We start from the raw sequence: 70,737 nt of genomic DNA, 5'->3' as shown, positions 1-70,737 counted from the left end.
TGACAGCATTTGATTTTTGCCGGGCGAGATGTGCGTAGCAATGCATGCGATAACGAGACCTTCAAGAAAAACAGTGCGGAACACTGATAACACTTCGTCGTCCCCGCTTGTGTCAACTTTAGGCATATAACTTCGATGACTGATAAGTGAGGTTGAAAAATGTAAATCCCCAGCCGTTGCGACCACACACAGCAGAGTTGCGGTTCCCATCCACTCAAGCGCTTTTTTTTTTTTTTTCTGCGCCCATAAAACAGCTTGAAGTAGCTGGGCCTGAACGACTTGAGTGAATGCGGTCGGTACCGAGAAGATATATCCTAAGTGGTCCGGACATTGTCAGTGGGTTTTCGATCCTCTGTCGAAATTTTCAGCCAGTTTAAGGCACCTTTACGAAATCCATGGTCACTTGCTCTTTCGAATGAACTGGTGCATCTAAATAAAATACACTAAACCCACGTTACACCAAAGTGCTTGGAACAGGATACTGACTTCGTTATAAGCGAAGACGATTTGCTCCCTCTGCACTGCCGTTGGTCAGAAAGACTTCTGATCAAGTGATTTCATTATAAGTAGTGTACTGTGTAACGAATACACATGTGTATACGGTGTATTTAAGGTTACTGGCGTGTTGCACACACGTGCAAATACATACACCCGTGCCCATCCTCAATGTACAGCTCGCTGTCGAAAGGATGGCAATCAATGCCATCTTTACCCCGTGTCCTCCACTATATGATAGGTACACCCTCCAAAAATGTTTTTAATAATATCACGGGAGCGACGACCGATTGGCATGTCAGCACCTTAGCACGGTGTCCACCGGTTAAAAAGGCGCGAGTACGCGCACGTGCAAAGAGCCCCGTCTTTTGTGAGCATCGTCTGCTCTGCTGCGCTGTTTTCTTGGGAGCGAGCGATATACCCCCTGCCACGCTAAGTGCATGACTTTGTTTACAAGAGACCGGAATTACCTGAAGCACATGCGCACATCCGATGCGCGTTCGATTTTTTTTTTTTTTTCGTATTGGTTGCCCGGAACGTGCATAAGGAATGTTTACACTGCCTAGCTACCTTCAGTGGCTGGCGGAACGGCCTCTGCACATAAGAACATTGGTGTGTTGCTCTAAGGAGAACAGCGTAGCAGACGACACTCCTACAGCACATAGGTTTGTGCGCGTACTCTCGCCTGTATTGCCGCTGGACACCGCGATAAGGCGCTGAGGTGCTGATCGGTGGTCACTCTCGTGATATTAAAAATTTGGGAGGGTGTACATCACAAAGGGACCATGCCCCGTTCCTGAAGATGGACATTTGCTGTCTCCCCATTGTAGATCTCATTAGGATCGCACCTGATCGCAACTCTCTCTTCCGTGAAAAGCGAAATGATCCGCTACTCCATAGTATACTGTGGGAGGACAGCAACATCTCTCGTCACTCCGCTGCTCAATGCTCATGGCCCTGAGGGCCGGGTGCGGCGTACGTATACGTATATGTCTGTGCGGACAATTATTAGTTGAGAACCGGCCACACATCGATTCAGCGGCCCTGTCGCCGCATCCGCGGCGAGGGAAGTGGCGCGTTGCCGTTTCCCGTGGTGAGCGCGACGCGAGCATGTGGGTCAGCAGCCGGCGGGGAAGAGGAGCGGCCATGTCGAGGAAGCGTGACGCCCAGACACGTCGTCTTCCGCGTGGCTCGCGTGCCTGCTGCGCGACGGGAAGACGCGAAGGTTTGAGGACCTGCGGCGGAAGGCGTGCCATTCCAGCGGCCGACGTGGGCGGCGTTAAAACGTAGTACCTTTTACGATGCCGCTAACGTCTCCACGTGCTTTCCACGTGGAGGGTGCCGTCAGCGATTAAAGCGTGGGAAATTACCCCTCGCAGTGTGCATCGTATACTTTACCACAACAGTGATCGCTAAGGTTTTGTGAACCATTCACTCTGCTGACATTGCGCAAAGCTCAGACACTATTGCACGACACCCTGTACTCTTGTTGCTTTTAGAGCGAAGCTTTATTGTCCTCGCTGATGCCTGTCTACGCCAATAGGCCGTGCAGGAAAGCCAACTTTCTCTGGCGATAATGATGAATGATCGTGCGTGAAGTGAAAGAAAAAAATCCATCTCCACTAACATTAAACCTGGGGAAAGGCGAAGCACGCAGTGTATAAGTGTATACTTGGCGCCTTGGCGTTTCTACCCACGAAGCTGAAACCGTTTGGGGGGGGGGGGGGGGGGGGATTTTTTTTTATAGAGGGGTGCAGATAAGATTAACTTAAGACCGTCTGTGGTTTCAACAAGTCATCCTCGGGTTTACAGCGATTATTTGTGGATAACGTCGCAGTGGCCACTTAAGACATGCGCGCAATATTTTTAAGCATAATCAGTCGCGCTAGTGAGATAAAATCGTGAGCAACACTCTCAGAGTAGCGGCATCTTTTGACCTCGGAATACAAAAATTTCACGGACCGTGGTAGGCGCGCTACTGACATGAGCAGCTGCTGCACGTTCGTTAAAGCTTCGGCGATTGCTTTTAGGGGTATACGCCGGGCTGAAGCTTCCTGTGACGATTCAAGAGATGTTCTAAACGCTCGTCGTGAAATACCTGCGTATATTATAACCACGTGCTCGCTTCAGGGTTGCAGCAACTTTGTTAATCCGGTATGTTGGTCACTGAACGTGGCACTAAACACCGCTGCTATATCAGCTAACCATCCACGTAGCCCAAAGCTCTCAGTAAAAAAAAAAAGGGTGGAGGGGAAAGGACATCAGCCTCTCCACCAGAAATTCGTCGAGTGCATAAAGGGAGAGCGAGCACTACCGCGGCAAGGAAGCGAGCAAGCAAGTAAACTTCTGCCGATTCCTAGTGGCACGCAGCTCCTTACAACTATTTATTGGTTACTCCATGGCGCCTATATGTGCCGTGTGGTATTTGCCCAGTCATGTATTAGATCTCTTAGATCCATGTTTCGTAGAACGCGCTGTGTCGTACAGTAAATCGTGAGGTACAAAAAAATACACAGGAGTGCGAGCCGGTGTACGCCCCGGGACAGGGAATTTTCAGCACCGGAGGAGGGCAGGCCGCCACCGTAAGTGCACTGTATACGAACCGTCTTGAGAAGGTATGGTAGCGACGGGGGTGAATAGGAAGCTCCTGGCAATTAACCTGGAAAACTGGGCGTGTTGGTACATAATCTAGGCAAAACAGCGCAAAAAAAAAAGACAATGACAGACAGAGAGAGATACACGGCAGGGACTGCGCTGAACTATCAACTGGTTTTACTTTGAAAGAGAGAAAATATATATAGCCGTCCAACCTAAGGTTTATCTTCGCATGCGTAGAAAATTTAGTTCTCTCCCAGACAGGGTGATAGAGGCCATGCTGACGCATGCCTCACCAATCGTTAGGATCCGTTCTGATTCGATAATTTCACGTGAGAGCCGTGATTTTCACTTTCTCATGATGGACGTGTGTTGTAATTGTGGCAAACAGTCCTTCGAATTCGAACAGTGGCTTGCCAGGAAGCCCTCCGAATGTTTCCCCTCCCGCGCATTCTTTTCATTGTTCGTGTGCTCCCTTAGCCTATCGTTGACGCTTCTCCCGGTTGGGCCAACGTACACTTATCCGCGCGTTGAGGAAGTTTGGTAGACTACCCCTTCTGCACATTCAACAAAAGGTCACCGATGTTTTGTGCCGCAGTCATTTTGCAGAGCTTAGAAAGCTTGTGATGGTGAGAGAAGACAACATCCACGTCATACCTCTGGGCCACTTTTTTCAGATTATGTGAAATTGTGTGTACATAGGGTATCACATCTACCCTCTGCCTACGCTCTGCGCGGGCAATGCACGTTTGTGGCTTGTCGCGAATTTTTGCCAGATGGCTCCCTGCGACCGACACCAGGAGGTGCTGAGGGTATCTGGCACTCAGCAGTCTTTAGGCTTGTTAGATGAACGCGTCCATGAGACACTGTGGGCAAGATTTGCCAAGAGCGTTCTTGAAGCACATCACGGCTATAGCTCGTTTAACGAGCTTTAAGTGCACCGAGTTGAAAGGCAGAATTGGTTTGTTGGCTCTGGGATCATAGCTCCAACAGATACCAACATCTTTGAACTGAAACGCTAGGTCTAAAAATCTAATTTGGCCATTGGTTGGGAGTTCGTGGCGTGAGAGCGGACCGAGCTTCGCAGGGTGAAGTCCAGGGAGCTGGTCAAGTGTTAACGGATGCGGCCTCAAAGCTCAACAGAAACTTCAACAGCAGATCAACAGAAGGTCCAACTAGGCTTTGGCCTTCACATTCTTCGAAAGTTCTAAGCATATTACGCAATTTTTTATCCTGCGAGCATGAGGGAATGGGTGTGGGGCAACAACTGCCCTGTTTTGTGTATGCATGTGCGCGGGGTTGCATCTGAGGAAGCTACAAGCCATGAGGAATTTTTCCTTTTGCCCTAATTGTTATAACACGCCGTAAAACTTATATCGAAGACCAAAAATCCCGCCGCTATACTTACTTAGCAGCGAAAAATCGCGGCCAGGTGGTTTTTATTCGCTCTCTGGAGTCTGGACATCCTGCTGCAAAAGCCACCCGGAAGAAAAGTGACGATTGTTTGGACAACTGCCCAATCAACCCTCCAGGGCAACACGACCGCCCACGACATCGCCCGAGATCTATCCGGCCAGGTGACACAAGGGTCTTGGTTAGAGACTGCGTATCCTTTAATTACGTACCAAGAGATAACGGAGTACTATAAGTACCTAAGAATGATTTATCCTCCCGCTCATAAATTTCTAACCAAAGAACAGGAACACTGCTTCCGGCTCCTCCAAACAAATACCTTTTCTCATCCGACCAAACTCAACTTGCTTCTTGCAAATTTTGCGCTGACCCCGGCACCCTGTACCACACGGTATGGGAGTGTTCGGCAAACCCTAATCGCGCACCTTTCCCGTGAGCAGTGGGAGAAAAAGCAGTCCAGCTCCGATATGGATTCCCAGCTTAGGCTAGAGGATGGCGGCATGGGTCTCCCATGGAGTCCTGGACTGAGGACCCCACACCACATTACGATTCTTTTAATAAAGTTTATTCTCTCTCTCTCTCTCTCTCTCTCTCCCTCTCTCTCTCTCTCTCTCTCTCTCTCTCTCTCTCTCTCTCTCTCTCTCTCTCTCTCTCTCTCTCTCTCTCTCTCTCTCTCTCTCTCTCTCTCTCTCTCCTGAGCGCAGGGAGTGTTCAATCCCCGCGTGTCCACTCCCTTCCGATATTTACGTGCCAACTTTTCTTATCATAAACATCTTAGCGCAAATTTTTAATCAACCTCCTCACAACCTGCGGCAATGTTACGGCTAGAAGCAGTAAGAAGGCACACAGCGGACATGGAGCACTCGATACTGGACGGATCCAAGTGCCCATGAAACTAGCAAGCCTGCGGGTCCTTGTGCGTCACCGACCGCCGACACCGGCGACATATGATCGATGGTGGGCTAAACAGGCGTTGGCTAGACAATGCAGCACAAAACCATCTGAACAAGCACTTCAGCACGATTACACTAACGTGGTGGCCGTTGACTCAACGATGCACATCCCGACAGGGGCCTATCGAAGTACCGCATTCTGTATCGAAGCTCCAGCATGCCAAGGGGCATGTCCTGCAGTTAAAGATAAGACAACAGCTTCGCTTTTAGGGGAAGGATTTTGTGCCTCCCTCCAACGCACTCGTAGGAGTGCGTGACACTGAGCGCGTACCTGTCGCGGCCGCTTGCAGTCGTGCATTCTCGCTCCCCAAGAAAGGGAGTACACAGCGCGCGACCCTTGACACCATCGGCCGGCGGCAGCGACCTCCGCGGCACGCGCACGGGCCAAGGCCTACGCTCTTCTATTTCTGGAAGAACCTTGGCAGGCGCAGATTGTGCCCGACTGCGCGTGCGAACGGAGCCACGCGGGTGTATTTTCTCGTCTATCGGACCGTATAGCGCGCTTACGCAGATACGCCGTGACGAGAACGATCGCTTCCTTTTCTTCCGAGCCGCCGCTACGAGATGGTCTCTGGCGGAGGTCGGGTTCGACGACCGCGTCCGCTCGAGAGTAAAAGTGGGCCAGCGGCGGCCGGGGCGTGTGGGAAGCTTTCTCGGCCCAACAAACACGTAACCTTGATTCGCATCTCCCGACGCACGGGGAAGTGCGAGCGCCGGAGGAGCGACCGTGGTGCCGGGGCGATGGGAACACCGACGCCGCTCAATGCGGAAACGGGCGTCCGCGCTGCGCTGCCCCCGCCGCCGATGATCCGATGGGGCAGCGGCGGCCACGATCCCAGCGTTTCGGAAAGGTCTGAGTTCTTCTGGCACTAGAGAGTTCTTCTGGCACTAGAGATAGAAAATGAGAGAATGCCAAAACTTTACCTGTGAATTGGCTTCTTGCGCGTTGCCACGTGGTTTACGGCGCGCGCCAAAATGTCACGAATAGCGTCGCGCGCAGCCAATCACGTGACACCGCTCGAGGGGACAACCCTGCCGCGAGTCATCGGGTCAATTTTTTAACAGCGGAGCTGTTGTTACTGGCAGTAAGTTCGGGGTTCGTGCGAGCCGTGAGAGAGAGAGAGAGAGTAAACTTTATTCAATTTGCCAGCTGTGTAGCTTAATCGTCGGCCGTGAGCCCTTGGGCTCTGGCAGCGTCCTCAGCCAGCTGGACGGCCCAGAGTTGATCTTCCGGGCTGGAGCTGAGCAGCACGGTCTCCCACTGCTCACTGTTAGTGATTGTGCGGCCATTTGTGATCGCCTGCGGACACTGCCATAGCATGGGCGCCAGGTCCGCTCGTTCCTGACATCTATGACACTGGGGGGAATAGCGCCCTGGGTAGCAATAGCTATACACTAGGGGATTTGGATACGAGTGGGTCTGTAGGAGTCGCCAGACCACCGAATGCCGCTTGCTGAGGGATGGGTGCGCGGGTGGGTAGCGGGCCCGGCCTAAACGATAATGACCCGTGATGTCACTGTACGATAACAGCCTGTCCCTGCCTGACATTGGGACGAGTTCCGCATCGGAAGGGCCGTCCGCTCGGTCGGTAAAGCCTCGAGCGGCTTCGTGCGCAGACTCGTTCCCTGCAAGGCCGGAGTGGGCGGGGTCAAAGTTAAGTTGATCTTGCCTGTCCGGTTTTCGAGGTGGAGACCAGAAATGAGGATTGCGGACGCCTCCCTTGATATGTGTCCTCGTGAGAAATTTAGAATGGCTGATTTGGAGTCGCTGATGATTGTCTTGATTTTTGTGGAGGCAACCATGGCTAAAGCAATGGCTGCCTCTTCTCCAACCACCGAGTCTCTCGCTCGGATAGATCAGGAGTCGATGGTGTTGCCCTGATTGTTGACCACCGCTATGGCCATTCACTCTTAATAAAAAAGGTCGTAAAAAGGTAGTAACGGCCGTATTTACTAACTTCTTACGAACCTTACTACCCCGCGGTTTTGTACGTAGGCTCTGCCACTAACAACTGCACGGTTAGTAAATTTACTGAGTGTAGGAAGTAGCAACACTAGATTAAGGTCGTGCTTGTGACTAGGTTGTGTATGGCCAGTTAGTAAACGCATGTAGCTCAGAAGAGTGCTATCGCTGGGACTTTACTAGGGGTGGTAGTGGTGCTTACTGCCTGCTTTGGTTAGTAATTCTGACGAGTGCCACATTTACTACCTCCAGTTACTAAGTACCTAGTGTATACTGGGACAAGTAACTTGTTAGTATTCCATTAGTGAATGCCCCGACCTTTTTTTTAAGAGTGTTGCCTCGCGACCAGCGTAACCAGCCGCGTCCGCATAGGCAACGTTCTCGACTTTCGCAAAGCGTCTTTGCAGGGCACGGGCTCTGGCCTCTCGCCGCTCCTTGTTATGTGCAGGATGCGTACGCGGAAGCGGAGAGACCTGAATATTTTCCTGTATTGTTGACGGGATCGCGAAACTAGTAGGTGCACTGTGTGGGTGAGCGTATACCCAGCGAGTCGAGTATGTGGCGCCCCGTTGTGCTGTACGTCAGCCGTAGGAGTTGCCCTAGCCGTTGAGCCTCGATAAGTTCGTCCAGACTATTTGTCAGGCCCAGGGCCTCAAATCGCTCGGTGGGCGTGTTTAGTGGGAGACCGATGGCCCGCTTGTAGGCTCTGCGGAGGAGAGCGTCTATTTTAATTGCCTCTGCCAGCTGTAGCCGGAGGTACGGTGTGGCGTACGTCACCCGACTTATTACAAAGGCCTGTACGAGGCGTAGGAGGTTGGCTTCTTTCATTCCGTGGTTGCGAACAGCTATCCTGGATATTAGCCTGGTTGTTTGGTGCACAGCTTTTTCGAGCGCTAGCAAGGATTCGGAATTGTGTCCATTCGCTTGTATTCGAAGCCCAAGAACGCGAATACTCGAGACGATGGGAATGCGGTGCGAACTGGCGGCAAAAAGTTGGATTGAAGGGGTAGTGGAAGTAGATTTCCTCCCTCTACTGGTGGGACGGTAGATAAGAAGCTCTGATTTTTCGGGTGAGCAGCTGAGGCCCCGGGGTGTAAGGCATTTTTCGACTGTGTTTATGGCTTGCTGGAGAGTGTCCTCAATGTGACCGTCACTACAACCGCACACCCGCAGTGTAACATCGTCGGCGTAAAGACTATGCTGGAGCTCTTCTATGCTATTGAGAAGATTGGGCAGACCGATCATTGCCACGTTGAAAAGGAAGGGGGAAAGAACCGAGCCCTGGGGGGTTCCCCTACTGCCTAGGTGAACTTTGTCTGATTTTGTTCGATCGGTGAGGAAGTTGCGAATGTAGTTGTACACCCTCCTTCCGATCCCCAGGCTGTTGAGATTTTCTAGGATTGCCGAATGTTTGACGTTATCGAAGGCTTTAACGAGGTCGAGCCCGAGGACGGCACGAGTATCTGTTGACGAGGAGCGCGCTCCATCAACAACGTCGTGTTTCAGTCGGAGCATCACATCCTGTGTCGAGAGTTTGGGGCGGAAGCCAATCATGGTGTGTGGGTATAAAGAATTTTTTTCCATGTAGGCGTTGATCCTGTTTAGGATGACATGCTCCAGGAGTTTTCCTACACAAGAGGTGAGGGAAATTGGACGAAGGTTCTCAATTTGGAGCTTTTTTCCGGGTTTTGGGATGGTGGTTACGTTGGCCCTTTTCCATTGAGCGGGAATGTGGCCCGCGTCCCAACACACGTTAAAGTAGCGCGTGAGAGCCTCTATGGAGTCGTCATCTAGGTTGCGGAGTATCTTATTAGTTATGCCGTCCGGCCCCGGCGCTGAGCCGATCCGGAGGGCCGCAACGGCATCCCGTACCTCGCTTAAGGTGATGGGACTGTCGAGGAAGGCGTTATCACTGCCCGAGTAAGGGGGGAGCGTTTCGGTAGCCGAAGGGGCAATGTAGAGATCCTGAAGGGCCTGGAGAAGCTGTTTGTTGGTTCCGTTAAATTTGTGGAGGACAATATTTAGATTGTGTCGTTGCGTGGTCTTACTTTTGTCAGGGTCTATTAGACAACGCATGATCCGCCATGTCTTAGCCATCCCGATCTCTTTCTCCATGCGATCACAAGCCGCGTGCAAATTTTGTCGCAAGAGTTGCTGAGTATAGTCTTCGATTTCCCTCTCAAGTCGGGCAAGCCGACGACGCAGGTTGCGATTTAGTTTATATTTGCTGAGTCGATGTCGTAGACTGTTCTTGGCCTCCCACATGTGAAGAAGCCGTGCGTCTGCTTGAAACAGGCCTGCCTCTGCGGGTATACTTTTGGTAGCTGTGTCAGCATCTCGACGTAGTTGCTCAGCCCATGCCTCAATATCGACTATCTCTGCCGCTCCCGAGTCGAATTTTGAGTCAGAGTGGAAAGCTCGTTCTGCTGCACGAATTTTTCGAAACGCGTCCCAGTCGACCAATCGAAGCGTTTTTCCAGATTTTATGCGTAACGCCGCCGAAAACGCTTGTGATGGCTACGATGTAATGGTCGCTACCAAGGTTTTCTTGCGTGTTAAGCCACGTGGCCTCTCTCCGCATGTTTTTAGTGAAGCATAGGTCAGGCGTCGTGTCTCCACTCACACTATTGCCGATTCGGGTTGGGTACAATGGGTCTGTAACAAGGCTGAGACCTTCTTGTTGGGTGTCTAGCCAAAGGCTACGACCCTTAACAGTGTCCCGTTTGTACCCCCACTCGGTATGGTGGGCATTAAAGTCGCCTACAATAAGTAAAGCATGGCCACGGGAGATTTCTAGTGTTTTCCTTAGGAGGTTGGTGAATTTGGACTTGTTCTTGGGCGGGCTATATACGTTTAGGACAAACATGCTACCACAGTCCTCTTTTCGGGTTGGAATTAACTCTACGAGAACGTGAGCCGCCGACGCTGTGTCCGCGCCGGTCTCGTGGCGAATGGCCGTGAGGTTGCGCCTAACGAGGGTGGTGACAGCCGGTTTTAATTTGGATGATGTTACGGCTGTGTCTTCCTCCATGTCGGAGAAGGATTTGTAATTTTGGAGCCTGGCAGAAGCGCCAGTTTCTTGGAGGCGAATTACATCAGGAAAGGCGTCCGAGTGGTTAAGTTTGATGTGATGTTCGAGGTTCGCTCGCTTGCGTCGAAACCCTCGGCAGTTCCATTGCCAGACGGTAAGTTCGTCAGGCTTACGGGTGGTCTGATTAAGGGCATGGACAGCAGGATTTTTGAAACTGTCCACCGAGAATGTACGGAAGTAAGGTTTGGTGGGTTTGATGGGTCCCGCTCCCCCTTCGCGCATCGGTCTCAGAGAGGTATTTTCGAGGGCTGTGACGCGCGCGTTCTGACTGGCGATCTTAGAATTAATTGTGTCTGCGAATTTGGCAAGCATGTTGTCGAATTTTGAATTGAGGTTCTGACAAAGGGTTTCACTGAGCTGGTCCCCAAGATTCTGGAGCATGGTCTGAGTGACATACTGAACCTGACTATCAGGTCCGGGGGGTGCGGTTTGATTTTCGGGTTGTGACTCCGTGGCCCTGCGTTTCGGCGGCGGAAAGGTAGCATGGACTGTTCCCATCGCGCTTCCGGAGTTGCGCTCCAATATTTCCGAGGCCACCGGTAGGTCGGAGCTGCCGGTAATGTCCATCGCGCTTGCGGAGGTAGGCTCAGGCAATTCTGCGGCCACTGGGTCGGCGCTGCCGGTAGCTTGGGGGTGCTGTTCTGCGGTAGTAGGGGCGTGGGTGGAATTAGTTTGGGCTGTACTGCCTTTGAGTTGAGCTAGCTCTGCTTTGAGCGCTCGGTTCTCCAAGAGAACCATCTCTAGCATTTGGCGGATTCGGGTAAGTTCGGAACGCGAATTGGAGTCTAAGTCGCAAATGTTTTGATCCAGTGTACCCCTACCCTTCAGCTCATTTGTACCGTGGGAGACCGTGGCTGCCCAGCTCACCTTGTTTTTGTGGTTGTTGTGGGTGGCCCTTTCGCCGCCGCGTGACGTGGATCGGGATGGTCGCCGCTGGAGGCTCCGGCCCTCTTTGTTCGGTTGACGACGACGCGACGATGATCGCGAACAGCTGCGGCCTTGGGCGGAGGGGTCCCGGATTCCCGTTCGGCGGCCTGTGTCTCGTCTGCTTTGCCGCTCTTCTTGGGGCAACCGGGGGAAGGAGCTCGAACGATCCCGGCCTCTGTGCAGAGCCCCACCAGATTTAATAAGTCTTGACGAGTTGCCTCCGTCAGGATTACTGTGTTGTTGCCGGCGGCCTTGCTGCTCCTTCCTGCGCTGCTTGTCCCACTTGCGCTTCCTCAGTACGTAGGGGGTTTGATAGCGGAGTCGGCATTTCTTGTCCCCGGTGGCGTGGTCCTTGCCGCAGAGTGCACACTTGGGCGCGCACGAGTGGTCCTCGCCCGGTGTCTCTTCGCCGAAGAGCTTCGCCGCAGGCCCCTCTCTCTTCGCCGCAGGCCCTGGTCCAAAAGAGTGATTTGGTTTTCTCGTGCGGTCCTCGTGCAGGCAACTGCTGTTCCAGCAGAGTGCCAACATCCAGACGCGGGGCCTGCTCGTGGCGCTGTTCATCAAGGCGTGCGGCGTGGCCGAGCTGCCGCTGGGCGAGGACGCGTCCTCGCTGCGCAGGCAGCAGCAGCTGGTGGTGAGCGCCACCGAGGAGTTCCACGCGGCGCAGACCATCCACGCGTCGGCGCGAAACGTGGTTCTCGCCGACCAGGACCGGCTCGACCCCCTCGTGCTCGACGACGTGCAGACCGGCAACAAGATGACCGTGCTCGCGGGGGACTTCTTCTTCGCCAAGGCCTTCCAGACCACCACGGACATTGGCATTCCCGTGGTGCGCAGACTGTGTGCGGGAGCCACATGTATATATACCACTATAGTAATCCCACTACTAACCCTATTACTGCTCGCTACATGGGCCTTGGTTAATTGCCAGGCAGAGGCGCCAGGCCGATGAAAGAGTCCCGGTCATTTTCTTGCAGGCTGACAAATGCAGGGTTCTTCGCTGGAGTATAAGTGACTGAAGGCATCCTTCGGAACTTGTATTTGACACTTTACCACAGGGATTAGGACGGAGCCTCCATGATGCCGAAGGAAGTCTTCGGTCCGGTGGTTCTCGGTTCAGTGAAACTTGTCTTGCCGCCTGGCCAAAGTGAAAGAATGCTTGAACAAGAAAAAGGGTATTATATGAAGTCCGTTTGAAGACTAAGACTGCTCGAATGACTCATACATTCCCACATTATTCAGCGTGAAGGAAGCCTTGGGAATATTCGTGAGAATTGCGAGTACATACCCAAAATACCAGCGTTCCTTTCATTAGGAAACGCGCTGGATTTTTTTTTTCTTGTGCAATGGCAAATAATAATGAAAAAGTACGGGCGATAAAAAGACGAGAACAAAGTAAACACTAAAAATAATTTTGGTTCGGAAGCTCCAAAGAGAACAAAAAAAATAAACACGCAAGTTACCTCTGCACGCGGCGCACAAGCAGTGAGAGCGATGGAAAATTAAATTAAATTAAACAAACCTCCATTGCCCTCATCATATGAGGAGCGAGATGGGTAAGGAAGACCGTAAGAGGAAGGGGGAGAGTTGAAAGACAGCTACACAACAGGGGCGGCAGAAGGCTATCGTCTTTCTGCGACATTTGCCGCGAAGCAAGCTCATACACGGCGCATACGTTATTCTGACCATCTCTGTTTATCCAAACTTCTAGAACATTTGTAGACTTGCGCTTCTCGTTGAGGAGCTTTCTGTTTGAGGGGAGCTTTAGTGCCCCATTCCAAGCGCAAATTTTGCCAGGAAGAGCCGTGTTAACTTGTCCGCAAGTAGCTCCGATATTTTGTGCGTGGTAGCCATATAATTTTTGCAGAAACTGATGAGATTTTTTTTTTTTTACCGGTCAAGGAAGCCCCATAAGTGCAAACTGCTTCTACGCGGCTGCAGCAACACAAAATCCCGGGACATATCTAAGCCAGTCTTATGAAAGCCAGTCTTATGAGTTGTGAATGCGAATGATCCGGACGATAGTGCTGGCAACTATAGTATCACACATAGCAGCCTCACTCGCTCGTGCCTGTTGCGCCGGAGGGTGAGGCCAATGCTACAATTCACGCGCTGTGGAGCGCTTTGCAGTCGCCTAGATTTATGAGCAAGCTCCCGACGCCGACGGCGGCTTTCTCTCTGAAAGAGCAACGTAATGTATTTGCACTAATAAACTTTTGCGTTAGATGGCATGAACGCGTTGTGCGCACTGAAACTACGGTAGCGAGCGAAACTTTTAATTTAAGAGCCTAGCACGCCTGCAGGCCCGCTATGACCAAGCAGAATGAGCTGCGTACACGGCACGTGAAAAAAAAAAAAAAAAGCTATGACAGCAGGGGCAGACCCGGCAAGCGCGCGGATCCGACGAATAGCAGATGAAAAGTGAGAATGGAGAGTCAGCACCATTCAGTGCAATGGCGTCGCGGGAAAGTACGAAAATCCAACAAGCAAAAGCGGCAAGCGGGGCTGTCCGAACGTGGGAAGGTGGTGATATAAAAAGCAGGTCGGGTTGAAGGCATGCCTTTGTGCAGGACCCTTGTTAGCCCTTTTGCGTTCTAGTTATACGGGCTCGGTTATGGCGCAGTAAAAAAAAATGCTATTTATTTCTTCTGAGGATGCCTAAAATCCTTGTCAGTCATTGCGTAGCGTAGCCTATGACTACACCGATGCGGTCGAATTTGCCTAGTAACAAGCTTATAAGTTCTGCGCTTGCACGTTGCAGATGCTGGACGTTTTCGGCAAGGCAGTCGAAGATTACGTGCGCTCGTACTTCGCGAGCGACCTGAGCGACCTGTCCTCTGTGGACGCCATGTGGTGGGAGGCCAAGACGCACCTGAAGACGTGCAGCCTGCTGGCGTCCGCCTACAGGGCGGCCGCCATGGTGGCCGGTCACCAAGAGGACGTCCAGGATCGCTTCTACCAACTGGGAAAGCACGTCGCTCTGGCCTTCCAAGTGAGTCAGTCCGAATCACATTGACTGTTCGCGGAGAGTGGCCGAAATTATTTCGAACACGAGTCACCATTATTGTACCACCCATATACGCCATTTCCATTTAGTAGGTATTCGGGAGGTGATTTCTGCTCTACCTCATCTCCGCCGCCCTAGCTTCAAGCCACATAAGCTGAAATTTTGGGGGTTCAACTCGCCCCTGGGCTATAAGGAGCCCCATAGTAGAGGGCTCCGGATTAATTTGACTACCTGGAGACCTTTACGTGCGCCGAAATCTCTACACACGGGCGTTTACGCTTTTCGCTTCCTTCTGAAAAGCAGCCACCTCCGCCGGTATCGAACCCGGGCCTTATAGCATATTGAAGAGCAGTCTAACCGCTAAGCGACTTCGTCTGCCAGGATCAATACCCGTAAAGACATTTGTCTCACGGGAAAAAAGAACTTTCCATATAATTATTAGGTGATACAAGTTCCCTTGGGAGGCTTTGTTCACATCTGCTGCACTGCGTTTGGCGCATAGAGTTTTCAAATTCCGACGTAAAGCGATCTCGAGTTTGTGTATTGATCATGCATAACGTAATATCGCACCGTCACATCTCTTTTGATGGTCGAATAACCCGTGTCTCTTCCTTTAGTGCGATGTGTCATAGTTCTGTGTGCCATGAATACATCGATTACCGGTCTTCATATCCTATCTTCTTATCAGTTCCTTCGAAAGAGTACATAAGCCTGAATTTTCGTTCACGTCCTCGCCCTCAGACGTACCACGAGACAAGACAGTTCCTGGACATGCCGTACTCCTCTGGTGTAAACTACGACATCACTAGTCTCCCAGTGGTTCTGCACATGGAAACGCATCCGCGGCTGCTGGCCTATCTCAAGGAGTGTGGAATGAAGAACCTACACTTCTCAAAGGTTGGTGAACAGAACTTCGTTTCATGTTGCCGAAGGGTATAAACTGTAGCAGGGTGGCGAGTTGGGTGAGTTGGTGTACTTGTATCTTGGGGAACAGCGCGAACTAACAGGGACTCAAAAAGAAAGAAGTGGACAGGACTAGCGCTAGTCCTGTCCACTTCTTTCTTTTTGTGTCCCTGTTAGTTCGCGCTGTTCCCCAAGATGAAGGGTATAAGTTTTTCTTAATGTCGATGCAAACCGTAGATTGCGGACTATGATCTAAATGGCGCTAAGGCACCTCTTTTATTATCATTTTAAACTTTTATTTTCATTCTGAGAAAATACAATGCAAAAAACTGCTTGCAGGCTCTCACCTCAGAAAAAAAGAACCTGTCAACGGGTGCTACACGTGCACCAATTTACCTAAAGGGAGAGACAACCGTTTTTTGTCGGAGTAGATTTTCTTTATCCCAAATGAAAGGGCATCGCTTAAAATACCTTAACCAGAAACGGTTTTGCTGATAGCGCCACAGAACTTTTGAAATCGGAATTCTTAGATCTACGAGCCATACGTGTCCCGCCAAAAGTGGCACTGGTAACCGTAACAGCGAGCCGTGCAACAGCACACTTTTAACTGCGCGCGAGATTAAGAGGCATTTAAACAATTGCCCAGGCTAAAACAACAATAATTTGCAACTTGTCCTATTCCTTCTTTCAGTTTTTAAATCACGCGTTGAAATCGACTGAGTTGTTTGGACACGTAACATTTAGACATTACGTGTCGCCACCTTTCGTACTTCAGAAATTTTAGTACAAAATTGGAATTATTCCCGTCTTTTTATTTAGAAATTCCAACCGATTACCCCCGTAGTGATTACACCAGCGGTTACCCCAACGGTTACGCTGACTTTTATGAGCTAGGCGACATACATTCCACAGAAATCGGTTGTCTGTCTCTTTAAAGCTAAAATCTCAAGCACTACAGCTTACTATCACAGCAAGCTTGCTATCACAGCAAAATGCCCAAAATGCAATCAGCATATTACTGGGATAAGAAATGTAGTTCTTACAGGTGCAAAAGTGCCCATGTTTTACTTTTTTTGTGCCGCTGTGACCGACAGACTACGAACATCGGGTCTATCCACTAATAGCTCCACTCCACAGCACCTTCTTGACACTCTGCTGATCTTCTAAAGAGAAGCAGGCATTGAGGACTGTGTTTCGTTGCTTTTCGTCCCCCCCCCCCCCCTATTCTCATCCACTTTACTTCCTGTCCCGTTTCCTACTCTTGGCCGAGGCCTCGGACCATGCCAAGAGGGCTCCTCTTTCCCTAATAAATGCGCGTTCATTCATTCGTTCTATTCATTTTGCCCCGAAAATAGAAAACCAGCCGGGACACACCTATAGTTACATTCCTGAGTCAAACTGTCTAATTAAATATTCTTAGATATTCTAAGATATTTGCTTGCATTTAACGACTCGGCTTCCATCTACAATAAAGGTGAAAATTTTTAAGCTCAGTGGCGTTTACTCAAATACCTTGTAATTAAGCTGTGGTAGCAGGTTGCATATGTTTCCCGGCTTTATAGATTAATGTAACGCTTAATCCATAGTTGTATTGATTGTGTATTTTGATTACTTCTGTTTAAGAAACTTCTTTTGTTGGTGCATATAAATGCATTTTCTCGGCTAATTATAGTCGAATGCAAGATTAATAACCGGGGCTGCTCGAATGAATATAAGAGACCTATAAGAACACAGTTTGACTTTCGGAGAAAATAATTATTGAATAGGACCTTTTATCCAATTTGTTTATATATGTTTGCATAATTTGTTAGTTTATGCAACATAAGCCCTATTTTATTGGTTATTTAAGGCTGCTCAGAACTGCTTCAAAGTAGCCGCGCATTTCATTTGACCATAGAATTCCTAGTGCGAGAGCGATTCTGAACTCCATAGTAACTACTGAACTCCGCTACGGACGGGCAAATGAAAGATACCAATTGTCTAACCATTACTTTCCTTCGTTTCTCTGCGATCGTTGGGCGGAAGCTCCAGTCAGAGGTGCTGTCCGGCGACGCGCTGGAGCGGGCTCAGGTCATGCTGGGCTACTACATCCAAGAGGCTCGGCTTCTGGCACGAAACCTGGGGCCCTCAGACGCCGCCAAGTCACTCGTCGCCATCGTCAGCAGTCTCAAGGACCTCTGAAGCAGGCGCCAACTCGTTGGAATGGGGCGCTGTTACATTCCACAGGATTCTTCCGCCCACTTCCGGTTGCTGTTCTCCCGGTTGCTGCTTCGGGTGGCGCCGTGGACATGCGAACTCTTAGGCTCATCCGGGCTGTGCATCCAGTGAAGGGCGAAGTGTGTGACAGGAGCACTGGCCACAGACACTGTGATTTCAGCAATTCTACATTTTTTACTCAGCGTTTTTTTTTTTTTTTTTTGCATAAGATTTGCATTTGCAGCGTTACCGGCATGTCATGTTGGCTGATCGAACACCTGCATGGACGGATGACAACGGCTTTTATGGTGCATGCGCTGAGGATGTTTGCCGACTGTGAGTAGCCAGATGTTGGACTGCGCCGGCAAGGGTGCTCAAAGAAATTGCAGTTGCGTTTAGCCGACGCGTCCGAATTTATGGACAAGGAAATCAACGCAAGATTGCGCTGTATATCATCCACGCTTTGTTTTCTTGGTGCCTCGAGTGTTTGTTACGTTTCGAGAAAAAAAAAGAGCAAGATAAAAAAGCCCTCACGGATGAAGTGTTGAAGTTAGCAGCCTCAGCTACCAGGGCTTTGGTGATTTTTTGTAGTTTTGTTGACCGCGTACTTGTTTGCCTAAGCGCTCTAGTTTAACTTTGCAACTGACACGAAAAGTGTTATGGAATGGTGACCAGGTTAGACTTTTCAATTGTTATTTGTCGAATGCAAATCATTTCGTGAGTGCGAAAAGGGTCACCAAATCATGTTTGCAAGAGTTAGGGGGAGTGCAGTTCACGAAGGTTTCATAATACTCCTATCGAAGTCTTCACAAATCGCAAACTATGCCACGTGGCTAAGCGCACCTATCGATCATATACGTACCACGCTTGCAAATATATCCCATTACCGAGAACGAGAAAAGAACATCACCCTGCCGTGATTGACTTACAGCTTTCCGAAAGAGTCAAGTTCAGTTGTAGTTTGGCCTTGGTTTTTTCCAAGACAGCCGGCGATTAGTTTTTTAGCAAATTCCTTTGAAAGCCGGCGCATAAATTGGCTGTCGACACTGCACGCCGGCTGGTCTGTACAGACTAAAGCCACAAATTTGCTGTTTCCTGCTGAAGCCGAATTTCGCACAAATCTACGCCTACACTCAGCATTTATTTCTGCGCTGAGGGGAACGTGACCTGCCAGAACTCGCAGAGCAATAGAGAAGCAAGAACAAGGTGTTTTTGTTAGCACAAGGACTTTGAAAACGTTCTACAGATTTTATTTCGTAAATAAGTTACCTGTGTACTGTTTTAAATGGGTCATATTTTATGCACGTCTGACAGCAAATTTGTTCTTAATAAAAATGTTACTGTGCTTCTTTGTGTCTTTTATTTCCTGTGGGGTGATGAATGGCTAATATAGTGCCATTGAGCATTCCCGTCCACAGCGCAATTGCTTTAAAACTTCATGCCCACATTTTTTTTGCCTAAAACGTACTCTTCGGTGATTTATTGTAATTCCAAATTCAGTCAATATGACACTGATGATCAAGGTTGGCGATATTTTCTTTTTATTATTATTCAACCTGTTTCCCATCTGACGCCTAACGAGCGCAACTAGTTTCGAGAGATATAAAGCCGCCCTTTACATTTTGCCCAAGCCACGACCACATTTAGGCCCTCGGAAGCTTATTGATTGATTGTAGGGTTTTAACGCGCCGACTCAACGCAGGCGATGAAGCGCTCCGTAGTGGAGGGCTCCGGATTAATTTTGACCACCTGGGGATCTTTAACGTGCGTCGAAATTTCGTACACACGGGCGTTTTTGCTTTTCGCCTCCATCAAAAAAAGCGGCCGCCGTGACCGGGAATCGAGCCCGCGACCTCGTGCTTAGCAGCGCAACGCCTTAGCCACAGAGCCACCACGGCGGGTCCTCGGAAGCTTATTATGCTGGTAAGTTTTGATATGGGCATGGCGGTAAAATGGGATACGGCGTGTGTCAGGCTACAGAGAACCGTCACCTGTAAACATCCCATCCGAAACTTTCCGTAGTAATCACTACGGAAACATTCTACAGCTGCAGTGGGTGAGTATCGATGTTGTTCCGAAATGATTCCTTAAACGGCAACTTACAGCGTCCTTCGGAGGCAACGGCGTGCACTTGAGACCCTCCTGCGGATGCAAGCCAGGGCGCTGCTTGGGGAATTGCAGCGAGACAGAAAAAAAGCGCAAACAGGAGAAGAGTAAGAGCAGGGGGAAAAAATGTATTCAGCAGTGCAAGCCCCTTCTAATAAAGTTTCATCTGTCTATCTATTTAACATTGAAGTCCAGCTAGCCTGTGGGCTGGATCTCTATTCTAGGACTCTGTTGTTCCGGCCTCCTTTCAGGGAGCCAAACTGCTTAGTCAGGTCCGAGCTGGCACGCTTACTCTCCCATTGCTCGTGTGGATCAAGGTCTGGGTTTGACTGGCATGTCCAGACCGTATGGTAGAGTGCAACTGTGCTGCCCGCAGTGTCTGCACAGGGGGTTGTATATTGTGGGGTGGATGGCGTGTAGAGATTTGTTCGTTCGAAGCTGTTGGAGGGTGACTTGAGGGTGTTTGAAGCTGTCGGAGGATGATTAGCGCATCTGTCGTCGTTCTTCGCTTTTGTGTCGTGTTTGTAGCTCTCTTTCTTCAAGTTAATTATTTTGTAAGCTGGTCGGCCGGCGGTGGGAAGGTGCACATGCGTCGTGTGAGCGTGCAGTGTTGGGTGAAATGCTGCATGTGATGAGTGAGTGCCTGGTCCTCTCGTCCTCCTCTTGCTGTGCCAGGCGTGTTCGGCCGTGAGCGAGAGCCATTCGATTGCCACGAAGGGGTGATTGGGCAGGCATTTAGATGATCTGAATTGTTTTCTTCTGGGGGTTTTGGTTTAGGATTCGTGCGGCTTTCTTGGAAATTATTCCGGCGGTGTGCGTTCGACGCACCGTTGCGAGTCCTGTTGCGATGCTGTTGCGCAACCCGTCTCCAACCGGCGTGTCCACAATGGCGAACTATGCCGCTGCTGGACAATAACCCTTTCGGCGACCTCAGGGCCCCTCAAGCGCCAACCGGCCAGCGGCGGTGCTAACAATAGCATTGCTTGGTGCCCCGCACTGCAAGCTTCGGTGGCGTGCCCGCGCCTCATTGCCATGCCCTTTTGTGGGGTGTCTGACGAGGCTGGAGCGGTGTTCTACAAGCCACCCGACGAATATCCCGTCAGAGGGATGCAAGACATCTTCATGGTTGTGCAACATCCCCAGGACAAAGGGGTAGGCGGATTGCCACGGCGGCGGCAATCTATAGCGCTCACCTGCGCAGGAGAGGAGCGGGTCTCTCGTGCGTGTGCGTGTGTGTTTGTGCGTGGGGGCGCTGCTATCAGTGCCATGAATTCTGTGATTAGTGCGTCCTGACGTCAGCCGAGGAAAAGGGTGAAGGGGAACTGACCCAACGCGCCTATTTAATCTCTCGCGCGCAGGAGTGCACTGCCCGTTCTCTGATACCGAGACGTAAATACTTGTATATAAAGTTTTCTTCTCCGTCAACTTCGCCATCATGACTGCCCCGGCACTACACCAACCTCGGTCCACTTCGACCACGCTACCCAGATTCGCAACAGTCCGTAATGGTGGTCGTGGCTTGGGTCTGCGTTATAGCTATACTCGGTTACAACTCAAGAACGGCACCACCTCATGTAGTGTATCACTCCGCTAAAGCGCCGGACCCGTGACGTCAGTGCGCGCGCGTTTTGAAAGGGGTTTGCTATGAATGAGTGATATCGTCTGCCTTGTCTCACACAGGTTGTTTGTCGTCCCTGGAGTCGTTTATAAGCATATTAAGCCCAAAAAATCACGGGAACAGCTCACGCCATGTCCAAAATATTCCCAGTAACGCCGTACTTGCGCCGCGCGAAGAAACCTCCGGCTACGGTGATAAGGCACAGCGGCAACTTCCGGTGCCGTTCTTAAGTTGTCACCGAGTATAGTACGAGTACTGCTTCTTCGCTCCGGTAATTGTGGACTTGCGAAGGGTAACACTTTTAATGAGTTCGGTCACGTGTCATCGTGACAGGTCAGTTAGGCTGCCGCCAATCGCACAAACAAGGTTCTATGACGTCATAGAAAAGTTGCGGGAAATTGGCTAGGGGGTCGCGACTGCTTCACACGTTTTCTTTAATATCTCCGTTATTTGTTCGAATATTGCGACGATATTGGTATCATTGTTATCGGGACTAAGCAGTCTTTCTAATAAACCCAAATTGAAATATTTTTTCTTCATGGCTCCTTTAATGCTGCTCTTCCCAATAGCGTTGTGTAACCTTATTTTTAAAACAAAGCGGCGTGCCTTGGATGAAAACTTTTGATGTTATTGTGGTATGTACGTGTAATTTGAGCGATTGTACAATGTATATTGTTGTATATTTTGTGTTTATGCTGCTACGTTTTTGTTGTTGTATTTCACTCCCCGCTCCCCTCTTCAATGTGTTACACCGAGGGTATTCACACAAAAAAAAAAAAAAAGGGTCGTTCGTCGTAACGCGAGGTTGGCCAGGCCGGCCGCCCAACATACCTCGCAGGGCTGAGAACAGGCACCAAAGAATGTAATCCGGGATAGAAATATCGCGCTGCACGTGCTACAAGCGTAACATGCAGATACTGAGATACACTTTTGGTTCACGTAAAGCATATCTCAGGGACATTTATCTAAATATTCTAATGTTTATACAAATCGCTGAGGGGGATAGTCAGACATATTGCGCAAGCATTCTTCCCAGGGCCTAATCTCCGCACATACACATCTCTTCTAGCCCTCGCGACCCTAATTTAAAGTAGTTTTTTTTTATTAAATAAGGTTGTCTTGAATTAAATCTCGCGTCACGCATCGTGTCACAAGTTACAAGTTACAGACGGACGGAAGGACGCATTTCTGGGAGGAGTCGCCAAGGGATACTTACGCATGAAAGTAATCTGGGAGAGAAAACAGATACAAGAATACGAATATTGAAATACTTATTTCAACATTTTCAGAAAGCTCACCTTCTGAAAATCTACTTATCAAGAGCGTCAGCAGGCTGCCGGAAAGGAACAATGGTGCTTTTTATTTTCGGTCGTATTTGCTCGCACTCGAGTGAACTCATAAGGCTCGCGAAGCAGAGACGCTTTCGTACTGCTATGCACCCCTTGTATGCTTGGTTCGTAACCGGTAAATACTCCTTCATGGACCGAAAGCCCTGGACTGAGATGATTTCTTTCATTGTATTATGAAGTTACGAAAGAACATCAAGGTACGCATCAAGGTCGCTCTCAAAAGAACAGGTTATAGCAAAGTGTCGGACTATTGCAAACGCAAAACACTACTCAAGGTCAAATACGACTTCCGCGGTAAAAACACGTCGTATCATTTCTGCCAGTTTTGGTAACGAAATGCTTACGTCTGGCTGAATATTGCGATTCAAAGAATGGAAGCGCTAGAACAACAGGGACAAGCGAGTAGACACACAAAGGAGTGCTGACGCGAAATTTCAAAGCTGAGATAACTATGTAAAATGCTTCCTTTTTATCGGGAGATATCTCCTATCAAGTTTCAACACTAACCGTTCGGCGAAACGTATTTTAAATCCATTTTAATCTTCGCCCGCACGAGAAAGCCCAGTGCGGGCGGGCGACATGACATCATCTGCTACTTGCCCAAAACTGCTGACGTCGGTGCTACCGTGACGAAGCCGACGCGCTGGCTGTGGTTGGCGCGCGCTGCTCCGGCGTATGTACACGTCATGGTTTTGGGACTGACGTCATGCTGCCCGGGCGCGAGGGGACGATGAAGACCATAGAGTTTCTCACAATATTGAGAAACTCTATGGTCTGGGCGGGCGCGTGCGCTCACTGTCCATAGCGGCAGTGGTACGGCAAGAATGGTGACGTCACGTGATACCTCCTGTTATGGCAGCCGATCGGCGTTCGTTTTGTCGAAACCGAAACTGACACGAATTAGCGACGCCGTAAATGAATGTTTACGCTGCGATCTACCGTCTAATGTGTCATTCTATGATTAGTGGGCTGGTAGGCACGCATAACAGCGAAAAAAACGTAGCACGAAAATTTCGTGTCAGTACTCCTTTAACTGTGTGTGTCCACTCGCTTTTCCTTGTCATCTTAGCGCTTTCATTCTTGCCATGTCCTATCAACATGCCCAAACCATTAATCTCGTGAATTGCGATTCATTCGGTACAACGTAAATGCATTCAACTACAGAGATACAAATAAATTTTGCAAATGTATCTCGATGTAAAAATACAGATCTTCAAAAGCATCTCTCAGTATATTATCGTGATACCACTTACCATTGCTATTCCAGAAGTGAGCAAAAAAAATGGCAGATTCGTACTGGTGTGCGCGAGCACGCCTTATTTGGTTTATTTTCGTCAGTAAGTGCGCCGAAATGGATCTTGCTTGTTCTCTTTAACGTGACCAAGCAAAATATGGTGACGAGAGTTCGGGCAGCCAGCCGAAGCCAGGGCATCTCGGGCTAAGGTATCCATCCACCAAGCTGGAGCCAGGATTTCAGCGTCCAACGCCAAACTAACAAAAGTTTATTCAATCAACCTATCAGCACGGCACGGCGCCTCGTCCTTTCGTCGCTCCATAGCTTATCGCGGAGGCCGCGAACACAGTCGAACCTCATTATCCGCTATACCCGACATTCGTTATAAAAGTAGGCACCTAAAGTGCCGAATGTAGAACGGGAGATCAACTCAGCATGCAACAGGCGCTTAAATTGCACAATGAAATGAAACTGTGCTACTCTATAATTTTAAACCGTATGTTCGTACGCATACCGCGGCTCTGCATATATAACCACGCCCATGTTGCGCTCACTGAGGGGGAAAAAATCCTTAAATCTGCTTACGTGGCTTGAATGCGAAGTCATATGAATTGCGATAACTATAGTACGAATGACTTGTGTAATGCCACATCGTATCTACGTTCGCGAGGTGTGACACAATGCCACCCTTGGAGTGGCGCCAAGTTCCTGGCGTTTTGTCTCTTCCCATTGCGTTGTCCGCCTCCTGCGCCTCGGTCTTGTTGGCGTATTTGCGTGGTGGACCTCGCTTAAAGGAGCCATGAAGAGAAAACACAAGTTTGGTTCATTCGAAAGATTGCCTCGTTAGAACCATAACGACACCACTTATAACGCAAACTTCGCTCAAATAAGCTACATAATTAGGAAAAACGGGAATGGTCATGCGACCCACCAGCTCATTTCCCGCAACAGAACCTATGCCGTCACATGGGCTAAGCTCTGCGATTGGCGGAGGCCGGCAAAAGCAAACGCATGTTAGGCAGGGCTTACAGCTTGCATAGCGAGCTAAATGCCCGTGAAACATACTGCACATTCTTTTTATGACAAAGAACGGTGGAGTAAACGGTTGAAGGTCCGAACGAACTCGCAAGCGTGTGCGCCAATGCGTACGAAACTAGCGCGCCGGCCGAGCTCGACATCTCGCCGTCGCGCAGACGAATTTTCGGGTTCGAGGCTCTTCGGGGCCAACGAACCGTTCCAGCACGCACAGCCGCGACCTTGCTTCGTATCGTAATCCCTTCACAGGAGGTTGGCCGTCATATCGCCAACCAGCAAAGGTAAAAATAGAAACGAGGGGAGTAAGGAACAGCAAGAAGCGACGAGATAGTGCCAGTCGTCGCGTAAGTTTCGAATGGTGTTGGTTTGCTGCTGTCGTTACGAGCTCGTTTCCAGTTTACAACCACTGAAAACTTCAGTTTGTTCAGTTACGGCAGGGACCCTTACGTTAGCTCACTCCTGGAACATGCTGGCGCTCGTTGCCGACTTCGTCAAATCGCTCTGACCTTGGGGAAAAAAATGCCGTAAACACCGCGCATTGACGCTCGTATCTTTCTGGTCGAAGCAGAGAGCTCGCGCGAACGGCTTTCCATACACGACACCGGCCAACTGGCATAAGTGATACTGCTACTGAAATTGAACTATTATTAACCGTAATCAAAATACGGCACATACGTACCAGCCTATATTCGTCCGTCGCGACGGGGCTGACGAGGCAGCGGTGCCGACGGCTGGGCGTTCGTCTGTTGTGGCTATCGCGGAATGGTCGCTTTCCCGTCCACCGCGTATCCCACAACTCTTGCCGCTCGTGCACTTAGAAGCATTGAGCGTTATTGTGGTGTGAGGTTGTTAAATGCAAGCCCGAGCTCCTCGGCGAGAGTTTTGTTCTCCGGATCAGGCGATTCCATGACTAGCTAGGGCTGCGGGTGCACTAGGTTTTACTAGTATTTTTAAAATGGCCGCCGTCTCGATCGACTCCCGCGTGTGGGTGCTATATGGAGTCGACATACTAAGTATCTGTTTCATGGACCGGCTCTATGACGCCATTGTACACGTCACGGAATGTTCAATTTTAGCGGGAGATTTAAAATTTTGGCTTAAATTGCCTTGTTTATCAGTGAATAAAGCATCATTTGCTTCCGGGAAAGCGCTTGGGGTACTATGAAACACCTAATCTTTCGAATAAAACAAACTTTTGTTTTCTCTTCATGGCTCCTTTAAAGAAACTGGAGGTACACCCGATGTCAAAGCACTTTTCATCCCGAGACATGGCGCGAGTCACCCCGGCAGGCGACATTCCGTTCCCTGGTAAGTACAAGCCCGGCGTTACCGGGAAGGATGAAGAACGTTGATTAATCGTGGTCATAGGCTGTTCCTTGCAGGCAAACCGACATAAAAGATACCAAATTACTCTTATTAACGTAAAAAAATCGCGCAGGGTGAGCGTTAAGGTGGCAGAGTGCAAACTTTTACTTGGAGCAAGCGCTGGTGTCGGGGAAGTTTTTTGGAATGAAGATATTGCGAAAAATTATTAGAGCCGCTAGGGCTCGAGCCCAAGACGTTAGCGCCAGGACCAGGAACTCTACTTAAGGCCACAAAGGCCAAACACGAGCTCCTTTTAGCAGCTACTGAAGTGAAAAGCGGGAGTGTTTAAATGAACCGGTGGATGGCGACAGGTTATACAGGAAGTGTAAGAGTCACGAAGGGCTCGCGGTCATAATTTTTAGAGCGTTTATATTGGGTTTCATTCCTTTAATTATTCCTTTAGTTAGATGACGACGCGCGGAGCACGGATTCGTCCAACCATAGAACGATGGCCGACGCCGGATTTTTCACGTCATGGAGCAGGAGGTAAGGCGTCCGCCACATATTCCCCGCATAATCGGCCGTGTACGCAACCTTTCGGTCATGGGGCGAATTTTTCTGCGTTTTTACGGGAACGAAAAAATTGCTCGCAATAGAATGCATAAGGAGATTGACCTAGTCCAAATAAAAGGCTACATAAAAATAAGTAAATTAAATGTCATCGCTCGTCTAATTAATTAATTGATCGATTGTTTTTTTAATCCGAAAGTACACGGTACCGCGATACCTGCGGGCAGTAACGTCCATGAGGCACAAGATAAAAACTCCCACCTCCCCTCGCGGGAACCCCCAAGTTTGCAAACTGCGCCTCGAGAGGTGGCACCATTTTGTCGCCATTCCGAGAGGTGGCGCTGGCGTTGCGTTTAGATCCAGTTTGGGGAGCGAGGCTCGCCCCGGCCATGTGTTTTCGCTGTGCTGTTGGTGCTCACCTGTTCGTCACGTCTGTATTAACGTATTAACTCTGTGCTGTCATCGTGCATACATATTTTAGTGGATCTCTGAAGTGTCGGTACGGTTTGTTGACGTGCTGCGCGCCGGGCTGCCGTTCGGGGTATGCTTCGGAAGCGGCAAAGTCCGTGCAGCGGCATTTCTTCAAAGCGCCGAAGGGTCTTACGGATTGAAGGCGTGGGAAAGCGCGATTCCGCGGAAAAACTTCAAGGTTACGCCATAAACATACGTTTGTGAGATTCATTGTGAGCCTTCAGACATCGTCAACTGCTACGAACACGTCGTGAACGGTCAAACTGTAAGGATACCGTAAGGCAGGTGGACTCGAAGGGACGGCGCGGCGCCCCGTATTTTCCTGACATACCTGAGCATCTGTCGGCACCAAAGACGTCAAAGTCATGCCGAAAACCACCCAAATGGATGACAGTGGTTCCCACCTACGTTGCGTCCTGCCAAAATTATGGGCCTTTGCGCTATGAAACTGGCGTAAGTGGCGGTATGAGTGTGTAAGCGCCGAAGTCAGCACGTACGTGTCGGTTGAAGTTAATTCAAGAGGTTTGCTTGTCCCGCCGTGTAGCTACAGCGATAAAAATGGGAATATTCACCCCCAGCTGACAAGAGATAAGAATGTAGCAACATTTATTCGCTACATTGTTGCCTTAAAGATCATCCCATTTGTTCCAAGATCATCCCTTTGAACAAATGTTACCTGTTTCCAGACGTTTCATCCGCAACAACTGCCGTGAAAGGGCATGCAGTGTGTGTGGCATAACATATTCACGGTGCTGTCAGATCAGATCCCTACCCGGCGCGGTGGCTAAGGCGCCGTGCTGCTGGACGCAAGGACTCGGGTTCGATTCCCGGCCACGGCGGCCGCTATTCTGATAGAGGCGGAAAGCGAAAACATCCGTGTGTTCGAGATTTCAGCGCATGTTAAAGATCCCCTACGTGGTCAAAATTAATCCGGAGCCCTCCACTACGGCGCGCCTCATCGCCTGTGAAGCGTCGGCGTGTTAAACCTCTTATAAATCAATCTGACTAGTCAAAACTGAGAAGTGTTGCCTATCTGTAGATTGCAAAAAGAAATGAGCAAGAAAAATCAACGCAGAAGATAGCATAAGCGATGGCTCAACGGAAAAACTATCGGGCTAAACGCTTTAAAAAATCGGCATATCAGGGCTACAAGAAGATAAATGAAGGCTAAACGCTTTAAAAAATCGGTATATCAGGGCTACAATAAGATAAATGAAGGCTAAACGCTTTAAAAATCGGCATATCAGGGCTACAAAAAGATTAATGAAAGTTTCTGTAACCCTAACAGTCCATCAGATTTAGAAACCAACAAAAAAGAATAGCAGTTCGACAAACATTCTCATCCGAGAAAAACATTTATTTCTTTTAAGAAACCACATTTATACCTGTCAAAGAAATAAAAAACACTGGTTTAATAATTGGTTCGATTTTCTTTGTTAACAGCGAAGCTGTTTAACAAATCGTAATTTTTCGTGTCCGCAGTTAAAATACCAAGAATTTGCTGAGCGCGGGAAGGTGAGCGCGTGCACGTGAGTGCGCACGTCAGCACTTGGTTTCCAATCGGCTCACTTGATCAGTTTTGTTGGGGTTGTAAATATGTTCTTGCGAAAACGTACCCACTGCATTTGCTTCCACAGCATAAATAAAAATGTCAAAGCGTCTTTTCTTGATTCCAAGTAGATGGCTGACTATTGTAGGCTTTCCCGCAGTGTCAGTAGCGTAAGACGTTTTGGGATATGCTTTAAACATTATTGAGCTATAAGGAATCCCGTACTGGGGAAACATAAATGGAAAAATAAATAAATGGAACGGGAAGCAGCCGAAGACAAGAGGACTGTGCAGTGTTTGCCTTGCCTTTTTTTTTTAAAGTACAGCTTGTTTCTCGTCATAATGTCGATAAAAATGTAAAGCTCGTGTCACTAAAGCGTAAGAGTAGAGCGAAGTTGGATTTCGTATGTCAAGGAAGAACATTAACGATGTGCGGTGGTCGTTCACCGGCGCCTTTCCAAGCAAGGAGTAGCAGACGACGCGCCGAGACCGATCTCAACTAGGGTGCCTGGATGTTCCTCCTCGCCCGAGGAGGAACATCCAGGCACCCTAATCTCAACGCTACCGCAGCGCCACCGCCTGGTCGGCGGCAGCACCGGCTCGCGCCGCGGTGCATGGAAGGCCGCGCTCTTTGCCAACTGACCTAATCTAAAAATGTTGGGAACCCCTGTGTAGATGCGACGCATAGGGGGTTCCCGTTGCAGCGTTGGACAGCGGAGGAACGGCGCTAGAACGATGGAGCGGAGCGGCGCAGGCACCGCGTTTTAAAGAGCGCATAACGGTGAGGGGACGCGCCGGCGCCAGTGCGTCTGCCGCGGCTATGACGCAACACAATCCTCTTTAATCCAATCCAAGCCAAGTCAATCCATTTGAATCCAATCCAATGCCCCTCGCGAAAGAGGGGCATCGGAGAGGAGAGGGGGTGAGCGGCGGAGAGCGCAGCTCGCGCGGCGAGGAGAAGGGGGGAGGGGCGGACGACAACGACGCCGACGCTGCATGGACAAGGCGAGTGAATGAGATGCAGTCGCATCTAATACAAACTTAAAGGAGTACTGACACGAAATTTCAAAGCTGAGATAATTATGTAGAACGCTTCTTTTTTATCAGGAGATATCTCCCAGCAAGTTTCAACCGCAACCGTTCAGCGAAACATATTTAAAATACCTTTTAATCTTCGCCCGCACGAGAAAGCCCAGAGCGGACCGACATGACATCATCTGCTACTTGCCCCAAACTGCCGACGTCGGGGCTCCCGTGACGAAGCCGACGCGCTGGCTGTGGTTGGCGCGCACTGCTCGGGCGTGTGTACACGTCATGGTTTTGGGACTGACGTCATGCTGCCCGGGCCTGTGGAGACGGCGAAGAACTCAGCCGGTCTGGGCTCAACCCATGGAGGAAGAAAAAGTTAGGAGACGGCATGACGTCACAGAGCTAGCCTTCGTAAGCCCACCGTCGTTGAAGCCGCTCCCTCCGCTGTTTCCCTTTCTCAAGCCGCCGGAGTCGGCCCAGCACGTGACCTCCATGGTCGGCTGCGCCGGCGGCGGTCTCCAACTCCACCGCATCTCTCGTGTTTGGTTGGCGGTAGCTTTTCCCCGTCCTTTCTGTATTCGTCTGCTCGGAGATCTCATGCCCGCGTGCGTGCGGGCGGGAGTGCCTTGTACGTGCGAAAGACCAAAGCCATGAAAAAAAAAAAAAAAAAAAAACCTCATTAGCAGGCTTCGCGACAACGGGCCGCAGAGTAGTTTCGAGCAGACGAAATTGAAGAGCGCACAGCGGCCCATAAACCCCACCGCGCACTCTCACACAGCGGCGCGATGGGATCACGTGGTGCAGTGACGCCCTGGGCCGACTTCGATTTTACTTTTTATGCATAGGCTTCTTGTTTCTCCGGTGGCGCCGTCTCCTAACTTTTTCTTCCTCCATGGCTCAACCGCTCGCGCGCGCTTCCAGAGCGGCAGCGATACGGCAAGAATGGTGACGTCACGGGATACCTCCTGTCATGGCGGCCGCTCGGCGTTCGTTTTGTCGAAACCGAAACTGACACGAATAAACGACGCCGTAAATGAATGTTTACGCTGTGATCGACAGTCTAGTCTGTCATTCTATTATTAGTGGGCTGGTAGGCACGCATAGTAGCGAAAAAAAACGTAACACCAAAATTTCGTGTCAGTACTCCTTAAACAACATTTTCAGCCGAGCTCAAAAATATCCCCAGTGTACTTCCTTTCCTTTTTCCTTTCCCGCAAACCAGAACCAACCAACCAACCAACTGCCAGTGCCTGAGCTTGCCCTTATTAGAAAGTCGGTGCTTAAAAATCCTGCATGGACGAAACCCCTTACTCTGGTCTATGCTAGGTTTATATCTGAATGAAGAAGCAGACTCTTTAGCGAGGTCAGCACTAGACGGCCCTCAGATCGACGTCTGTCCGTTTCCCTCCATACTGGCCGGAGCACGGATCCGTCGGCATCAACATCTGGCGAGGAGGCAGGAGGATGCCATCACCTCCCTCGATGATTACGCCCATTTGGCATATGCGTGGGACTCCCGATGTTGCGAATCTCGCCAATGCGAGGTTACTTTAACTAGCTTACGTTGTAGAGTTCCACAGCTCAACTTCTACATGCACCGCGCTGGGCTCACCTCCTCTCGTCATTGTGCTCTTTGTGATGAACCCGAAACCATAGAGCATTTTTTCTTACATTGCCGCGGCTTCTCTTCAATGAGAAGAAAATACCTCGTGGAGCCAATTCACCACCTTGGACTTACCCTTTCATTGCCGCACTTACTGTCGTTCGGTGCCATTTCGCTTGGGTTTCCCCACAGGAATTTGGTTGCGGCCGTACACACCTACGTCTCAGAGACTATATAGGCGCCTAACCTGTTAGCCGCTCTTCTTGTACACAGACGAAATAAGAGCCTATTGCAAAATCCCGCATAGCCTTTTCTTGCAAATTCCTGCATAGTGCACACTTTCATCCTACAAATTCCTGTATTTGTTGTACAATTATTCTGATCAACAATTTTTTTTGTCTCCAAAATTTAGTCTCCTAAATCGGGCACATTAGCCCCAATATATCTCCCGACCCTGGCCAATCCCCCAAGTGGGTATGCGCAACAAAAAAAGGAACAACAGAAACAACAGCTAGTCTATGCGTTGCTCCGGTTAAAATCCCTTCATCTGCTAGGGACTTTAGCTCCGGTATGACCGCAAGACGCGGGCACTAAACGTTGGCGGGCACAGCGCGCAGATTGAAAATGAAACCAGAACTACGATGTCTTTGTATGCCTATCTGTAGATGGCGCCACCACTTGCAACAGCTGTTAAGTGACGGAAAAATAAGAGTATATCTCACTCAAAATTAAGCCATTAGATCTTATTTAAATAAATAATGTCAAAATGTTTTGTTTTTATACGAATATTGTCAGTTTTTTCTGGCACCGATTGCTACCCATGATTCCTTTGTGCTACGATGTTTTTTAAATAAATGGTCAGCCATCTTGCGAGACGTCATTTGATGTGTATGCGAATGCCGTGAATTAATCGTTGTGCATCGGGAAGGCCACTTGTCTCAAGCACAGTAAATGCAGCTCTCCTGAGTCTACGATACATGCGTTTTGATACAGTAAGTGCATTTCATCCTCACTGACCTGTGCGAGTACTGAGACTACAGTTGCCCTTGATAGGCGGACGTAGTTGGGATGAAACAGCTGAAGTGCTTGCTACGCGCCTCTAATTGCCAGTTGCGTGTTAATGTTATCGCGTAGCGCATGCTAAAAGTTAACTCAAGAGCTCGTGACTCATTTGCCGCGCGTGCTTTGCAAAATACGCTTCCGCAAACTTTTCTTCGGTGACGAGAGCGACGTTGTAAGCCTAAAGGTTTCAGTGCATACCTCTGAATTCGTTGTTTGCCTGCTTCCTTTTTTCGTATTAGCCCACCCGTAGTTTGTTTGGTGCTTTTAGCCGAGTTTTCTTAGCTCAACGTGTAGCCCGACATGTTTTTGGTGCCCAATATCGCGTTGCGGTACTTCACCTCCCGAGCTTTATCAAGGGCCCGGCTCTTTGTATTCCCGCTGTCTCGTGACACCCACTTCGCCCTCAGTTTAAAAACCCAAGTTCGTAGTTTTTGTGAAGGCCGCTTGCTGGCTGTGCTCGCAGCTCAAAACTGCGCATACCGCGCCGTCATTTGGTCGTCTTCATCCTGTTATCCAGCAAGTGCAGTGCTTACACGCGAGGGAAAGAGGAAGTTGTACAGTTTGACCGGGGTCGTCATGGCGGGTGAACTAGTATTTATTAGGCGGTGTGCGGTGTTGGCGTAGCCTTTCAGGTTTCTATTTTTTTTTTCTTTTCTGTTTGCCTGTAGTTTAGAACAAAGCGGGCTAGTTCAGTTGAGCGGGTCGCTATCAAACGGCTGCCTATTATCTTCGGGTGGCGACGAACTTCGGGCGTTGTTTGCTCAGTTCCCGTTTCGCTTGCAGCGTAGACACACTGCGAGGATACCGATAGTCGCCCTATCTACAGTTCTTTCGGTGGCCAGTGTCGCACTAAAGCCTCGACTGGAACAGCTGTAATGGACAACCGCATTCTTTTTGCTCGTTGGTCCTAACCACATTAATGGCTGCTTTTTTTTCTTTTAACTGTAAACTTTTTTTCTTTTGCCCTGTTTTAAGTGACTGCAATTCGCAGGAGTTTTGTACCTAAGGGGAGTTAAGCATATGTGCCTTGTTTGCTTCCATCTTGGTATGTAGTGTTCCGCTGGGGTCAGGCGAAGATATTGTGTATTATTCACACTCTGCGTGGGACCTAAGTTGATTTCAGAGAGAATGAGATGTTTTAAGCCTACTGTACTTTTGCTTTTCAGAGGCTGTGTCAGTAGCCTGCAAACAGCTCACAATGTCTGCAGCAGTGGAAAACGCTGGGAACCACTCCCCTGAGAAGCCAATGAACCACACCAACAACATTAGGTAAGATTTACTTTCTTGGTCAAGTCTGTCGGAAATGAAGCAGGTTAGCATGACAGCACACTTCCCAATGCCGCCGTGCTTTCTGCCATTAGACTAGACTGGGAGGGGTATTTGGTGCTGTCATTAAGTTTGGTAGGTTTCCAAATTTACTCCAAAGTCCTCCAAATTTACTGTCGGGGCTTCAGACTTGACATTTTGCATCGGCACCGCAACATTTAATGGGTTGTGTATAGGGTGCATTCACAGAGCCTTGGACCGCGCGGCGGTGGCGGCGACGCCATATTTGAGGTTGCACTTTGCCGCGCGGGCAGCCGTTTCCAGACGCGAAACGTTGTTTGTGGCGTGGTGCTGGCAAGAACGTTCGTGTGGATGGTGTTTTTCTCTGCGTGATTCGTGTGTTTGAGAACGCCTGGTCGTAACGGTAGCCAGAATTGTTTTCGCTGCGAAATTCTGGGTGCGCTGTTCACGTCAACAACCGCAGACCCGAAGAAGGCCGAATGGCGAAAGCAAGCGCGCAGTTTTTTTGTTGTTGTTGATTCGAAGCGAAGGCCAGGGCAGTGCTTGAAAACTGTATGATTTCACGCGACGAATGCAACTGTCTGATGGTTTGACCGGCATGGCCAGCGGCGCGCATAACCCGGTCCGTTTTGGCGATTTCGTGCTATCTCGGTGTCATCCCCGTGTGCCGATTTCATTATTTCCTCCATTGCTTGAAGCGACCGTGGCGCGAGTTGAGAAAATTTCTTCACCCAAGGCTGCGAGGATATTTGATGTGGTGGTGGCATGTGAGAGAGGAGCTGGTTTTACCGTGCCACCCAGACATGTTGCACACTTTTTGAGGAGTATGAGAGACGGTGAGGTGCTCTTGCGACACTGCTCTGTGTGTTGAACGCACGAAGGTCGTCCATTTGAGCTCCTAATGAACAATTACACACAGGGTCTGGGTGGAAACCATCGCGAGGTAAGTACGTGATAAAATTAGGTATGGTGGCGACGACGAAGATCCCACCGATGATTTTCAAGTCTTTTCCTTTCGGTAAAGGCGAAGCAGAAATTATAAGCAGAACAAGAAAGCAGCGCAGAGACAAGTGACAAAGGCTGCTCTAGTTTGTCCCTGCATACGTTAATGTTTTAGTCTCTGCGCTTTTTTGAAGTAGTCAAACTGTGTACCCAGCGTCAAGCTGTAGTGTCCGATCACGTAACACGCTTGGTCAATAGAGAACAGTCGAAAGCAACGAAGAATTGGATCAATTTAGATGCCCGCAATTACCTGAGAAACGATATTGCATGCACGCGTGCATTCACCGAAGTATAGCCCATGTTGAGGCTGGGAGGCCAGTATGGTTCGTCTCATCCCTAAAGTACAGCGGCCACCTTAATTTGTGAACATTTTAAAGGCCAACTGCACTCAAATTTCACTTCGGCCAAATTTATTTTTAATGCGTAGTAAGTACCCCCAAATAAGCTGCGACACAAGTTGTAGCCCCGTGAAACGCCTCGTTAACCAGTCAGAAGCGTTTAAAAAAGCTCCGCCGCAGACCACTCTGCACCTGCCGGCGGATCGCGTAAACAGCCATGACGCGCCTGTGACATTCCAGCCGACGGTGGCTTCGTCCTCTGGCCAGCCACGCTGTGGGAGAACCAGTTGAGCTCTGCTGCCCCGTGCGCGCGTACAGCTTGCGCGCAGACATTCTCCCGAACTAGTGACCGTCCGGCCGCTCGCTGGACGGCTGCAATGGCCGCGCTCTTTTCGGTTTCAAAATCGCCGATTTTTGCTGGCCGCTTGCGGCGTCCACGTACGTATTTCAGCTGTTGTGTTTTGCATGTTGCTTTATTTTTAAGCAGACTATACAGAAATAGGGTTTTCAAGAAGTGGAAATTTTGAGTGCAGTTGGCCTTTAAGCATGCTAGCGTTTCAAACATGTGACGAGGTGCGAGGCGAAAGCTCCGGCGCCCATCATCCCGGTGCTCACCTGGATGAAACGGTTTCTAGCAGATTCGATACTGATTAGCCATATTATCGATAACTTTGGGAATTTGTCGAATGAGGACAGACAGCCTTCAAGCACTGCTCTAGCCATCGCTTCGAAACAGAGAAAGGAAAAAAAAAATACACGAGGCGCTTTTTTTTATCTTGGTGGAAAACAAAAGCGCTCAAAAGCACCGTGCTGTCTAAGTCTTCCTTCGTCCTTGTTTTTTGAGCGCTTTTGTTTTCCACCAAGATGAACACGTACCAACTAGCCCAACTTCCCGTTCTTCTGCGCTTTTTTTACTTTGTCGTGCGGCCTGCTTCGGGTCTGTGGTTGTAGGAGACCAGCGCAGTCCGGATTTTCGAAGCGAGAACCGTGCTAGCTACTCGGTAGGACGAGGCATTCGCAAACCCACGAATCGCGCAGAAAAAACGCCGTCCACACGAACGTTCTTGCCAGCAGCATGCTGCAAACCACGGTTCGCGTCAGGAAACGCGCTGCCCGCGCGGCGGAATGCAACCTCAAATATGGTGTCGCTGCCGCTACGCAGGTAGCGCCGCGGCGCAGCCCAAAGCCCTGTGAATACACCCTATTAGAGGAAGCTACCGAAGACATCTAGTGGCACTGTGGTCAGCCGGAGAGATAGCAGAGATAGCGCATAGTGGCATGTAGGGCCACTAGATAAGCTTTAATGGCTCTATTGGCATGCTGATCTCTGGGTCACTGTAGTAGTTGTAGGTAAGGTAGTTGTGCCTTATCGCTTATAGCGGCGCGGAAATCGTGCAAAGTGACATGATGCCGTAAGCTTTGCCACGCGCAAGGCAGCTAGCTATCTCTGATTTCGTCGCTTCACTGGCTCTGTGCTGTGATAAGGTGCTCACATGCAGGTCGCTAGGCTCTTTAGGGGTACTGTGGAATATTAGCTGGCTGTACGCAAGTTAATTGTAGCAGATACTTTGCGGGGGCTGGAGTGCGTGGAGTAGTGGCAACAATGATTGTTGGTCATTGAAATGAAAGGGGAGGCTACTCTCCTGAATTATTTAGCATCCAGAGTGACTTCAGAGATAAAGCTCGCATTAGTCCTGTTTTCAAAATTGGATTTCCGTGTTTCTGAACATGAAGCAGTATGTGGTAGCCTTCTGAGTCTTTATGGACAAAATTCTTGCGACGCGGGTCAAGGGTTGTAATTTTTGTGTTCAATATTGCGATTTCTATTTTGCAGTGTGGATGCTAGAGTGACATTTTTGTTTTGTCTGATTTTGGTCAATCTGTTCGTTTACTTTTAATTTGCTATATTATCTGTATGCCTTCTCTCGTTCCTTCTGCTTTTTAACACTGTCACTGACGTGCCGGTATGTTTTCGCATTTTGCCGCCGCAGTGTCACTGACGTACCGGTACGTTCTCTATAGCGTGTTCAAAAATTTGCGCCATAGCGCAAAGCTGGTGTGCCTGGACTGTTCACGCCATCTGTCGACTCTTTCTAGTAGCTCGTATTTTCACTCTCTCCACACACTCGTATTGGAGTGTGTGGAGCGACCGCGCCCACCCTTCGTTGCAGAGGGGCTTGGCTCTCCACACGCTGTTCTGCTGGGATGAGTGACCATGCGGCACGCATGTGATTACGGGTGCAAGGGTTTTTTTTATTCCGTCTCCGCGTGTGCTAACAGCGTTGGCGCACCAGGTTTTCCCAGTGCGCTGTTGCTTCTCCAATAGATCAAGACGGGACTCAATTGCGGCTTTCACTTGCTTGCCGTGCCCTCACTTGTCGCTGTCAGCGGCAAACGAGGTGGTTGTATTAATGTTGTACCCTCTTATCTCGACCTTCATATTTTCGCAACTCCTTATTTCTGTGCGTTGTGCGGACTGCGGAAAGTGCTCCCTCCATGCGCACGGTTACATTTAAATGGCCGACTGCACGGGGCCTTCGACTGCGGACAGGACCAATCATCCTCCTGCATGGCAGTCAGAAAATATGCAGAAGACAGGCGATTTCTCACTCATGTGCTCTCCTTTCGACGCGTTGCGTTCTGGACGCTATCATAGTCAAATAAATCGCTACACTGCTTTCGTGATACTGTGGGTGCGTCACAGCCAGAAACATCCGACAGTGAAAGGGTTAAACGTTTCTGTAATTTTTCACCATTTATAACTTCCCACATGTTATGTTTCTGTTCGCTAGCTCATTCCTATTTGGCAACCTCCTCCCCTCTGCCCGCAATACAAGTGTTATGAGTAACCCTGGCCGCATGATGAAAACGGTTTCACAATGTTATTGGGAGCTATTCTGGTGTGCATTCTTTTGTATTTAAACAACTTCAAAAACTGATATTATTTGCTCCAAAATTGATTCTTTTTTGCGCTTCGAAAATTGTTCCAAATTGTTGAACATGAGTGGCATCACTGGAAACCGCTAGATTGAAAAGTATGGACCCCGTTGCAGAGGATCAGCAGCAAAAGCTTTGAAGTTAAGCTCAAGATTGAAGTTTTTGTTTGCGGTTATCGTGGCTAGTTTTCTGAACTAGTTGTGAAAAACAATGCTTGCGCTTACAATATTTTGTGCCCTTCAGAGGGCAGGTCACTGAACTACATTGCTTTTAGGCTTACTTCCTTAAAGCGGGCTGTAGTCTTTTAAAGATAAAGCCTTAAATGCCATGGAAGCCATTAAGGAAAAGAAAAATAGCATGTGTAATGGCAGAAAAGCTCTTCCTGAGGCCTTCTATTGCGAAGTGTTCCATGATGTGAGCTTAGACTCTGCAGTAGTGGCAGGTGGTTGTTTCTGCCAGTACACCGCAGATGAAGGGAAGGGACGACCAAGCGGAGAAATTCAGTCTCCTTTTCCATTACGTGGCAGTGCGAAAGAGAAGTGTCGCAACACGAATAAGGTGGATCAAGTCCACGCAAAGTCCATGCGAAAGCATTAAAATATAGCAGTGTACAGCTGCAAGGTTGCACAGATTGGCAAAACAATGCTTCTGCGACTCTCAGCTGTGCATTCATGCTTGTGAATAGCTTGGGTGCCTAGGTATTTTCGGTGACAAAAATAAGTGCTGTGTGTCCTGTGCATGAGAATTAGCTGGTACTGTCGTCACTGTGATGCTAACCATTGTCTCAAGCGGTGTTCTCCTATTCCTTTTTCAGGGATGTCGATGAAGGTGGCTGGAAAGCAAAGCTGGTTATACCGCCACGGGATCTGAGGAAAAGGACATCCGTGAGTAGTCGCTGCTTCTTCACAAAGCACTAGCTCACTTGCAAAGGTCCGACACCCAGTTGGGAGTCCTCAACGTCGTGTTTCACAAGAACATAAATCGCGAAATTTTAATACAGCCACAAATGGTCATTTGCTCGTTTCCTAGTGTACCGTAGTGAATTGTTCATTCCTAGCAGTAGATTTAGCTACGTAGCAGGCTCTCTCTCTCCAGTCTTGATCTGTCATCAACATGGTATGTGAGCTGGCAGTTGTAGTCAGGCTTGCTTAAATTGGCACATGCTCTGAGGCAGTCTACAGCATTCTCTGTTGCTAGAAGGGATAATAATTCATCCTACTCTGTCCGCTAAGCTTTGCAATGTCCATGATGGGCTCACACCTCAATGCATTTTATCGTGCGCAAGATTCGTGGTCGGAGAAACTTCGGCATGTGCCATTGTCCCTGGCATAAATCATTAGTAACGTTGGAAAACGTTGGAAAAGTCTGCTTTCAAAGCAGTCGTACAGACCTTGTCAACCATGGGCTTATAAGGGAGGGGGCGAGGGGGGGGGGGGGGGGGGGGCTGCACGTGATCTCCAGTTCTGCTACAGAACCTCAGCTGACGACGCTATACCAATCTTCCTGATTGTGCAGCCCTCGTTGCGCGCAGCGTCTCGTGAGAGAGAGGGGGGATATTCCCCGCTTCATCTCTTCTGTGTGTGCATGTGCAGGATGTGACGGACACAAAGGGCAACGAGTTTGAGGACTTCTGCCTGAAGCGGGAGCTGCTGATGGGCATCTTTGAGAAAGGCTGGGAGAAGCCGTCCCCAATCCAGGAGGCCAGTATCCCCATCGCGCTGCTTGGCCGGGACATCCTGGCCCGTGCCAAGAACGGCACTGGCAAGACGGGCGCCTACATCATCCCCATGCTGCAGCGGATAGACGTCACCAAGGACTACATCCAAGGTGCGGCACCGAATTTGAAAACTGTGCACTTGTCTCCTTTGAGAGGAGGACCGGCATGCAACTCCTACATTTCATTGGTTAGAGGAGGGTAGTTCAGTTCAGGGGGAACCCCCACCCTTCCTTGGTAAGTTTCTTGGAGGGAGAACTATACGAGTTTACCCCTAGTGGTTTGCTAAGGTTGCATCACTGGGGTAAAAAACAGCACAGACAGGAACTAAATTCATAGCACTCCCAATTGTTAGTCTCTTTTCATGCTTTTTATTTCATGTTCAATGACTGCGCAAAGGGGAGTGGCCTTGTGGTGCCTCTCACGACCGGCTTTATATATTAGGCACTTGCACTTGCTCACAGATTCCACGTGCCGAATTTGTTATTGCTTGTTTGGCTTTTTAGTTTCCGATTCCACTACATTTGGTCCCCATTCCTCTGCTGTATATGCGTTTGCTCGGCCTGCCATCATTCGTCTTCTCTGCATGTTGTGCTCGGTCTTTGCCGATTCACACTGGTTGAAGTGCACACATTCTTTGCGCTTGGTCTGCTCAAATAGTTTTTAATGCGAAATTGTTGCTTGGCAAGTCTGGCGAAAGCACGCACCTGGCTGGTGTCTACAGAACGTGCTACCACCCAGACATCGGCCACAATAAGTGTCCGCAGCTGCTAGTCCTTTGCCAACGCGTTTCGTGGCGTTCCACGCTTTTGATAGCGTACGTAGATCGAAAAGAATAAAACCTCAAATATTCAGCAATACTTTGCGCTTGCTGTTTCGTATAGTGCATTGAAATAAAAGGAAAAACGGGAAGAAGCATTTGGCATGTGGTCAACGACACATAACACGTGTAACAGAAAAAAAAAAAGCGTGCGTCAAATTTTCCTGTAGTTTTGGTTGGCCTTTAGCTTCTGTGGAGGCAGTGTAGCAGCAACATGAATGGTTTTCAAAAAGTAGATGCAGTGAGTCTGATGCCAAGGCTGTAGGTTATAGTCGACTTCGGCAGGAGCTAGTTTCGGCGACAAACCTATATCCTGAAGAAACTCTATTGTGGAAGAATATGTTGAAAGATCGTGCAACATTCTTGCATCGTACTTTGAGTGAGCATATCCTACACAATTTTTTTTTTTTTTCGTACAGCTTGGCAAATCTGGCTGGCACACAGCAAAGCAGATTTTTCACCAGTTTCTGATCGCTTTGGTACTGGGGGCAGTGGCTCAAAAAGATATCCCGAATGCGGCTGTGGTTATCACCGCAAGCACGGACCGGGGACAGCTGCCATACCCAACTTTGCAATTTATTGGGATTGGAAGCTACCCCTAGGGAGCTCCTACAAGCGTGGCGCTCCAGTTATGAAGATGCTGCAGCCGCTGAAAAAGTTGCTGTCGATTAGTGCTCCCTTTGCTGGAAAAACATTGTTTTCTTACAAGAATGATGGTGCTTCTGCACAGATTGGCCCTGTGTGGGTTGTTTATACAAATTCGACCCTTCCCTCTGAACTTATGGACGTGCATAGATGAGCTTCACATCAAAAAGTTCCTCGACGTCAAGCGGAAGTCGACAGTTTTCTCGTGTTTAATTGAACGAAAATGCTTTAAAGTCAAGCGTGCTAGTCAAGCGGGCGGATATGGTAGCTGTGTGGTTTACTGGTGTACGTTGGCGTTTGCATAGCTAATTGGTTCTAGATTTAATAGTGAATTTTAGTTGCTGCCCGATACTACAAGTAGTGATTGGTACAATCCGCATTGATTGGTACGACTGCTACTTCTTATGTGAGCAGTCGCAGGCTCCAGTGGGAGCAAAGCGAAGCTGGCGAGTTTGGGGATCAAACTTAGCCCCACCTGACCGAGCGGGGCAACCTTACATGGCAACTTTTCGGCACGCTGCCTCCCATCGTTGCCGGCTGCGATGGGCAGGTTGCTATCTATAAAGCCGGTTGTGGTGTCTCCATGAAGTAGCCTGTCCAAGCTGGTGCTGTAGAAATTTCGGAAGATTGTAGTGTTCCTCCTCACGTAATGCAGCTTGAAATGAACTTTTATGGCTTTGAGCCACTTCAGATAGCCAAGGTTAAAGGCAGAAACCTGAGGGTGTGTCAATCTAAGTACAGCCTTTGTAATAGTATGGGAGTATGGAAACTAAAGTAACTATTACAAACCCATGCCACCTGTTTTTTTAATATCCTCAATAAGCAGGTGGTCTCTTGATTGTACAACTCTAGCTTCATGCACTTTAGCTTTAGTTTTTCTAATAAAGCAAGGAGTGTCTGTGGCTGCACCATTGCACAGGTGAAATACCGTACAAGTTGGAACATGCTTGAGCTGTAATGTATGTTGAACCCCTTACCTTGCAGCCGAGAAATGGGGAAAAAAAATAAGCCAGTTACCGGTATATAGGTCGAGGGGTGACTTTTCGGGGAAAGCTTCAGTAAAAGTCTCTACCTATATTCCAACTTATGCGGACGCCCCTAGTGTTGTCTGGATTAACACTGGCTACCAAATTCCCAGTTGTTTCCTTGAATACTACTTTCAGTCTCTATTCTGAGAGTATATTCGTTAACTAAGAATAACGAAATGTTCACGCTGCTGTAGATGTGGCTTGCAGTGCGGGCTGTAGTAAGAGATTACAGTGCACTGTATCTGATCCGATGTGATGTCTCATATTGTAAAGGTTTTATTAGTACAGTAAACCTTGACACCATTATAGTTGACTGTTGTCAGAAGGGGAGACCTGTGCTTTTTAAAAGCCTAATGTGTAATTTTTTGCAGTCCCTACAGCTGATAAAAAATTTCATTCCGATGCCTTCCAACACCTCTGTGGTCAATTTCCATGGCTGTGCACGTGATGATCACCAGTTCTGCTACAGAACCCAGACTGACGACGCTATACCACTTCCTGACTGCACAGCCCCTCTTTTCACTTTTGGGGGGGAGTGTGTTCGTTCGGTGCGCTCATTCGTTGTTCCTCGTTGCTCCAGCCATGGCGATAGTCCCCACCCGAGAGCTGGCCCTGCAGACGAGCCAGATCTGCATAGAGCTGTCCAAGCACCTCAAGGCGCGGGTCATGGTCACCACAGGCGGCACCAACCTCAAGGACGACATCATGCGCATCTATGAAAACGGTGAGCGCTAGCTGCTGGTGGGGGCTGCACATCAGGCCACCGCTGTTGCTGAACTGATCTTGAGAGATAGGATTTTGGCCTGCCGTGGCGGCTGAAGTGGTGGGCTACAGTAGCATGCGGGTTCGACAGTGGCATATCTTTTTTTTTTAAACATGGCTGAAAAACTCCGGTGGGTCAACGTTCCAGAGCACGTTGAAAAGAATCCTGGCAGGTATAAATGACTACTCTAGCTTTCCAGTGGGGTCTGCCTTTTCGCCCATGTGTAACTTCTGAACGTGAAGTTTCATTTGCTGCTGGGCAGTTAGGCTTGCCACCTGCTCTATAGAGCATGCTAAGCCAGCATGCCTCGTAGCCCAGGTTTAGATTAAGTGCATGAAACCCCGAAACTTGTGAATGAGCGTATGAGCTCGCAATACGAGGCGAAAAGTGGGATGCCTGCTGCATCTCTGCAAAGCATTCTTACAGAGGGAAATCTCCAAATGCTGTTTGAAGCTTGGCATCTGCACTTGGAACAGGCCCATAGCGCATGCGGCCTAGTGGGTAGACGCACGCTAAGCTGAGCAAACAAAGCAACAATGTAACTAGGAGTAACTACTAACCAGCTATAAATACCAGTTGTGGCCAGCAGAATTAGCCAGGCTCTTTTCAAACTCTTCGTGATGAGGCTGGCTTGCCCGAAATTATTCGTCAAACAATTGAGATCGCTGCCTAACATTTCCCCAAGGTAGCTTTCGCGTTTTTAATGATCTTAGTTTGGTCAGAACATCTGATACGAAATAATTTGCACAGCTGTGAAATCAAAAGTTAGACCAGTTGAGCTCCGTGTGGCCAGCGGCAGATTACACTCAAATGAAAACCATCCCCCTGCTTGAGACATTTTACTTTTCATTGAACAGAACGATGCATGCATGGGAATGAATGCTGAACTTCACTGAACCTGAGTTCATTATTGTATATAAAAATTGACAAGGACAAACTCTACCTCCAGTGCGCCACTTGGCGTATTCGAGAGCGCTGTTCTTCAATCTCACTGGAATCTCGTTTTTCACCAATGTCCTTGTTCTTGATGGTTGAGTGGACCGTCTGCTTAGATGTCCGTACTTCTGGCAATGTCGGCTTGTTTTTCGCCATGTTCAACACTGAATTGTGCTTATTCTATCGCAGTGAAATCTGCTACCCGCTGCTGGTCGCACAAAAGCCACCAGCACTGGCTTGGCTTGTCTGCACAGACCCATTCTACGCCGACAATGTTGCCAGACATACTAGTTTCCTCGCCAAAATAAACAGGAAAAGTGAGGTGTTAACACCACCAAAGTCCACTATTAACATTCAGTCAAAACAATTTTCGCCCAAAATTTAGTCTATTGTAGCTGGTAGTCTGGTATAGCTGGCTTCGTTATGAGCTGAGTGGATTCCACATGCACGGGGACCAAATAGACCACTTCTGTTGGTTTGTAACAGCAAGTCCATTGTTGCCGGACCCGCTGCTTCGAGTATGGACTGTATTTGCTTCTTTTCATTCAAGCTCAGTTGCTCAATGTGTGTAGTCTGGTGTGTGTGTGTGTGTGTAGGTAGCCTTGTGTGCAATAGCAGTGGGGTGAATCATCCCTGAAAATGTCACAAGATTGGTGCAGTGGTTGAGGTATTGGTATTTCAGCTGGGCAAAGTAATCTCCATTACTCTACAGTTTGCGTACACTGCTTCCTGTTGGCTGAATTTAAATTTCACTTCCTTTGTGCCTTTTCTGTAATTAGCAATGCCTTTGCTTGTGTTCCTCTTGCAAATGCTAGCGTGAACATAAGCCTGGGAATGTTCCTGTTCCTCAGGATCAAGTGTCGTTGTTTAAGTGCTTTCATGGCCTCCTCCTATTCCTGGCATGTGCTGTTCCTTTTCTTCAGCAGTTGCTGCTGTACAGTTGCCCCTGGCAGTTTCTTCTGCTGCATGCGTTTCCATTTGCATGTCTGGTCCCCATGGGCCTTGCTGCTCAGGCTTTGGCAGTGCAATGGCTTCTTCTCAGTTCCTTGTTCGTATGCGAGCTCAGCCGCTGCCTGGAAGTTGTCGTGGCTGCACGCGTGATGAGCTTTCCAGTTCTGCTACAGAACCACAAGTGACGATGCTATACCAAAGCACTGATGGGCAGCCACGATTTCATTCCTGTAAGCATGTTGGCATCTGTGTTGCCAACATCTGTGTTGAGTATTTTTTTGCACAGAACTGTTCCATGCAAAAAATACCATGTACCAAAAAACTGTACCATGCATACCCTTGACTTGTGAGTGATGTATGCGGACAGCAAATGTTCCTTTAACTTTCTCATATTGGGCCTTGCTGCCTCTGTTAAAAACTTGTTTAGAAACGAGAATGAGACTAAGGTGTTCGGACAAGAAGCAGCAGTGTTCATTTACATTGCCTGCAAAACTGAGTGAGCTTGCAGTCGGAGGACAGGTGGCTGTGGTTGTTAATTAAGGCCTAGAGTAGTTAGCAGTGCTCCTGCATTGCTTGGCCCACTTGTCTCCCTTACGGTCGGTCTTGTCTTGCTTTCTGCCTTGGCTGTGTCATGGTGCATTCTGTTGCTTTATTGAGTTGTTCAGAGGGCGGGGGTTCTTTTTTTTTTTTGTTTGTTTTTTTAAATGGCTTCGTGCATGAACGCTGCTGACTGATAGAGGAGGCTTCTGGCCTAGGTCCTTCCAAAATCAATTTCCTGAGTGTTGGTAGCAATGTTTCCTGATAATCTTCCTGCTCATCAGGCTTGCTCGCGCACGTCCCCCTTTAATTTTAGTTGCATTCGAGCACAGAAATATAGTGCATTGCAAGACCAAATTTCAGTTCTCCTTTTCCACTTCAATTTCAAGGGTGGGAAAACTGCGCTTAAGAGACGAGACAATAAAAGGACAGGACAGGCGCAGATTTTCTTGTCTCTTGCACACAGTTTTTCTGCCCTTGAAATGCAGTACCAACTAGCCCAGCAACACTCTTTACTATTCCACTTCCATACTTTCCTTGAATAGGTGCACATGTAGAAACCCGCAACTCACTCCATCTGGCGTCTTTCAAAGTTGTACCTTGACATCTGTCGTTTTCAGCTCGGTGGCTCGCATGTATTCGAGGGTATGGGCCAGGCCATGCGACGGTGGCAGTTTCTACTGTTGTCATTGGAAATGTATTGTCCCAGAAACCCAGTGCCCCTACTCATGTTGGTCTACCTGCTTCCATGGCCTTCCCCTTGTGTCCTGGAGTGAAGGCGGGGTAGTTTTTGGCTTTGGCATATTTTTGATGTGGCATCCCTGTCCAGCAAAGATGTCTCTTTGCAAACAACTCTCCTGCAAAGTGTAGGTTTGAGGCTGGAGCAGAGAATGTCTTCTTTTTTGGAGCAGTTCTGACATGTGCACTTTCCCACTGTCTTCGGTCAGTGCCCTGCTCATGGCTGAATAACGTACCATAGACAACTGCGGATAATACTCTAATATGGGGTGCGGCCAGATTCTAGGGACGCGAAATAGAAAGCACCCAGTTTGGATGGGTGCAGTTGGTCCTGAAAAGGGAGCCAGGAAGACAGTTTGATTTATTTGAATGATTACACTGGCACCTCACTCAAACGCGTTATGCAATGACTTGAATAGGCATGCAACACCCTAGCTACTTTTCCACACTGAACTTGTGACTTATTATGAACTGCTTGTTGCCATTGGCAAAGGCCAACAAAGTCAACCAAAAATAAGCAGACAACTTTGCAAAACAAACTAGTTTCACTTGGAATTTGGTGCATATTTATCATTTTATACCTGTAAGAACGGTGGAGTAAAAAAGCTCCGAGCACCTAAACACAAACGCTGCTGCTGCACAGACAGGGAGGGAACTGCTGCCTACCATTGGAGCCCCATTTGTGCAGATGATTCTGACAAGATGCCAGCCAACTGCAATAAACGATACTGCCACTTACAAGATGCTGTACAGCCTGTAAAAGGCTTGTCTATAACACAGCTTTCGTACTCTCAGCCTTAGCCTGCCCCGCCGGTGCGGGATTTGAATAAAACTACTGCGGAATTCTCAAGTCTTAGCCCTTCGCTTTTGCCTCCGACATGTTTGGAACGAGTATGTTTCGCCAGTTTTCGGATGTAGCTGGTTGAAGTTGAAATCGCTGTTATAGACAAGCGTTTTACCGACTGTACATTTGAGCCCAATGTTTTGTGAAACGGTTACTGTGAATTGCAACAAAGTACAGTTCACACAGGCCTGATCAGAAGTAAACTGAGCGATCGCCGAGAGACATCGTGCCTTCGAGGGACCCAATTCTGTAAAAAGGGGGGTGTCGTTTTGGAACGACGCGGTAGCGCATGTGTTCTTAAACGGGGGGCACTGCTTTGAGGGGCGAGAAAGGGGGAGTACGACGGCGACGAGCACTGTAACAGGGGCACAAAGTGATGCGCACTGCACCTTGTTTTGCTTGTTGCTTTGCGCAGTTGTTAGTGCTCCTCGTCGTGCTCCCCCATTTCCCACCCCTCGAAGTGGCGCCCCCGCCCAAGAACACGTGCGCTACCGCGTCGTTCCAAAACGACACCCCCTTTTTGCAGAATTGGGCTCCTCGAAGGTCAGCAGTAACTACAGCGCACCCCTTTTTTGGAAACGTTGCGAAACTTATGGCAAAGGGATTGGGTAGACCAAGGATATTGCAACCTTGACAGCTGGTTATGTCCAAAGTTGATCACACATGCTGCAAGTACCACTTCCACATTGATCACGGCACTATTGTGCGGCTCTGGCCAATAGGCATAGCTTTGCTATAACATAGCACAATATTGCACCAACCTGCTATTTGTTACTACAGGCTGGACTTCGTGCACAAATATTGTCCAGTGCAATTGCAGACTTTTTTTTTTTTGGCTTCTGCATGCGGTTAGGGCACACAACTTGCGCTTCGACCTTTCCTGCGAGGCTTTGAAAAGCGGTACCTGTTGTTTACTTGCTTGACCATGAGAAAGGAGCTTGTTTGAAGGGGTTTAAAAAGTGGCTGCGTATAAGAAATCTCTACTGTTGCACAGAGAAGCTGACTGACTTGTCAAGTTGTGGTGCCTGACTTGTGTGGGGATTTTGTTTTTGCAGTACATGTGATTATCGCAACCCCGGGACGTATTTTGGATCTCATGGAGAAGAGAGTTGCCCAAATGGACAGGTGCAACATGCTCATCTTGGATGAGGTGAGCCTGGTGTTGAGTATCTGACGACGTGGAAAATGAAAAGGAAAGAGCACAATTTTAAGCCAAGCAGGTTACGTGACGGTTGTAGCAGTCTTCCTGTAGTCATTCGTGTGCGTGTCCGGTGGTGCTCAGAGTAATGCTGTGGATGCCGGTTAAAGGAGTACTGACATGAAATTTTCGCGTTCAATTTTTCTTTTTTTGCTGCTATGGGTGCCTTTTGCATTACATTCCTTGATGAAAAGTAGTTCAGGTCATGACTCTTTTGGTTTTTCCAGATTTACTACTTGCGATTTTTTTTATTCACGTAGTCATTCAGTCTATATGCCTGTTGTACATTCACCTCAGAAACTGAAAATAAAAAAAAATTGTGTTGTAAAAAAAATCTAAGACTGTCATGACCTCGTCCATTCATTCAGGAATGCAAAACACTTCGGACAAGTACGCTTTATAAGCCACTGAAGCTCAGTACAAGGTGAACAGAAAGGCAATTTTATAATTAAGTTTTCAAAATATCATTAATTTTTATGGTGTTCTCACAGAGGAATTTCGAGTTGCTGTGCCAATTTTCATCAAAATCTTCAAAGAAATAAAGTTCACTTCGAAAGACGCGTCGTCCCCCCTCATGGCAAGGAGCAATGTCTAGACGCGTCCCCCCTCAAGGCAAGGAGCAGATGTCATGCTGGCCCGCTCTGGGCCTTCTGATGCGGACAAAGATTAAAATGGATTTAAAATGTTATCCTGGATGGTTACTGTTAAAACTTGCTGGGAGGTTTCTCCTGATAAAAAGGAACCATTTTACATGGTTATCTCAGCTTTGAAATTTGATGTCACTACTTGATGTTGATTTGATATTGCCCTGCCTGCACATCAGATGGCCACTGGGGTGTTTGGCCAGTGCTTGTGCCTCCTTCTCTGACGCCCTCTCTCCCTCCCCAGGCGGACAAGCTGCTCTCCCAGGACTTCAAGGGCCTGCTGGACAAAGTGATCAGCTTCCTGCCACCCGACAGGCAGATCCTGCTCTACTCCGCCACCTTCCCACTCACGGTGGAGCAGTTCATGGTGGGTGGGCCCCCTCCACTACAGCATGTCCAATAGCCCAGGGGTTCCCTTCGCACGTAAAGCTGAAATTTCAGGTTTGCTGTTATGTGCTGAGGGGCAGCTAGTACAGTTCTGTAGCTGAGAGGACCATTGTTTTCAGAGCTTCACTGCGAAAGACCCAGTGTGTTCTGTATCTGCTCCTGTGTGGAGCTTCTTGGTGCAGACCTTTCTCAGTCTTGCATATCTTGTTGGGCAATCACAGAGCTTGGCTAAACAGATATCTTGTTGGGCAATCACAGAGCTTGGCTAAACAGTCAGTGATGATAGTGGATAACTCTAGTTAGCTAGCACAATATAAACACAGCTTTGAATCGTTGCAGATATGGTTTGAAAAATCTAATACGGTAGTCTAAAACGCACTACAACGAAATTGACGGTACGTGTGAAAAATTTTGTTACAAGTGGACATTTGTTGTGGCAAAATCTGCCCCAACACACCACAAAAGGACGAGAAAAATGCCCCCTGTACTTTGTCTGTCTCGTTGACCGTATAATGCAACCTTGGTTGTCACTTTTTTTACTTTCACTGTAGAAGAGCGCCCTACAGGGGAAAGAAATGCAGTTGCATAACTCTGTACAAGGCACATCTACTGAGCTGATTACTTGCAGATAGCAGCTAGGTCACCGAGAGCCCCTCCGCCCGTCTCTTGTGTCTGGAGCAGTGCATTTTATCCTCTGGCTTGGCACCCCTGCACACAACTTCAGAATGAACGCTCGCGGTAGAGATAGAACAACACCGCTTCGAAAAAAAAAAAAACATGAAAACATTATTTTTGCTTTTGATTTGGAAGAATGGTACAATGAAAACTGCAATGGCAGCTGCTCATGCATACACGCAATGCAAGCAGCGCACATACACATGGTTTCTACTGGATACAGATTGGCCGTAGCCCTCGCTTGGCAAACCGGGCCTGCGCCTCTTGGAAAGACTACCAGCCAGACTGTTGCCACCAACAAACAATTGCGTCCATTTGCGAATTCGTTTATGGGTGGTGGTGTGGACGCACGTTTTCTGTAACTAAGCTGTGTGGATGTATGAACGATTACAGATGACTGGCATTGTTTATTTCATTGTACCATAAACTCGAGCCCAGTTACAGTAAGTGAAAAATTTCATTGAAAAGGAAACAAGCCTGACAAGTGGCTCGTTGTGGCGAGGACTGCATTGACTTCTATTGCTAGCTGACATGGAATTGGAAATATTGCTGAAGCGGAAATTTTATTGAAGCAGTGTTCGTTGTAGCTGGGTTGGACTGTAAGCTGCTAAATCAAGTGGTTTGCTGTTATTGCCGGGATGTATCATCGGCTGTTAGTTAGTTTCACCCTGTGGTGTTCGGAGTTGCAGAGATTCACCTACCGTACGTCTGAAAACAGGTTGAGCTGTAATATACTTCAACCCCCTTACTTTGTGGCTGAGAAATGAAAGACCGCTGTATAGGTTGAGCAGTGAAAAATCTCTACCTATCTTAAGACTTGTACGGTAGCTATGGCATGCAACTGCCTACAAGTTATGCTCATAAAGCGCGTTTACATGGATGCGACAGTAGCATATTGCATTTGATTTTTTGCATTACCATATTGCATCACATGTAAACAGGACAATTTGCATGGGGGACGCGTTGCATCCAATGTGCTAAACCAGGGTAGATAGAAAATACAATAAGGCTTCCCAAACGCATGTAACGGCAGTCTCATCGCATTTCTTGGGTCGGATCTGGTGTTGGGAACTTTAGGCTTAGCATCGTGGCGGATACTTATTCGCCACTGTCTGTGCAAATGGAAATGACAGTCCTTCTCGACTTTTCAGCCATCCCCCTTCTCGTATGCGAAACTTTGTTTCAGCGATAATCGCCGTTTGAGCGATCGGTGATGAAGACATCTGCCGTGGCCTGTTTTGATTCTTCTTCACAGATAGCGCCATCATTTGACCGCTAGCCCCACTGCATGCCGTGGTGCTGGGTCGGACTGCCGAACCTCTGCGGCCGGTTGGCATAGGCTAAGCATCGCGGCAGATATCTGATTGCCGCTTTTAAAATCGGCGCTGATAACAATCCCTAGCACAGTTTTTCACCACGCTAGCATCTACTTTCTCGAATGTTGAACTTCGTTTTCGCGATCAGGTCGATTTGGAAGAGTAGCGACAAGCTGTTACTACCGTGGTCTGCGCCGATGCGAGCTGCTGTGTGGGCAGGTGCGGCCGGCATGTACGTGGACACTTTGTGAGGGCAGTAAGCACTTCACAATTTCCTGCTGTATCCGTTTCTTGCGAACGAGGCGCGGAATATAATTTAACTCGGCGATCGTTGTAGTTGATCCAGTTGATCGGTGATGTAGCTGATCCAGTGGATCGGAGAATGAGCCTTGATAGACGCCAAAACGAACACAAGGAACTTGCCGGCTACCGGAAACTGGTAATGCCAAAAACTCGATCCCACAACTCCCAACATGACTTAGGAAGGCGCTAGTCTCCTATTCGCATGCATGCAAACTAAACGGAAATGCGTTGCATTTGCCTGGTTCGGCGAACCAATGCTATACGCTACTGTTGCATCGATGTAAATGTGCTTGTAGTGGGCATTTTATTTTTTCTCTCCAGAGTGAGAGTGCAGTATTGTTACTAGGGGAAGCAGGTGTAGCACATTGGGAAGGTATGAACACACTGGGGGCACTGCGCCGGGTGCCAGACCCCATTTTTCCGGTGGTGCTGTTGTGCCAGCCTGTCCAAACTTTCTTCATTGCTGCTTTCGTGATCGTGCTCAATCTTGCAAGACTGCATTGACGACGCTTCCAACACCTGCTCAAAAAAGCAGGGAGAGATTTTGCTCGTGAGTGCACAAGCAGGACTGCTGCTTCAAGTTGGTGGTGCGGCCTTCACCCCTGAAACCTAGTGGCAAGGTGTTATTGGAACCTGTTGAGTGTTCGTACCTTGAAGACCGAAGCGTTTTGGCTGGTTATTTTTATTGGCTGTTTTATTTGCACCAGCTTGTAGGTCTCGCGAAATAAGAAAGCCGTGCGTCCAGGGTCGACAAGGGCTGCCTCGCCAATACATGGGGGAGGTTGCGTGTTGTTGTTGGCACCTGTAGCCGTCGCCAAGTGTGCATGCCGTTACGTTTACGCTTACCGAGGCTGCCACCCCCTGTTGGCTTGACTCTGTGCTTGCCTCCTTCTCCCCAGAAGAAGCACCTGCACAGCCCGTACGAGATCAACCTCATGGATGAGCTCACCCTGAAAGGTGTGACCCAGTACTACGCCTTCGTCCAGGAGAGGCAGAAAGTGCACTGCCTCAACACCCTCTTCTCCAAGGTGAGCAGCTGCGGCCTTCTTTTCTCTAGGTCCCTGCTCTTTTTCTTTTTCTTTGCTTCAGTTTTCATTCTTTTGTGATAAGGAATTGGAATTCCATGTCATGTGCAGATCTACAATTGGGTATCGGGAAGTTCCTTGGAAAATGGCATGGAAATTTGCATGTGGGTTAGTGTTGGGGGTCTGTTCGAGCAAGCCAACATTGGTTGCACTGGTTGAGCGCAAACTGAAGGCAGTCGCGGACATGTGCAACAATCGCACAGAATGGCAGGAAAGGAACATGACAGGCACGGACCGTAGAGGCCACATTTGATAATTGTTAGCAGGCTGCATCGTCTGTGTTATACAAGGACTTGCAAGGAATCCATAAGACACAAACTGTGGCTGCTGAACAGCAAATGTTTCAAATTTATCACTACAGCTGAACCCTGCAATAATAAAACAACTGGTGAAGCCAAAAAAATTCATTTGCGTGGGAGTTTTCTTGCTGCGAGAGTAAACATAAACGACAGGAAAATCGCCTGCCAACTGAATTTATTTCTGAACATCTGTTATATTTCTTTGAGAGCCTTACATTGGCGCAACTTCAGTGCTGCTCAGCTCTCTCACTACACAATGGTCCTTCATCCTCGGCACAGAGTATGTCCGAGCATGCAAGCCAAGTCCAGCTTCTTCTGGTGACTAACTTAGCCAGACAGTGGCCCATTGTTGTTGCAGTGGTGTTCACAAAACTAGGGGAGCACCGCTTTGTTACATCAGAAAGGCCGCAGCCATCGTTTTGTTGTGTTAAAGTGTGCAGTCTTTCTTTCAAAATGGTAGTGAGCTGCAGGCAGTTACAAACTTCTTAAAGGAGTACTGACACGAAATTTTTATGTTACGTTTTTTTCGCTGCTATGCGTGCCTACCAGCCCACTAATCATAGAGTGACAGATTAGACGGTCGAGCTCAGCGTAAACATTCATTTACGGCGTCGTTTATTCGTGCCAGTTTCGGTTTCGACTGAAAAACGCCGAGCGGCCGCCATGACAGCTTGTATAACATGACGTCACCATTCTTGCCGTATCGCTGCCTCTCTGGAAGCGCGCGCGAGCGAGCGCACGCGCGCGCCCAGACCGGCCGAGGTCTTCGCCGTCCCCACAGGCCCGGGCAGCATGATGTCAGTCCCGAAACCATGACGTGTGCACACGCCGGAGCAGCGCGCGCCAACCACAGCCAGCGCGTCGGCTTCGTCACGGGAGCCCCGACGTCGGCAGTTTGGGGCACGTAGCAGATGATGTCACGTCGGCCCGCTCTGGGCTTTCTCGTGCGGGCGAAGATTAAAATGGATTTTAAATATGTTTCGCTGAACGGTTGCTGTTGAAACTTGCTGGGAGATATCTCCTGATAAAAAGGAAGCGTTTTACATAGTTATCTCAGCTTTGAAATTTCGTGTCAGTACTCCTTTAATGCTATCCTCACTTGCATTCACTTGGGCCACTGACTTGGGAAATCTTGGTCGCCTTATCTTGTAGCGATAAGGCCTTTGTGCTGGGGAAGGCACCTTGTTGAAAGCAAATGTGTTGCAGTGTACACAATGCACATGCTGTAAGCAGCATGGGGCTAGTGTAGCTGAAGCCATGACATGGGTCGCCATGTGCCGGCCCCATGTGGTGTCTCTGCAAGGCTGCCTCTGACCACCTGCACTGTCTTTTTTTTTTGGTAACAAATACGGTGACGGCCATTTAAGTTTACACGCCTTGAGTCCGAACATAATTGCATTTCAGCACTTTTTACACTGTTAGCCTCAAATGGGTAGATAAAATGCCAACCGGACTTGTAGCAAATTTTGCTAATGTGGGATTGCTTTCCAAAAACATTTCGTTGCCATGAGATTTGAAATGCATGCGCTGCTATGAATGTTTGCTGGGGATCGGAAAATATTTCGTTGCTGTGGGAATTTTGTACTCATGGGATTTCGTTATGATCTTCCATACCGGGGAGCAAAATTCTTTACTTTATTGTTTTTTTTTTTTTTTTTTCCCATCTCGGGTTTCTCTGCATTGTTTTTGCAGCTGATATTTACATGATTTCCTGTTCGGTTTTTCATGCGTCCGCCGTAGAGGTTGGACACACTTATACGCTGGTGCCGCCATTTTGGGTCACTAGCTTGCCCCCAAAGCAAATCATTGCATGAAACTGCGCTGAAATTACCGCCGCGACGCGGTTTACTGGCGAAGCTCCAATTATCTTTGTTTGGCGTTGCTGGATCTCGCGGAAAACGAACGTGTTGAGCACGTTGACCCAATTGTGTCGGCACGGGACCGTTCGAACGGTGTCTCCCCCACTTTAGCCAGCGACTCATGTCTACTTTATGCAGCCTCTTCAGCCCTTCAGCCACTGCTGCTTCACTCTTTACTCCTTTTCATGGAATGTTGTTTCGTCCATGCGTCCTCCTGTTTTAAGAACCAGATTGGAAGCGCTCTTGGATGCTTGCAGGAACAAGACTGTGAATTCTGTAGTTTTATTTGCTGCTGCTGCTGCTGCTTGGAGGTTATCGTGGCTGCACGCGTGATGAGCTTTCCAGTTCTGCTACAGAACCACAAGTGACGACGCTATACCAAAGCACTGATGGCAGCCACGATTTACTTCCTGTAAGCTGTCTGGTTTACTACCATTTTTTTTACTCCATGACTCCCAAGATTCTCTGGACCTATTCAGATTTTCTTGTTCTTTTTTTGGCGAAATTACAGCTGAAAAATCCTCGAAAAAGGGAAAATCCTCACTGAACATCTATGAGTGCTGCGAACACTATCAGACCAGCTAGGTATTCGGGGTGCTCTTTATCCTAGACTGATTCTTTCCTTGCTGTGAGGAAGGGCTAAATGCCAGGGAAATTTGTCAATGCTCGTGATGCCTATAGTCTGTAGCAGCCCTTCAACCAGCAATTGCACCAATATTCACTGCAGCGGGGCTATTCTCGGTGTGGGTGTTTCCCTCCAGTCTGTCGAGGTGGTGACTGTTTCCCCCCTTGCCTGTGCAGCTGCAAATCAACCAGTCGATCATCTTCTGCAACTCGACCCAGCGGGTGGAGCTGCTGGCCAAGAAGATAACGGAGCTTGGCTACTCCTGCTACTACATCCACGCCAAGATGTCCCAGCAGCACCGCAACCGTGTCTTCCACGACTTCCGCGCGGGCCTCTGCAGGAATCTCGTCTGCTCCGGTGGGTGTTGGTTGGCTGGGGGTATTGGATCCCTCCTGTATCGCTGCTGGTGGCAGCAGCAGCAGCGAGTGCTTTGTCACTGCTACTGAAAAAGGGTGGCCAGTTCTGTATTTTCCTTGCTGTGCTTAGAGGTTCTCGTGGCTGCACACGTGATGAGCTTTCCAGTTCTGCTACAGAACCACAAGTGACGACGCTATACCAAAGCACTGATGGGCAGCCACGATTTCATTCCTGTAAGCACGTTGGCATCTGTGTAGATCTGAATAGTTTTCCATATTAGTGCATGGTTATAATGCATGCAGCTACCGTAGCTTTTGCATCTGAGAAGGTTTCCTGTAAAGGGTGCGGACTACTGGTATTTTTCTGTAAATTTTGCGGTTGTTTTCTCTGTGCAATTTCAGTCGTGTATTTTCGAACATAGCACAATTACTCTGCCTATCTTAAACTTGCTGAATAGTGCATGATGCTCACCAAGGGGTGCATGTGGGCAAAGGGCAATTGGAAAGAATGAGGGGCGAGGGAAAGGGCTGCCATGGACTACAATGCAGGCAGTTGCACCAGCTTAGGGGATAGCTGGGAGCATTTTTTGCACAATGCTGCCCCTTTGCTTTGGCTTGCTCCACAGCAGTCCCGCCTAGAGTCAAGGGAGCCTTCTCTCTCTCTCTCTCTCTCTCTCTCTCTCTCTCTCTCTCTCTCTCTCTCTCTCTCTCTCTCTCTCTCTCTCTCTCTCTCTCTCTCTCTCTCTCTCTCTCTCTTTTTCCTGATGTTTGTAGCACGAGATTGTGCTGCTGCTCGAGCTGCATTGTGCAAAAGTCCGAAGTAGTTTACTATTCCCTCGGACTCCCTTGCTCAAGTTCAGTCCAGTGCGTCCTGTAATTTCGACCAGCTTCCTCTTTCGTCCTAGAGGCATTGCCAAAGCTACGTTGTGAGTTGTAGGGCCGAGTGTCTAGTCTGAGTGGGAGGTGTCAAGGGCAGCCTCATAGATACCAGGTTGTTGCAGGATTAGTGGCATTTTGGACCGTGGGTGTTCTAGTTTCTTCTATCCTGCGGTGTCAGGTGCAAGGTTAGCGCCACATTGTTCTCATCCAGCCAGCAGCAGCTGCTCTACCTTCTATCGGTCTACCGTAAATTGCTGCATTAACACTTTCGTGCCCGCGGAAAAATCTGTTGTTTTTGAGTGTTTAGGAAATTGTTTTTTTGCCAGAGAAAATGATTGCTGGCGAAGTGTGGAATACAAAATGATAGAGAAAGAATAGGGCTTTCTAACAGTAATAATTTCAGATTTATTACATTTTTTAAAATTATGAAAACGAGAAAAGTAACAAAAAATGACACATTGTCATGAAAACTGGCATGAAAATGAATGCCACTTCGCAACAGGGTACACAAACATTTGAAATACACAATTTGAGCATAACGGCCATTATAAAATACTGCAAAATTAGTTCTGTAGTACGAAAGTTGTTTTCATACAATTATATAAACTCTACTCTAGTGCCTTCTGGTTGTTTTTGTGTAGTCCAGAATATTTTTTTTCCTTGCCACAGAAAATGATATATGCTAAAGTGTAAGCTATGAATGCTAAATTATGTGGCTTTCCAACGGTAATAATTTGAAACACAGGAATTTATCAAAAATTTGGGAACAAAAAAAGTAGCAAAAAAAAAAATAACCACCTTAATGCCACCACCTTAGACAAAAACAATTTGAAATATACACTTTGAACATAAAACGCTTATAGAATAATACTTCAAAAATGAGCAGCGTAAGTACTAAATTTATTGGCACAAAAGTACACATATAAACACACAGCCATGCGCTGCTCTGGAACGCTACGCCAAGGTCAACTCCACGCAGTCTTCGTGGAGATAACTTGACTCTGTACAGGCAGTGCTGAACGGCCTCTCTCGAACCATGGTCCACACGCTGAAGATACAAGCTGTGGCCTTTAGAACAGGGCTGGATCTTCCCGGCGCACACCTGGTGATGGTCAGGGGCAACTTGATGCCTTTTGCGGTCTGGACTAAAGCCTGACGAATCGAAGTTGTCTTCAGTGTCTGTGCTGCTACCTTCATGCACAGATTGAAGGTCAGATACATCGGAGGTAGTCTAAATTCACCGTTCACGCAAAGCATCAGAGAGTGGCGGCGATGCCATAACTGTTTGCCACATGAGCTCGTCTCCCCACCGGCGGAGGACATTTAAAAATCCCCCCAGCGGTGGAAAAACAAAACTCGAAAGCAAAACTCGTAAAATTCTTCCTCCTTATCGTACTATCAATGGGAATAGGCAGGGGTACGAAAGTGTTAATCATTTGGTAAAGTATCCTGAATGCAGTATGCCTGAAAGAGAAAGCTCCAGGTTGTGGGGACCAGAGTTCTGACAGCGGCCTAGCTCGATCCTCGAGATCCGGCCGCAAGGCTAGCTCCACTGAACACCGCCACGGATCACCAACTTGGCGTATCGGCAGCGAACAGCAGGGAACACAGGACACAGAATTCGCCCACTCCGACGTTTATTGCAATGCAATAAAGGAGACGTCGGGCGCGTCGTTCTACATTGCCAAGACCACCTTAGCCAGGGCGGGAGACAGGCGTGAGGGCGGACAAAGGCAGGCCAAAAAGGAGAGTCGAACCATCGTCGGGAGCGGCCGTAAGTACGTGTCCAAAGAGGCCCTCTCCTTGTCGCCCGCCGCGGACCAGGTTGCCGGAGCTGCCGGGCAAAACCTGTCACGTGAGGGGTTCGGCAGCGCCCCCCGCTCTCACGGGGATCCTCCCAAAGGGGAAAGCGCGCGGCCGCGGAGAGAGGTACCACCCCTCTCACCTCCGTGGCGGGCCGAGAGGGATAGGAAAGATGGCGGAGCTCCACAATTCCCACAAGGTGGTTCCTTGTGCTTAAGTTGGTTGTGGCCCCTTCCCTGTTTCTCGCAGACCTCTTCACCCGAGGCATTGACATCCAGGCAGTGAACGTGGTGATCAACTTCGACTTCCCCAAGATGGCTGAGACATATCTGCACCGCATCGGCCGATCGGGCCGCTTTGGCCACCTGGGCATAGCCATCAACCTGATCACCTACGACGACCGCTTCTCGCTGCACCGGATCGAGCAGGAGCTCGGCACGGAGATCAAGCCGATCCCCAAGGTCCGGTCGCTGTTTCTTCACGCCGTTTCGCTCGGCTGTCTGGCATGTGCACCATACAGCAGGCTGTGGAAGCTAATGTCTCGCAGGAGCGGCTGGCCTTTCCTTAGCTGGTGGACCAAGTTTCCTGATAACTAATGACCTCGGGTCTAGTCCCGTTGCTTGAGCCCAATCTTGGGTGCTGTGGGGAAACATCCTCACCCAGCAGTACTTACCTTACCGTATTGACTCTCATAATGATCGCACCCCTCAAGTTTGTCATCAAAATTCGATTTTTTTTTTTAATTTCTTGCGCTTGCTGCTGCAGTATGTGGTATGTGTGCAGTTTAGCTGATGATGATCGTGCTTACCTCTGTTTCTTTTTCTTTCAAAGCGCATATGGCTGGCTACGTTATTGCTGCAGACTTGCCAATATTAGCGATATCGGCAAGCATGCGTTCAATATTGATGAGGAAGAAACTTTCACTAGGTGCACAGCCAAGACAAGGAAAAAAAAATGTGCTCATCTTGCTGCGTCGGCCTCCATGTCCCGCACTGTGACAGCGGCAGCCACTTATTGGTCGCCCTGTTGTCACCTCGCAGCAAACTCGTTTAGTCACGGTCCGTAATTCGTGAAAACTCTGCATTTTGCGTCACTTGCAAAGCTGCTGGCGGCGGTGTGTGGAAGTTTATTGTGTTTTTAATATTTTTATGTTCGAGACCTACCGTAAAAATTTCGACCCGCAACTTGCGTGCCTTTTCTGTTCTCGAAAGTTTTTCGCAAAAAATTTACCCTGCGTAATGAATGCACCGCTAAATTTGCAATTTTTTTTTTTTGAAAAAAAAAAAGCGATCATTTTGCGAGTAAATACGGTAGTTACAAATATTTAGTGGAACAGGGTTTAATTTTAATCAAGGGGCATTGCAATGCAAGTGTGGTAGTTGCAGTAAACTTCCGGGGTTGAAGATTGCTGGTCTTCCACCTCAGTTTTACAGTTGGCGTGTGCTGTCGGAGCACTGTACTCTTGGAACCTCATTTTCAGGCTTCAACAAATTGGTTCCCTAATTGGGGGGCAGGGATTTGATCTGTGCTCTCTCTCTCTCTCTCTCAACCCGTTTGACAATTATCGGTTATAGCGAGGAAATTTCCTTCGTACGTATTTATTTTTAGTTGTGACCGTGATGAGTGCTTACAAGTCAGTTCTGCTACTGAATGTGTTGTGAGGACACTTTTGGCTCTGATGTTGCGTTCCAACAGCTGCCTGAACACGGCAGCCTTTGGCGTACTAGAGTGACCGCCACATTGCCTGGTCCCGTTTCACCCCCACCAGGTCATCGACAAGAACCTGTACGTGGCAGAGCTGATGGCGGAAGATGCAGAAGCAAACGCTAGCAAATAGGTTCCAGTCATTGTGTATCTTCTCATCAGCATAAGACATCACGGTGAGTAGTGCCTGTTGCCTTTATTTGAAGAGCAAGCTTGTGGCTTAGTGGAAAAGGGGAGGTTGGTTACCCCACTAATGCAGCCTACCTTTGGCTGCGAGCTGGCATGCAGGGTGTGGGAAAAATTCCAGTTGAGGGATCCCATGAAGGGCTACTCGACACCTGGATTTTGAATACTCATTCTCGACCACCTGCCAGAAAACAGCAACTCTAAGTGTTGTTGTTACTCTTCCTTAATTCTAGTTAATGGCATGCTGCTAGGTTGTCTTGTTGATGCCTGAAAAAAACTTGTGTAAAAACTGTCTTCCTAATGTCGGCCTAATAATTTCACAAAAGGGTCCTAATGTGCTTATTATTGCATTGGCCAGCATGACCCTGCAGTAGATCACAAAAGCAGGGCTACTGTCCTATGTACAGTGCAATTCCAATATTTACTCCTACTGGCTGGCTATGCAGCCTTCTTTGCAGTAAGCGAAATTCCAACATGGCGCATAATGTTTGCTTGCTCGTATGCAATCCCTGGCTGTTGTTGGTGCTGGTTCTGAGCTTGTAGCATCGATGTCTGTATAATGTCGCTGACAAGGATGGTTCGCTTCCACATTCATGACGCATTTCTGCCTTCACGCCAATGCGTTGACACGCTGTCACTAGAGCAGAAGGCGGAGGGGGCCGCCTCCTCGGCATCTTCACAATACATCTTGGGATTGCACCCGGTGCTCTGTTGACTCAGTGGGAGACTGGGCAACCAAAAGCTGCTCCGCGACGGTGCACGCCAGTGCGGTTTTTATATATCGAGGATGGAAAGGCGCACTGTTGCGGTCTATAGAGGATGCTACTAGTAAGCTAGTGGGTCGCATGATAGAATTCAAGAGAAAAATGAAGAAAACTGGCTTGACGTAGTTGTGATCTTTCTAAGCTAATCGTCAAATTATACTGCTTGTCGTCGTAGCTATTCGTGCATCAAGTCGCTGATTGCATACAGGGGTGAGACAGCTGCGCAGATTTGATACAAATTTGTTTTCCTGCGCCAGGCTGCTCCGAAAGCTGGAAAATTGGTAAAATTGCGCCAAACTGCTCCAAACCTGCCAACGATTTTAACGCTCCCATCAGTTTCATGGGGGAAGAATGCTTACTGACCGCATAATTTCCATTACCACCCAAGTTGATGCTGTTTGTAAAAATTAATTGATTGATCGATCAATAAAAAACCCGCATAAAATGGTCCCCGAAATAGTTTTTTCAGAAGTCACAATGTCGGGTTGCACATGTTATATCTGTACGTTTTTAAACCTTTCCCATCGAAAATCGTTGCAAAGTCCTGTATAAAAATACCAATGTTTACTGAGGCAACAAAACTTGTTCAAGGTAATTACAAAACGGCAATTTTTTGAGCGCTGTATCTCCGGAACGACATTATGTACGTATGCGGGGCGCTGCCATCTTGGTATGGTGAAGATCGGAAAACATGGCCAGCGGGCGAAGCAGTTGCTCGTAGTTCAGGCTAGTTCACTCTAGTTCAGGAAGACCGCTCTTTGCAGATTTGTACCGTGCTTTTGGTTATGGGGGTGGCTAGGTTTACATTTAGTTGGTTGATCTGTTACGGGAAGTTCCGCCACTCGAAAGGTGGAGCTCGTAAAAAAACAACGCGGTGTGCCCGGTGAATTCGCCGCATTTCGTGCGAGGCGCGGTGCGCGCTTGAAGTGAAATTTCGGACTCATTGCGTTGTTATAAAACGCGGAGTTATTGCTGCCTTTGACAGCGAGCTTGCGAGCGGCGGGAATGGGACGGTCGACACTTCAAAGGGGGCGGAGCAGGCACCATGCCGCAAAATGTTCAAGCAGTATCCGAGAGCGGGACGGGCTATTATTGCACGCTAGTAATAATGGTTCATCTATCTGAAGTGAAATTTAATGCCAAAAGGGAGGTGGCTAAACATATCAACATTACTAAAATTCGATTGTAATGAGCATGCACCTTGGGGATTGAAATGGAAGGGCTGGTGGGGTGCGACTGTCACCTCACTTCGCGCAACTTTTGTTGTGGCTCTACCACTTGTGTGTAAAGCCAAGTCTGGGATTACAAAAATAATTTCAGCATTCACATGCTAATAAAATGCGTTACGATTGCTTAGTTTTTCTATCAGACATTTTCAACGGTCCTCCATACGCTTTTTATGCATAGAGCCTAAGAATTTAAAAATTTGTAAAAAGGTAGTGGAGTTCGTACCTTGTGATACTCCAGTAGAAAAAAAACTTAAATGACGGCTGTTTCAGCGTTTTGTACGTTCAAAACCGGTTAGAAATTCCACTTTCTCCCCAGAGTTGCAAAAAATGTCATTCGTTAGGCTCTTAAGGTGACATAATAAATGTTCTGCTCCAAATCAAGGTTCTTCTGCTCCAAAATCGAGCTTTCGCTGCTCCAGAAACTGCTCCCAAATATGAATCAGCTGTCTCACCCCTGCTAATGCAAAAACCGTGGTGACTTCATCGTGAATTTACGAATTCGAAAATATGTCCCCAAATGGCGATTTCAAAAGTTCCGACTAGATAGTCAAGCAAGTGAACACTACTAATTTAGAGACTACGTTTATTTTTTTTTAATCATTGTCTCCAATTAATTCTAGGCACTCACAGTGCATTCATTGTGAAGTCTCGCAGGCTGACTGTTAAACTTGCTGTTGTCATTTTCGTTGTTTTTGCTCATCCATTGTTTCAGTGATTTAATGGCGATATGTTTGCTTCCTTTGCAGATTTTCTACACTTCCACAAGACTGTTCTATACTGTACAGAAGAGTGTGTGCATGGATGTGTTTGTGCTGTGCGTGTCACAAGAAAAGAGAAAACGAGAACTAGAAAAAGCGCCTGCGTGAACTTCTGCTGAAGTAGGATGCCAGTGAATGACTGAAGTGAACAAGTATTTATTATTTTTGGAAGTGCAGCCTCGCATAACTTATGTATACATAGCCTGGTTTCTTTTTTTTTTTTTTTTTTAACGCGTAATACTTCAAGCTCATGATTGCAGTTGTGCGTAAGCGAAGGGAAGCCAGTGCGGTGAGATTTTTTTTTTTTTTTTTTTGCAAGTCTTTCCTTCACGGTTCTGCGAAGTGACCGATTTCAAGAACAAGTGCTGCTTACCTTCGTTTCTGCCTCGTGACGCTGCCGTGCCCGAACGACAGTGTAAAGGACGATCTGTGGTGGGCAGCGTGCGTTGGCGAGAATGCTGTCGGCTCGAAGGACGCCAGAATTGGTCTTCGTGTTGTTTGCGACGCGATGCTGGCCGAAGAATCGTGATGCTCTGGGCGTGTGCAAGGTGTGGTCTCGGTTCCTCCCCCGTTTTCGGTCTCCTGCATTGCAAGATTCAAGAGGACAAGATCAACCGGCGTGTGAGCCTGCTACAAGATGTCCTACCCTTCTGCATGGCGTAGTGCAGTGCGCGTCTGAACTTTTTGTACCTTTGCATGGACTGTACGAGTGAAAGAATAAGGCAAGGCCCACGCACTCTGTTGTTGTAGTAGGAGCGCGAGGAGGGACTGGGACCGTTGTGCTCATGGCCATGCACTCAGCCCAATGCTTTTTTTTTTTTAACTAATCGGATCTACTTTAAATTGTAAATTTCGTTGCCGCTAGCTGCCAGGCAGCAGCCAGTAGTGAAAGCGTGCACTTGGTGACAGCGCTGTTGTCCTTTAGTGCACGCAATCCTCTCTGTATGCAGTGCACTTGGAGATTAGACCGGCTTACTAATGTAACTTCGGACTGTTCTGTGAACAGCGAGGCAAGAGCGAGATGTGCTTTGCCATTGCGCAATGGCTACTGCATCTTACGTTTTCTGTTGTATTTCCATCATGTTTACGGTGTTGCATAGCCTTGCATGGAACTCCTTGCTTCGGCAGCCCAGAAATTGTCATGAGAAATAAGTTGCTGTTCTTTTTTTTTTTTTTTGCTTTTCTACTTGTGTTCGAGTGTGTATCCGGATTCGGCAATTCCACTGTTCAAATATTGTGCACCACTTTCGCAGCAGCACCTTCAGTAGCCCCCCGTGTATATCCTCTGTACAAAATGTAAATTTGTAAATGTTCCCTTAACGATTGGCCGGTCAGCTCGGCATTGCTGTTGAAGCGATGCCGCCACTACTTGCGCTGACATGCCAGGCCCCCCTCTCTGCACGCAACCTAGTGTTCGCCAATGTCGTGCAGGCGACCCGAGTGCTGCGGATTGTGCGCAGCAATCTGGTGGGCAGTTGCGTGCTGCTGCGATTGTGACTGCTCCTGTGCGATTTGCCTGTCTGTACACACGTCTGTCAAGGAACACAGCACTGCCCTGTTTGTTGTCCCCTCCCCCCACCACTTTTTCCCTTTTCATTCTGGCTTACATGTGCTGTCTCTCCTATGAGGGCTCTCTCCACCCCTCCCTTCTTGCCAGACCACTGATCCTGTCTGTCCCTTCTCTCCCTCCTCCTCCTCCTCATCTTTCTCTAAGTTTTTTTACCCATCTTTCCCCTTCCCCCTTTTCCTTTCAAGTTTGCCAGTGGCAAGCTTGCAAAGTGCCGTAGCCTGCAGGAAATGTGGGTGCTGAACGATGTTTGGGATGGACAGTGGCATCGAGAGTAACTGCGGAAGGCGTAACTGGCCTGGTCCACTGCTGTAGACATGAGGAACACTGCTGCCGTCCCGGACATTGTTCAGAATCGCTCTGGGTGGTCAATTCCTCCCAACCCTCGGGTTCTTTGGCCTTCCGGGGGCACTCACTGCCAAGACCCACATTTCCTTGTTGGCACACCAGTACGTTGATTTGGAACGCTAGGCCAAAACAAATTATTCCCATTTCTTTTTTTTCTTGCCAAGCGGAGGGATGTCAAGACACTTGCCGTTAAGTGCTGGTTTGACTGGTTTACAGCTAATTCGTTGTCGATGGCAAACTTGGTGTGTTGGCTGAGTGGTTCAGTTGTGGCAAATATGCCCCTAGCGGCACTTGTGTTATCTCCCTACTGCTTGGAGGTTTAAATATGCAATATGTCTGGGAAACGGTACAATTGGCATCTAATTGGGTTTATTGGCTCAAGTGAAGACCATATCCAGTAGGGATCTCTTGTGATCGGAATAATACGTGACCTGCCAAAATAAAGGATTTATATCTTTTATACATCCGTGTTTGCTCTGGCGTTCCTGGCATGTTCCTAGAGAAAGTGTCGTTAATTGTTCATTGCCTGCCTTTGTAGTAAAAGCTGCATGGCTCTACACCACTTTACGCATAATTTAGGGCCTCTTGCTGCTCTGCAGTTGCTGCAAGACTAAGTTCTGAAAGCAGGCTATTCATGCGAATAAACTAGAGAGGCGATGGCTTAAGGTTTCTAGAATTAAGGGAACACTTGCACACATCCATGAAGTGGCAATGTGCAGCATGAATGTGGTTGCATGCGTGCATACTTGTATGTGAGCAATCAATGTTCTCTAGTGACTGCTATAATTGCCGATGAAAGCAATGATTGTGAGTTGCAGAAGAGTAGGCAGATGGTATAGTATGTTGGATAATATTTAATAGTATGTTGGACAAAGCAGCAAGAAATTCTAGGACACCTAGTAGGTGAGCAGCTTCAATTGCTTTAGTGGGTGTGGTTGCTTTTCTTTAACTACAGAGCCCTTTGGCTTGTGTTACAACAGAATTGTATTACACTAGTGCCTCATGGGAAAGTGGAGTAGGGCCTATTCTGCTGTGCAAAGGAGGTAACAGCAGGCATCCACAAAGCACCAGTGACATTGCCTGCTCTGTTCTCGATTTCTGCAAATAGGTCCTGAAGTAGTCAAAATTAATCTAGTTCCTACTACAGTGCCCATTGGCCAGACACTGCTTCAGCGATTATAGCCAAAAGATTTGGATTAAAATTTTCACAAGAGTTGCTGCATGCCACAAGCAGCATTGCTTATTTTGGTATTCCTTTTCATGCATTTGCATAAACATCCTTGGAGCTTGCGCTACAAGTTGATACTCGTTCACGGGACCGCGGCTAGGGAAGACAGTCTAACATGCGGGGGGGAGATGATACCCTTGAGTTTGGCCCAATGTACTTGCATTGTTATAGGCTTTTGAAAAGGGAGAACAGTAGCCCTGTGTGTGGAGGGAAGTAATGTAGTGGGGTGTTGAAACTAAGAAATGAACTTGTGTGAAAAGCTGTGTGGAGAGACAAGTGGAGGGCAGTTCGTGGCATAGACTGCGGGGGTGAATTGTCTATACTAGGTCACTTCAGGAATGAATGTTTATTGCGGTGTCGGTGTGGGGTCAAATGTGCAGAATTGAATAACATTGGAGGTGGGGAAGGCTACAGGCCGTAGTTGGGTAAGAAAAGAGGTCTGTCATTATCAGAGGAAATCTTGGGACGGTGTGGTGGAAATGGGCGCATCTGGGTTGTCCTGTGGGCTGCATTATACTGTTGTTTCTGGAGCTATAGAAGTGTTGGTGGTGTTACAAGGCAGAAGACATACGAGTACGACCCCTGTTCCGTTGTGGTAGCGTGTTCAGCAAGCGGCTGCAAGGGAGTTGCCTCCGTTCTGACGACGAACAGCCAAAAGCCAGACTGAACTGGTGAATACATGGCGAGCTGAGAAAAGCAGTTACAAGTAGCAGCACTAGAACGGGCAGAGTAATGCCCTCTGGCGGCGCTTGAACACTCACTGGCTGGCTGATCAAAATTCAAGCCTTCTTGTTCTGGCACATGCTATGTTGACACGGCATATTGGGTACCGTACTTGTGGTTCCACTGCTTGCGTCATGTCAGGACCCACTGACCCCAATCACCTCGACAGCAGGTCCTTGCTCCCCTACTACTTCACCCTTAGCCCCCCGAACTGGCAGCGGTCGTTCACGCAACTGGGGAACTCTTTTCTGCCCCTTTAACCCCTTGATGCTCCAAACTGTAATTTTTTGTTTGATTGTGAAAACATTTTTGTGATCTGAAACGGACACTGAAGTGAATTTGTCAAGCTCCCGTTTTTGCTTGCACTGCGGAGACTGGCTCAAATTAGCACACTTTTCATCGTTTATCCGGTTGACAAGTCTAATTATTTTACAAAGTGCGAAAGAAGAAAAACTACCATGTGCGGTTTGCGGCGGCCGCACCAACTAAATGCTGAGACGACGGGAGGAGACGCACCGTGACTGGACGATGCCCAAGGTTAGCAATCAAACAAGTTTCGGTTTCGGTTCTGTAAAACAACATGCTTGACATCCGATGGCATCGTTGGATGGGCATTCTCAATATCTCAGTAATCGTCGTACCGCACTTCTGTCATGTTGTCGGCTGTAAAATGCATAAGATAAGCGTCCGAGGACGGCTTGAATCGTAGCAATCACTAGCCGAGGCCTGCGCAGTGGATGAACGCCCTTCGCGTCCCGCAGACGCTCAAATGCCATGCGCTTTTCCCCCAATTTTCGGAGCAAGCCTCACTCATGGCTGTATCGTAAAAAGCGTGTTCGCACCAGGCCAAGGGTCTGTTGATTCTGGCCTGTGCCCACTGCCCGCAAGCAGTCGGTGCTTATGGCAACAGCACTATAATTATAGAGCTGTTGCCATAAGTAGGACATAAAGAAGTCGGGTTACAAGAAACGTGTTACACGCCCGAGCACGAGAAAAGATGGACAGCTGCCGTCCCCGTCAGTCATTCACTTGGCGCTGTAGCTTCACCGCCTGCTCCGACCAAGGAAATAAAGACAAAAAATCGCCCTTAGCCGAGTCAGTATCGCAGTTTCGCAATACTGACTCGGCTAAGGGCGATTTTTTGTCTTTCTTTCCTTTTTTTACATTTTTACAAGTCAACGATGTAATAAGAAGCGCCTGCCATGTTTTGGTTGGTGGAAACTATTATAAACATCAAATGATGTCAATTTTTGAAGCAATGGCGAAATTCCCGCGTCAGGACTTTCCCCTTTGTACAACTCGCACAGATAGTTCACTTTTTGCCTGAAATATGCGCTCACAGTTTGCGCATTTTTTTTTTTTTTAATTGCGAAAGTTTGCTCTGCAGCATAAAACGGTGGAGGCGAGTGTGTTTAAATGTACATAAACAGGAAGTTTTCACTAAGAAAGTCTAAAAGGCTCCGGTGATACGGCCCAAAGAGCCAGCGTCTGTAGTCGGGAGGTCGGCCTGGGTTGAGTCCCACACTATGTAGTACTTGCTGTCGGGAACGTTGGAGGCCACGGCAAGTCCACAGAAGATGGTGAATGTCTGCGGTCGATGCCGACGTGGTGCAAAATGGGCATGTCCGGCCAAACGGAGCCCGTCGATCCGGGGGCCAGGTGTGGGTGACAGCTGGTGTAAGAGCAGCCCCGACGCGAATCCTAACATTGACATCCGCATGGCGCACCGCCATTCGAGAGCGCCAGATACTATACAATCCTAAAAGCATAATCATATCATGCGGTACATCGTCTTCATTGTTTACACTGAGGAACCTGATTCCATACAGTGTCACCGGATGCTCCTTCTTTAGGGTTCTCATGTGGACGTCCCAGAAGAAAAGGGCATCCCAACAGTCTATAAACACATGTTCTGTAGTTTCAGGTTTTTGACAAATAACGCACAAGTTGTTCCAAACAACACAAAGACCTCGCTCTTCCATCCATGTTTTCACAGGGACTGTGTTGGTGTGCAATTTAAAAAAGAAGGTTTTAACCGAGGCTGGGATTACCATAGCTTTCACCCTGGACAAAACATCCTGTCCTCGGCCTGCAGAGTACACTGCAGCTCGGTACAGAGGTACAGGAAAGAGAATTTCTTTCAGATCTTTTTTCAAACCCTTCCTGGAAACATTTGAGAGATAATCCAAAGAAAACCGCACAGAAAGGAATCTAACTGCGTCAACAACTACTTTCAGATAACCTCTAATTGTAGGCCGTTCCTGGTTGCATGAAGAAACAATGAACTGCGGTAAAGCATTGGCAAGTGCAACTTGGCGAAAACTTCGCAAGAAAGGGTCGTTCGAGTCCCTGAAGAACATAAAACGATTAACAATTTGTCTTACGTATATATGCGATAGCCCGAGAGAGAGAGTAAACGTGTTTATTGCGAAAAGCAATGGGGAGGAGTCCTCAGTCCAAGACCCCTTGAGCTTTCCCCGCCTCAACAGCCCTCAACACCAGCAGGCGCTGGTCATTGAGGTCAGAGCTGGTCAGAGCTCTCTCCCAAAGCTCGCAAGAAGGAATTGAGGGATTTCGCGAATGTAGTGGGGCGTGCGCGCAGCCCCCTACCATATGAAAGAGCGTCCCGGGGGCTCCGCAGAAGCGGCATAGCGGGGAATATACGGTGGGGTGCAAGATATGGCATTTAGTGGGATGGGGGAAAGTATTCGTCTGGAGTGCACGGAGCTGCCGTTCCTCCTCTTTCGTTAGGTGTTTATGCGGTGCTGGGTAGGTGATACGTCCCAACTTGTAGTGCTGCGTTATTTCCTGATACGTTATCAGCGGGGTTGGCCTCTCTTGCTCGTTTCCCGGGGCCCGGCGGGATAACTCTCGGGCCAACCGGTGGGCGGTTTCGTTGCCCGGGACGGCAGAGTGGGCGGGTGCCCATTTGATCATGATAGATCTGTCGGTGGACGCTGGCAGATGATTTGGTGGGTTGTGCGGTGAATTCGTCCGCATGAGAAGTTGCGGCACGCTTGCTGCGAATCTGTGATGATTACGCTGGCAGTAGTTTGCGTTATGGCGAGAGCGATGGCCGCTTCTTCCGCTTGTAATGGGTCGTATCCGGGTAGGGTTAGGCTGGTGACGTGCTTATTGTTCTGGACAACCACGGCTGCCATTGCTCTTATGCCGGGATAGGAAGACGCGTCCGTGTACACTGTGGTTTGTTCCCTCCCGTAGTAAGTGTGGATGGCCTTGGCTCTTGCTTCCCTGCGCCCAGAGTGATGCACAGGGTGCATGTTTCTAGGGGGCGGTGAGACGTACAGCTGTTTCCTGACATTGTGGTCGAGAATTCTCATTTGAGATGTCTGACGCTGCAGAGGGGATGTGAGCCCCAGACGAGAGAGAAGAGTCCTCCCTGCGCTTGTAACTCCCAGACTCAACCTTTGGCTCGAAAGATGGGCTTCTATGAGCTCGTCGGCTGTATTGTGCAGGCCCAGCTTCAATAGCTTGTCGGTGGCCATGCTGACGGGAAGTCCGAGTGCCTGTTTGTAGGCCTTCCGAATGATGACATCCAGCCGTTCCATTTCTGACTTGGAGAGAAGAGCGTAGGGTATGGCGTATGTAATTCTTGAGATTATGAATGCTTGGACGAGGCGGAGGGTGCCGTCCTCGCGCATTCCCCGTGTTTTGGTGGTCACACGCCTGATCATATGTGTGACTTGGTCCGAGGTATGTTTCAGCCTATTTATTAGGATGGAGTTTGTTCGATCGGCTTGAAAGGTCATACCAAGGATCTTGATATG

At 48.5% G+C, this 70,737-nt stretch overlaps 2 protein-coding genes across 6 annotated transcripts in view; both read left to right on the top strand.

Annotated features, from left to right (window-relative positions):
- The window catches only part of LOC144178865 (all trans-polyprenyl-diphosphate synthase PDSS2-like), a 20,882-nt gene extending 1,990 nt beyond the window's left edge, over positions 1-18,892 (top strand). The window contains exons 2-5 of one of the 2 annotated variants that reach the window (XR_013324074.1): positions 11,936-12,294; positions 14,199-14,429; positions 15,186-15,341; positions 17,373-17,510. Coding sequence is in view for 1 of the 2 variants with exons in the window: in XM_077707007.1 (XP_077563133.1) it covers positions 11,936-12,266; positions 14,199-14,429; positions 15,186-15,341; positions 17,373-17,528 (874 nt within the window). In the remaining variant the exon portion in view is untranslated. Of the gene's footprint in view, positions 1-11,935; positions 12,295-14,198; positions 14,430-15,185; positions 15,342-17,372 lie in introns of both variants that reach the window. The other variant, XM_077707007.1, reaches the window with a different exon arrangement.
- Positions 18,893-32,257: 13,365 nt separating this feature from the next.
- On the top strand, positions 32,258-65,460 carry Me31b (ATP-dependent RNA helicase me31b). Of its 4 annotated transcripts, none has more exons than XM_077707003.1 (12): positions 32,258-32,403; positions 33,640-33,742; positions 38,852-38,921; positions 39,630-39,864; positions 42,825-42,968; positions 48,069-48,163; positions 49,100-49,222; positions 52,436-52,564; positions 55,581-55,761; positions 58,692-58,903; positions 60,211-60,322; positions 63,072-65,460. In XM_077707003.1, the coding sequence occupies exons 2-11, from the start codon at positions 33,672-33,674 to the stop codon at positions 60,277-60,279; spliced, it is 1,329 nt and encodes a 442-aa protein (XP_077563129.1). In that variant the 5' UTR covers positions 32,258-32,403; positions 33,640-33,671; the 3' UTR covers positions 60,280-60,322; positions 63,072-65,460. The 4 variants fall into 4 exon arrangements, with proteins under 4 accessions (XP_077563129.1, XP_077563128.1, XP_077563130.1 ...); XM_077707002.1 differs by having other exon boundaries at positions 32,262-32,403; positions 33,642-33,742; positions 52,439-52,564; XM_077707004.1 differs by lacking the exon at positions 32,258-32,403 and adding an exon at positions 32,484-32,645.
- The last annotated feature ends 5,277 nt before the right edge of the window (positions 65,461-70,737 follow it).

The sequence above is a fragment of the Haemaphysalis longicornis genome, unplaced genomic scaffold, assembly GCF_048455015.1.
Source record: "Haemaphysalis longicornis isolate Haplotype H1 unplaced genomic scaffold, Haemaphysalis longicornis Haplotype H1 scaffold_4, whole genome shotgun sequence".
Taxonomy (NCBI): domain Eukaryota; kingdom Metazoa; phylum Arthropoda; class Arachnida; order Ixodida; family Ixodidae; genus Haemaphysalis; species Haemaphysalis longicornis.
The sequence above is the reverse complement of the archived record's forward strand: the minus strand, read 5'-3'. Positions and strand labels throughout refer to the sequence as shown.

Coding starts and splice junctions, on each gene's coding strand:
- Me31b (XM_077707002.1), top strand. Junction 42,969..48,068: donor CATGCGCATCTATGAAAACG/GTGAGCGCTAGC, acceptor TTGTTTTTGCAG/TACATGTGATTATCGCAACC. Junction 58,904..60,210: donor AGATCAAGCCGATCCCCAAG/GTCCGGTCGCTG, acceptor CACCCCCACCAG/GTCATCGACAAGAACCTGTA.